General features: G+C 39.3%; 3 long non-coding RNA genes across 4 annotated transcripts in view; all 3 read right to left on the bottom strand.

The window, feature by feature from the left end:
* Nucleotides 1-27,527: 27,527 nt before the first annotated feature.
* LOC116994712 lies at nt 27,528-44,643 on the bottom strand. The gene is made up of 4 exons (XR_004417555.1): nt 44,391-44,643; nt 40,827-40,939; nt 32,399-32,511; nt 27,528-30,587 (listed from the first exon to the last, which is right to left on the bottom strand). It is a non-coding gene; the product is annotated as an uncharacterized LOC116994712 (long non-coding RNA).
* A 16,286-nt stretch (nt 44,644-60,929) lies between these two features.
* LOC116994713 lies at nt 60,930-66,262 on the bottom strand. Of its 2 annotated transcripts, XR_004417556.1 has the most exons (4): nt 66,202-66,262; nt 65,808-66,068; nt 63,744-63,808; nt 60,930-60,999 (listed from the first exon to the last, which is right to left on the bottom strand). It is a non-coding gene; the product is annotated as an uncharacterized LOC116994713 (long non-coding RNA). The 2 variants fall into 2 exon arrangements; XR_004417557.1 differs by lacking the exon at nt 63,744-63,808 and having other exon boundaries at nt 60,945-60,999.
* A 1,700-nt stretch (nt 66,263-67,962) lies between these two features.
* The window catches only part of LOC116994714, a 4,915-nt gene continuing 788 nt past the window's right edge, over nt 67,963-72,089 (bottom strand). Inside the window, exons 2-3 of the long non-coding RNA XR_004417558.1 lie at nt 68,882-68,977; nt 67,963-68,191 (exon numbers count right to left, since the gene is read on the bottom strand). This is a non-coding gene — a long non-coding RNA (uncharacterized LOC116994714). The remainder of the gene's footprint in view (nt 68,192-68,881; nt 68,978-72,089) is intronic.

The following is a 72,089-nucleotide window of genomic DNA, read 5'->3' as shown; positions in this document are numbered from 1 at the left end:
TGTGCTTTGTCTGGCTAATGCCATCCATGATTGTACCTATATGGTATGAATCTGAGATCTGTGTGTTTGAGAAAATCATATATTAAAATAAGTAAGTTAAAGGGTTCTCACCCCAAGCTCTTGGTGTTACACAAACTTCTAAGAAGAAACTGTTCCTTCCATCAGGACAATTCTTGAAAATTGAGTGCTTCCACCCCTTAGACAATGAAGAGGGCACAACACTATTAACTCTTAAGCATGGGAACAGGGAAACCTCCCAACTGGTTCAGAGAGAGATGCCACCTCCAAACTGCCATGGAGGATTTAAGGCTCAGAAAGATGCTTCAAACTGTAGACAGTAGGAGAGACTTGCATAATAAATCATAATGTGAGAAAACAATCAGATTTCAGGTATTAACAGAACTTTTGAGAACTAAAAAATCAAGCAACCTCTCTCACCCAAGTCCTCTCTGGTTCCTGTGGCTGTCTTGAACGTCTGAGTCTTGAGGGATGTTCTTTTTTCCACAAAATTTCAAATGACAATGAAATATTCTGTATGGATGGTTTAATGAAATGCTTTCAGATGGTTCTCAGGAATGAAGTCCAGATCAGCCTTAAACAGAGTCATTTTCCACAGTCCACCAAATCCTAGGGGAAAAGCCCAATACCTGTCCTGAGGAGTGGTAAGACTTGGGGCAGAACAATACACCAACTGTGTAGTTCTTCATCTTTCCATTACCCTGACATTAAGAGGAGAGACATCTGCAGTTCTTCCTTTCTAACTTGCCTTTCACCATGCTCTGTCTGTCAGAAGTCCACAGGCCTTTCACTTCCAGCAGATGCTGGACAAAGACACATTCCTTTTGCTCTTAACCCAGCACAATAGGTTAAAACACTCACCTTTGCAGGATGCTAAAGCAGATATTAAAACAATGTTAAAGCAGAATAAATCCCCATGGAAAATATGATATTCAGATGTCCTGACACCTTGAAATAGTTATCAAAGAGCACATCAAATCATTATCCAGCTGCATCTTGATTGTCATTAAATGTGGTTGTTATTATGTTTTTCAGTGAGAAAAGGCTTTTACAGTGGCAAAGACACCTCTCCCAAATGATATCTTGATTATATGTCATTATAAACTTAAGTAATTATGGTTATTTGAAATGAATGCAAGTGTATATTTTTCAATATTTCAGTTTTGGTTTTAGCCTCACCCTCCAACCCACCCTGTTGTAGGCTGCTAGAACAGAACTGTTGCAAAGAAATTTTTTTCATAGCCTTTGCAGGTTTTCTACTTTATATCACTGGCATCTTTCAATCAAATGCATAAAGAAGTTGGGACTCACAATTGTAGTACTTAGACTACCTAGCAATCAAAATATTGGAGAAAAATTAAAGTTCTCAAACAATATTATCTTTCTTTGTAGGTTATTTTGAATAAAAGTACCATTTTTCACCCAACAGGTATTGATAGTTCTTGTTCCCAAACTGAATTGCAAAATAAAAATATAATTGTGAAGTTTGGGCCAAATTAAGCCGTTTTACCTCACAGAACATATTGGTCAATATTAGAATTATATTTGTTTCAAATGGAATTTTACAAGGGTTATGCGAATAAATACATTTTAAATTTATATTTATTGTGGAAAAAAGCCCTCTTGTTCAGAGACAGTGTTATTTGCAGATTCCATCTCTCTTGCCCAGCCACCCAAATACCTCAGGAACCAACGCTCACTGTTTTAATCTTCTATTGACTGTAAAGAGTTACAGTAAATTCACGAATACAAGCCGCACTGAGTATAAGCCGCATCTCTGGGTGTTGGCAAATATTTTGGTTTTTGTCCATAAATAAGCCGCACCTGAATATAAGCCGCTCTGTCATTCGCAGTGAGGACCCGTGTGCAATTAGTAACAGAACCGCGGCAGGGCGGGGTTTACTGGCTGAGCTAAGGCTGTGCAGGCTCGGCCCGCTAGGGGCTGCTGACGGGGCCAGGTGGCCCAGCCTGGTGCTGCCGCTCGGGGCCACCCGCCGCTGCCACTGGGCTCGGTCACCCCGGGTCGGCGCTGCCCCGCGGTGGCAGGCAGGGACGGAGCTTCCCCCGCTCCTACGGCAGCGGCGGCGGGCGGGGACGGAGCTTTCCCGCACCCGTGGCGCCGGCGGCGGGCACGGACAAAGCACCCCGCCTCCTCCCCGAGCTGCAGCAATGGCTGTGCGGGGCTCTCGTCGGCTCCCGAGCCGCGGCAATGGCGGTGCCCCCCCCCGTCCTCCCCGGGCCGCGGCAATGGCGGCGCGCCCCCCCCCCCCCCGTCCTCCCCGGGCCGCGGCAATGACGGCGCGGCCCCCCCGCGTCCTCCCCGAGCCACGGCAATGGCAGCGCGCCCCCCCACCCGTCCTCCCCTGGGCTGCGGCAGAGGAGGGAAGAAGAGAGCTCTCCCACCTCTCTCCCCGCCCCCCGTGCTGCCTGCAGGGAGCCAGGGCAGCACAGTAACACTGTAACAATCGCGGAATGCCGGCTTTTACTGGCAGGTGCTTGGCTCGGCGCCCTGGCTGGCACGTCTGGGGTTGTAAATGTCAGAAAATTATTCACATATTAGCCGCCCCCGACTATTAGCCGCACTTCCGGGTTTCCACTAAAATTTTTGTCAAATTGCTGCGGCTTGTATTCGTGAAATTACTGTACTCCTGAGTTACAGAAGCATAAATAAAATTAATTATGTGCTTTAGTCTCTCACTTTGGTGCTCAAGGAAAGGAGAAGATAATGTAAACCCTCCTGGCCCTGGAAAAGTGCTGTCTACATGCTGCTCAAACCTTGGAAAGAGGGATTTGCTTTTACACATAAAGGCAGTGTTGCTCAGAGCCGCCGGTGGAGAGGCAGGGTGATAAAACCCCACACAGCAATGATTCTTCCTCTCCTTCAGGGCTGCTCCCCATAGGGTGCCTGGAGGAGCTCAGCAGGAACCTTCTCCTGCTGCCTTTCTGCAGGCTGTGTGAAGCAGTACGATCCAGGGCTGCAGACTGCTCCAGGTCTGCTCCTCTCCCAGCCTGGCTTGAGGTTCCCTTGCTGAGCCAGGTCTCTGCAGCTTGGCCATGGCAACTGAGGGAGGGAGCAGTGACCCAGGAGCCTCTGCCTGTCACCAGAGAGGAAATCCATCCCCTGCTGCAAACCAGAGTCTCCGCCTCTCAGATAACAGGTGGGATCTTTCATCTCTCAGATAAGGCAGGCGATTCTTGCTCCTTGCTTTGGCTGAGGTGGGCATACGCAGCCAAAATATCACCCAGCTGCCTCAACCTGACAGCAAGCACTGGACAACACAAAAGCACCTTAAAAGAAAATTTGAAGTGAAGTAACAATTGCATTTTGCTCAGTTAAACAGAATTAAAACCCCCTTTTTTACACTTACCTTTTGGGAACAAGGTGCTCAGACACAAAATTGTATTTTTTTGTCATGGAAGATTGCAGGAATGCCTGAGGAAGATCACATTGATGTGACTGCAGAATTAGCTGCCAGATCCCATCCTTTGCAGAAGGAGAAATCATCCTCCTTTCAGAAGGGATTCAATATTTAATGACCATCAAGGCATCGTTGTTGAAAATGAAATTCAAAAATGGAGTGCTAGGACTTAAAAGCAAGAAAGTGAAGAAAATGAAAGTACAGAGCCAGTCATTCAGTACATATATAACTGTGTGTGGATATTTGTGTGGGATACTGATCAAGGCCTACATCTCAATGCATTTCCTGCATTTAATTGGATTTACTGAGGATTTATGATGGAGATGCTCTGATCTTGTTTTCCTTCTTTTTTAGGACCTGAGACCGATGCAAGAAGCAGCAGCAATGATTTAACAAGCAGTTGGTCTGGTACACAGGTCTGTCAGAAAATCCTGTTTTAAAGAACTATGCCTATGTTACTATGGTATCATGTAAGGGTGATATGCTCATCATCCCTCAGCCCTTCTTGTGCCTTCTGCTAATTGTGCTTTCATGTGTTTCAGCATCTGTGTAGCAGTGTAAACCAGTGGTTGTTAGTCAAAAAATGCTTGGGATTATTTTCTATAGATGTGTGGCGAGTAGTTTGCCTCTGGTGATTGTCTTTGAATAAAATCATTACTTTACATGATTTTACACATCAACCAAAATGTGGATGAGCGTAAAGTAATTTTTGTGTGTGTATAGCTAAATTTTTTCCACTTAACTTGGTCACCTCCAACAATTAAAACCAAAAGTCAGATAATACTCTTGGTGAAACCATACTTTAATGTAAACAGTAGATCAAAAGAATCTCTAGAAACAAAAAAATAACAATATTTTTTTTTTGTAGAGCTACATATGAGAGAGAGACTGTGGTTTTTCTGTGGAAAGCTCTGGATTACTGCTCTATTGTATTCAGCCATAGAGAAATAAGATTAGAGAAGGAAAGAAAACAGATTAGCAGTTACACCTGTTAGAGGCTTGCAACTCTGAGTAACACTGATGAGTTAGGGCCCTTTAATACTCACTTTTTTATTATGTGCTCTTGGGAGAAGTAATGCAACTGAGTCAAGTTCCAGGCCAGTCCAGCAGCTGCAATGATCATGATGAACTTTCCTAGGAAGGTGAAAAATTGGAGTTTTCTATGGCAAATTAAAATGTGTGATATTCTATGCAAATACTTCTCATTTCAAAATGGTTTTATTTTTCTTGAACTGTTCTACATCTTTCTTCCAAGTGCAGTTTTGCAAATAGATTGTCCAGAATTTCCTTCTCTGATCTTAATTATCTATCAACTAGCTTTCCTCTTATTAATTAGTACTCAAATTTTAGCAGCAGCTTGAACCGGGTCACTGTTCACATGTTGAAACAACAGATGCAAAGGGGTTTGTGAGTGACAGGATAAAAATTAGGCACCATCTTGGCATGAAGTTTGAGAAAGATGTTAAGAAATATCTCTGCATTTCACATTGGAATCTATTCCACATCTCCAAGTACTGTATATACTGTACAAATGCTTCATTTTAAGTCTGCCAACATTGCCTCTCCAATTTGTCAATCCTGGAATTCTTTTTAGTAAGTGCTACAAATGTACGACTCATCATTGTTATTATGTTCCATTAGAACACTTGCCAGTTTTGAGTTCTGTCAGAAATACGTGATAGCATTTGATGAATCACTGCTGAAATGATCCACTACAAACAACATCCAATTTTTTGGAGTGCTTTCTACCAGTATTGATAAGTATCTGGGGTTTAAATGCAATGCTGCTTCTACACACTCAATCATATTGCTTGTTGCAAACATTTGGGATGAGCTTGCTATTGACTACTTAATTAATCGTCTTGGCTCATATTTTTTTCTGTCACTCAAGGATTGCACTAGTTACTGCTATGATGATACTTTGCTGGAGAAAAGGTGGCACATTCAGATGCACGACTGATTTGGTAGCCTGTTTGCAACATTGGGGAGCTACAACTACAGCAAACCTTCATTTGCACTTGAGGCTTGCATTTCTTTCTTTGTAGGGCATGTTCAGCATCTAGGTTGCTGCAGCAGACAGGTCAAGGCTTTGTAAATATGCACACAAACTCCCTTGAGCGAGTCATCGATCCAGAAAATGTCCTGTAGAGCAAAATCTGCAAGGCAGAATGCCTCACCCTGTAAACATACCTCCTCAGATACAGCCTCATTTAAGTGTTAGAGTAGGGAAAGAATCAAAAACAGTATTGGTAAAACTGGGATATCTGTGCATTCTACTTGTTGGTAGAGATTGAATTATTTCAATTAAAAATCAATAGCATTCTTGGAAGGATTTTTATAAATCACATAATGTTAATCATAAAAATTTATTTGACTGGCAAGCAGAAAGCAATTAGAGCCAGTAAGATACACACAAATATGAAGTAAATAAGAGTTATATCCTACAATATATTCCAAAAGCAGTGCTTACACCTGGTTGTTCTCATAGTTACACAATCAATACATTTTTTGTTACTTCCTTGTTACTAGGGAGGGTTCTCTTATTTTCAGCTGACCATTTACTAATTTATATTCATTTCCCTTCCCTGTGGACTAGAAAAAACTGTAGATTATGATGTTAATTTACTGTACTACTAATGTATCTAAGAAACCCAGAGAAGGACCAGTCCCTGACTGGTGAGGCCCTGCCCACAAAACAAATGAAATAATGGACTCTGACCCAAAAGACTTACTACCTGAATTTAAGGCAGCATCAGTGCAAGAACATGAAAAGAGGGCAGACAAAGGAATCAGCTTAGTTTTCTGTAACAGAGAGGGAGGAACCAATCAAGGGATGAATTAGAATCACTTTTCACATTTCTTCAGGAGGCAGACCTTAGAGAGGCAGGAGAACCATGAGAGGTTCAAGAGGTCAAGAAAGATGGCATTTTAAGAGCATGATCAACTGTGCTGAGAGAGCCTCAGCTCATACAGAATAAAGACAGACTTAAAAAGTAAAATGCAGAGGCTATCTGCACAGTTTTTCAGTGAGTGTGTTACTTCAGTATATCTTGAAGCATGTTAGGGCTAACAAGTGTAAAAAAATAACAAGATAGCAGCCACATCCAGGAAACTGAGATTTTCCTTAATATTGGGACTGTGGATAGGTTGATTATGATATTTATTATGAAAACATTTGATAACTTCCCTTGTTTTAAATCCCAATGCTTTCTTTGGACAGCTGAAAATACCACAAAATGGGATATATTTGATCTAGATGTTGAGGAAATTAGAGATCTTTGTAAAATATTAAATTACCTTCTACCTATTATTTACTTATAACAATAAATGAAAACTCTGTGTTAAATCTCTAAGCTGCCTTATTACTTTCTTTCATTAATTTTTCCCTCCACCCATCACTGTGTTACTTGAAGTAATAAGCCTACCATGAGCAATGTCATTTCTTCCACAATTATGCTACCTCTTTCCTGGGAACAAAACTATTTATTTTTCTGCATTATGGAAGGAATTACTTCTGTTTTAAAGGTCTTGAACTGACATAAATAAATTTGCCATATATCTGTAGTGCAATTCATATAAGAAGCAGGAACACATCTTCTGAAAACCATTTCTCCCCCAGTCCCAAGATTTAAATCCATAAGCTTTTTACCTTTTTGTTTTTTACCAAGAAGTACTCACAATTCTTTTCAAGCTTTAGCAAATAGTATGAAATAGAAATATAGACTGCAAAGAAAATATCTTCAAAGAAGCAATAAAACTTTCCCTGTACAGCTAACTTAGACAATTAAAATATACCACTGGCTTCCCCAAATAGTTCTGACAGACTTTAAAGCTACTACCTCCTGAAATTCAACTTTTAGAAATTTCCCTTCAACAATCAAATTATACCTCCTTTCTCATTCATATACAAGGAGGTATAATTTTCACTCCTATTTCCTGATATAACTTAGTCATGCTGTGCAGTCATCCAAATCACATCTTAAGTTCTGTGAGTTGTTGAAACGAGAGAAAACTAAGAGTTCTTACCCACTGTTAGAGTGTCTCAAGGTTCTGAAGTTCCTCAATCATGTCTTAGCCTTTGTCCAAAGTCCTTGCTGGCCAGGGCTCTCTCATGTTTAAAACAGGCACAGACTGGGCAGTCGCCTAACAGCCTACCTATCCACAGTCCCATTCCATTGATGTTCCATCTCTCAGCTAAATAATTCTGACTTTTACTTGATCTTTGCCTTCTGCTGTTTGTTTTCTCCTTATTCCTTGAATCATCTTTCACCCACTTCTATTTTTCCCAATTTTTCCTCACATTTTCTGGTCTGCTGCCCAACAATTCATTTCTGTTTATGAGTCTGTTATACAAGTAAGCTTGATGTCATCAGTAATGTTAGCAATAGAGGCAGCCTTGGAAATCAGAATAACTGGGCCCTGACTCTGCCTCCAGGTCTGATCTAACCCAAGATGATAGGTCATTCCTTGGGACTTTGGATCAGCCGGAGCTACCTGACTGTTGGTTTTGCTTTTGTGCATTTTCACTCAGCATGTGCTACATTCTCTTTCTCCCTTTAGCTTTTTCCCTGTGTTTACCAATACAGCCAGTGTTGCTTCAAATCCACGAGACAAATGCACTTTCCATCTGCTTATAATTATGGCAGGGGGAAGAGCAGCTATATTGTGTGCAACGAGTGCAATGTGAAATATAGCAGAGATGTAGGTAAGACTGCAACATTTTTGATAAACGTAACAATATTGTCAAATCTGCAAAAAGTCAAAAGGGCGTAGAAGATTGTGGACCATATCTTAGAAAAATTCTGGTAGTTGTATCTTAAATACAATCTTCCCCTGTCTTGCATAGCCTTGACATAGCAGCCCAAATTAGAATTCTGAAAGTGGTCTTAATATCTTTCTGCATCTGACTGAGGTTTTGGACCAGTCTGCCAGTTTAGCTTTTGCAAGAAAACCTCACAACCTAGAGACACACCTTATGCTAGCAGAAGATCACTGATGCCATTCTGGTGGCAGTAAAACACACAGCAGTTCTCCCTCAAAGTGTGAAAAGATCACATACTTCACCAATACAAGAGCTTCAAAACTTTCAAGCACAGATAAAAGCACGGAAAAAAATACTCTTTGAGCTAGGTGAAGGAATGATCAAAGTTCCCTGAACATAGAAATGGTTCTGTCGTAACCTCAATCTCAGACTGAAAAGATCTGAAGGCAGCAATCACCTGCATCTGCACATGGGTTTACATGGTATGTTCCATACAAATACCGTATCTTCAAAGAACATTGGACAATAAGGCAGAGCATTTGAGAAGCATAAAATGTCAATATAGTAGATTTTTATTGTAAACCATCAGAAGATATAGCTTCTATTAATTAATTAATGCAACAATGAAATTAGTTGAGGTAGTAAAGTTGTCTCCAGTAGCTTATTAAATAGACTGCAAGCAAGTAACCTCTTGCCAAAATATGACGACAATTTAAAATTCTGCCAAAGGGGATATGTGGAATGTGCCTGGGAAAAATTTAAAAAAGGTAATTGCCACAAGGTCAATAACTACTTTTTTTTTCATATGGTAGCAATGACAAAGCACAGAAGAATAGGCATAGAACCATCCAGGAAATATTTCCATCAGAGGAAGCTTTTGATCTCATCCCCCCAGAGAGGAGCCAACACCTTGTGAAAGATAAAATGACATGAGAAGTTACCTTCTGAAATCCAAATCTGCTGCTAAACTGGGAATAAACAAAGTGTTCTGCCAATTTTATCACCAAAAAGAAAGGGAAAGAAAAAACAAAACCTGAAATGTAAATTGAAATGTGCCTAATAATTAAGTAGCTGATTGATGGTGTCTGAATATGATGTACACTGAAGCTAATGCCTTTCTAATAACATAGTTTACAAACAGATCAGTTTGCAATAAAAATATATCTTCATATTTATGTTCCCTTTGATTCATCTTTAAAAATATTAATTTTTCATTATAGAGCAGTATTTCACTGAAAAATTGTCAGGTGGAATGAAAGAATCTTTCACGCATGCTGCTTGACTCAGACTAATATTCATCAGGTTTATCACTTATGCAGCTTTGGTTTGGTTGTTCATGGAGCACTAAGCTGGACACCACTGACATGTTAAAGGATTTTCCGAGTTTTTATAAACTGTCTTGAGCTTTAAAGAATCTGTTTCTCTCTCTCTAACTGCATCTAACATCCTATGAAATTTCTTGCATAATCAGAGTAGATTGTTTGCTAATTGCGGTACAGTTGCAGTTGCAAAATGTGATGCAGATGAGTGAAATATGGATGATTAAGGTCCACAGACATTTTTTCTGTTTACAATCTATTTCTTTCAGAGACAAATACAGAACCAAGGCATTTAATGTAATAGATGGGACAAATAATCTTCCCTATCTCCAAATGCCAAAGACCAAAATAATAACAAAAAACCCTCAAAAAACTTGGATTGGTTGAAAAAATATCTAATGATTAGAAAAATATCTAACATTTTGAGATTGAAATATTATCACACTATATTTCCTTTCGCACCACTGGTATTCAGCATTGCACTAATCTTACTTTAAAGAATTCAAGGTTTGTAGCAACAACAGCCCATCTTCAGCAGTCACGAAACAGGGAATAGTCTATTTCAAGAAAGAAAGGAACAGGAAGAATTAACTGTATTTAACTGAATTCTATTATTAGCCAGTTTATCACATTTAGAGAAGACATTGGCAATTCCCAGCCTGTAAGACACAAATAGAACAGGGTAATTTATTTATATTTTGGGAAAAAGAATTAATTCTTTTTCTGGGTCTGAGCCACACACAAATGAGGATTATGTTTAATTAATAGTTTCTATAAAAAACAATTTTAAAAATTTCTATGTCAGTAAGGTTCACCTCAATATTTCTCAAATTTCTAAAACCTTTGGATTCACAGGCTAAAACTTGGATGTACATTTTGGTGCAAAGAAGAGAGGTAAAGGATCTTTTCTTCTCACCCTTAAGTGAGAATACATTGCTTCAGGGATGAAAAATGGCTGCTTTACCTCCCTCAGTGTGGTTTTATCCAGAAGTTTTAAAGCTAATCATTACTGTCTTTTTAAGACATTGACTATTTCACAAGATATTCAAGGCAGAAAACTTTAAGACAGTACCTGCAGTGAGGAAGATCTCAGTTATAAGTGTCTTCCATTTCAAGTTTGTGTCCTGAGTATTTGTAAATAGCTGTATTATGATAGCACTCAGATCAAGTGTTAAATTTCTGCTTAGTGAGATTAAGTGCAATGGATAACCTTTGACAGATGAGTTATAATTTGAGTAGCACCAGTAAACTGAAAAAGCCTGAAAAATGCAGATGAGTAGAAGTACAAATACATTTGACATAGCATGATTATAAGCAAAATTAATTTGTTTATTAAATCTTCTTTTATACTCTGCCAGACTTCTATTATTGAAGAACTACTCTCACACTCATGTAGCTTTTAAATCATATCTTAAACTCTGGCATTTATTTTAAAATCATATAAACTGTGTGATCCACAACTTATACTTAAAAAGAAATTACTTTCTGTGGACTTGTCTGAGCTGAAATGTAGATTAATAGCTAGAAATTAATAATACTATAATGTAAAGGTAGTATGTTTTTACTGTTATAATGTGTTTCTTTAGCAACAGCTGTTACTTGCTAAGTCAACATTTCTCAAGCAAATTAAAAAGTTTTATTAATCAGAAATGCAATTTACATTTGAGTTCCATTATGCCTTTATGCACAAGTGATAACAATTTCTACAGTGACAAAATATATGTTTGTTATCTTCAAGTACAGTGGCAAAAGTGGCCTTAACTTGTCAGGCCTTTTATAAGCAAAAACCCTCAAAACTTCTATTTGTTTGCCTCTGAAATGAGTACAGCTTTGTGATAAATTTTACCATGTCAACTAATGTATTGAAATATGCTGGAAGCCATGCAGAGCAGAAAAGCTAGCTGCAAACTTTAAAAAAAAATTGCCTGAAATTAATTGTACTATACTTTAGGCAACATCTAGTATACCTGAAAATGATAAAAGTAATTGGTTATTGCCAGGTACCATAAACTGAGTACTGCAAAAATCACCAATAGTTAGAGTTCCTTAATTCAAATTCTTGAGTTTTAATACAATTTATACCTGCATGATTGTTTAAGGTAATTGCAACTTAAACTGTTAAAACTATTAAAAACTGTTAAAACTATTCCAATCTGTTGTAATTTGAGCAGAGTTTGCCTCTATTAAGATCTTTTTATAGTGGAAATTGTGTCAGTTTACTTATCATGTATGCTTGGTTCCCGTCTGCTTCAGACTGCCATTTCTCCAATAATGCCAAGACACACGTGTTTTCCTACATGCTTCCTTGTCCTTTCATTCTCTGCCTTGTTTTCATATCTGCTTTCTGCTGACTCTGCAAAAACCAGTGCTAAGCCTTTGGTCATGGAGACTGCATGCACATCCTCAGGAAAAGCCTGGTACAGCTCTTCCTTCCCTTTTCCCTTCCAGATAGAAACAAAGCCCTTTGGAGGACACCTACACCTTCTATAAATGAAGTTGCTGTGATCCTGCAGCTGAGGAGGAGCTACAACTTTTCCTCATCCCCAGGCAGGGCTGCCATGTGAAGGGTCCCTGAGTAACCTGTTTCAAGGATGGCCATGCCTCAGGATTTCCTTAGAAATACTTGTCCTGGGTGTCTGTGCTAGTGTTTTCAGGTGGCTGCTTCAGTGACACCAGTCCCTCTGCAAATGGGGGTGTTTCCTTTGTTTGACATTTCTTTTTTTAAAAAGCCCATTCAAATTTGTCACAGCAATTTGGTATTTTCACTGCCCTTTCAGCTTAACATCAACCACTTCTGCACTTTGGAAGTAAAAGCCAAACACAAAAATTTTCACTCCTAGGAATTTCAGGAGTTCAATGGGAGGTTGGGTTGATTGCATTTTTTTTTTCTGCCTAATCATGTTTTTTTTAAATACCTGAATGCTCCTAACACAGAAGATTATGTTTAAGCTAGAGTACGTGGAAGAATACTTGGAAAGGCTCACAGAAACATAAAAAATTGTTCAATGAGCGAGAGGGGAAGGTATAAAAAGCTTGGTAGAGACATGAATTCCTGAGCAAATGAGGCCATGTGTCTGGTATGTACGGAATGCTTAATATCCAATACACTGGGCAACTGCTGCTTAGGGAAACATCTAAAACTTGAACATCTTTATTGCAATAAGTGACCTTTCCCCATATTCCAGTAGAACAGTGCACAGAAAAGAGAGTTTTGATGTTTATTTCTGTATTTATATTCCTAATGTTTTTTTAGTGCTTGTATTTAGAAGTAAAACCATATCTTGAATTTTTTTTAAATTTTACGGTGCAGACAGATATTTCATATTCTCTCAAGGTATGTTCAAGGGATTGTCTGTACATTTACTGGAATCTCAGCAGGGCTGTTTTACCATATTTAAGATGTGTGTGTGCAGTAGAAATACATTCAGCTACCCAGCATTATGTAAGGTGTATAGTTGGCTCATAAGTTCTTCCTCTATTTAAACATTAATAATACACACACACACACTATGGGTCCAATATCAAATATGAATGTTTTAATGGAATGTCTAACTCTCAGACATGAATGCTCAAATCAGCACTTAGATCCACAGAGTGAGCATTTACACATCTAAGTGTCCATGTAGGTACCCAAATGTGCAATTTGGATATCCTATTAAGATGCCCATATTTGAAGATTAGGCTGACTTCCCAGCATTTTTGGCAACATGTAGTGCAGGGTTTCTGGCAAAAATGCAGGGTTTTAATTCTGCTACTAAAGGGTGCTTCCTTTTTTGTTAGGTTTAAAAAAAATGCAGTTCTATAAATATATTTTGCTCTACTTTTACTTTCAATGTTTTATATAGTCTTGTAAAAAGGAAGTTCTAATGTCTAATGTATATATTGAGGTTTGTCATATTTTAATATGGAGAATTATAAAATATGCTATCACAGGGTGCTGCAAGTTCAGTACCCACTGAAGCAAAGGAGTTAAACTCTCTCTTTTATGGACCCTTAAATGATGAGTGATGTTCTGGGTTGCACATTATGTGTACAGCTATGAAAATCAAAGTCGAAGCAGAAAGCCTGATAGTTTCTCCTGAAATGTATTTTTTTTCTTCCATATTATTTATGAATACAGAAGTACCTGCTTTGTGACAGCCATGCCAAGACCTAGCTAGTTAATTTTAGTTACTCAGTTACTCTTGAAGCAAACCTGAGACAATGCTATTTTGGTTCTTGATGTTTTTACACAAGCCACAAATTTATTATTGCATGCTATTGTTTTAAGCTTCTGTTTCAGTTCTAATCAAGCACTTACAAGTTTGAGAGAGGTTATTTCTTTTTCCCTATATCATAAGGAGATAAAATATATTAGTCCTCCACAATCCTTGCTTGTACTAGAGCTGTGTATTTCAGTTTCTGTCTTGCCAGTCTAATAAGCATTTGTAAGATAAAGGCTTTATCTTAGATTTTGCATGTTTTCCTATGTTTTATGTTCTATGCAGTCTTTATCAGGTTCTCTGTGTTTTCATCTCTCATTTACAAGATCACATAATGCCTTTTGTAAGTGAATAGTAGCCTTAACATTTATTTTGTTTTAGATAGAATTTCCCTTTTCAATTGAAAAGCCATTCTCTCCCCATTCTCGAAGCACCTGTAGTCCCAGCATTCATGAGATGTGCTATCTTTCCTTCCTTATCGTGCACTACATGTGTGAAGATGAACAAATACTGCACCTCTCTGAAGTTTACAGAGCCAGGCAGCATCACTTTGAACTATGGTTTTGCCAGACTTGGCATGATACATGGGATCACACCTGGTCAGTGTCCAAACAGGACCACTCCTGTGGGACAAAAGTATGAGTCCTTTTAATGCCATGCTGAGCAGAAATCCAAGCTCTTCAGCTGCCTTTGACAATGGCAGTGGTACCCTTTGTGCTGGATGAGATGCAAAACCAATTTCATGCACTTAGAGCCATTAATGATCCCACACGATTTCCCAATGGGAACCCACAGTTTCCATACCATGTTATGGGCTTCATCCATTTCAGTGCTCTTCATTTCACTTTAAGGTTGTTATTGTTCACTTTAAGATAGATGTAGACTTTACAGATACAGAAAACATGCCATTTAAAATATTATGTTGTTGAAGGAAAACTCTGCTTTAGGAATTCTCTCGCTCTTCATCTTCTCAGTGCAAACAGAGTAATGTACCATAGAGAGGAATGATGAAACATGCAAGTATTTGACCTAAGGAAGGCCTTGATGTTACAACAAAATGTCCTCAAATCCCTCAGAGGTTCCTTTTTTCAGTCAAATGATCAAGTAAGATAATTACAGTTAATTACAATAGAGTTATAATGAATGTGCCCCATTATGAAGACAGAATTAGTAAATGAAAGTTACTTCTGCCCAAAACCCATCTTTTCCATAAGAGATTATTTATTAGTTTTCCACAAACAATATTGAAGAGAAAAAAGTCACACCCTTTTCTCTTCACCTTTCGTCTCTGTTTCCTGGTGTTGCAGGTTTGTTGTATGAGTGTATGCACATATGTATTTCTATACAGAAATCAAAATAAGAACAAACTTTTGCAACTTCTGTGTTTAGTCCATTGTGCCCATGAAGCCTTCAGAAATAAACAGGCTGAGGAAATCTTGCATTCATTCCTGCCGTCTATCTATGTCCAAAGGGTTTTCTAAGCAGTTTTGACAGTTCTCTGCAAAAGACTTGTTGGATTTTTTCAAAATATTTCTGCCTTACTTTAACCTGTTTTCACTCAATAAAGCTATTAAAAATGCTACCTCGTATTTTAATTTCCTGATGTAAAATGGGAACTTCTGCAAATAGAAGGTTATATCAGAGATGATCAAATAACCTCTCATATTGATAACTTTCCTCTGTGTGGCACCATCATGAGGGAACTCCAGCCTAAAATTATATATCATAATTAAGAATTGGATTGACAGAATTTTTTGCACACTGCCATTCAAGACTTAGGTTTGTTGATACCTATTTCTCCTAGCCAAACACACTCCATATAGGTTTCATTCTCCACTGTGTATGTCTTTAAATCTTTCACAGATCAGTTTAAGTTCAATGTCATACTGTGTGTCCTACACCTTCTAAGTGTGGAGTTCACATGCCATCAGATTTAGAGATGAAACCTCATGATAATTTTAGTGCAGTAGATTTAAATAATACAACAGAAAATATCATGTAGTTGTTCAGTCCATCCATCACTTGTGTGAGTTTCAGACTCATTGTGAACTGCAAAAGGAAATCTGGAAATACCTACCTAAATATCAGTGATTTACCCCAAGAAATACATGACAATGTGCTCACAGATTGCTGTGAGAATTGAACAGCCCCGGGTATGTGAGAATTAAATTGAACATTCCTTAATATGTGAAGGCCAGTGTAGAATTAGACAAAATAATTGGGATAACTCTAGGTCCACTGCATTGTAGCCCATATCCCCCATTTGCAACTCCACATACTTCTGATTTTTCAGCTTGTTTCTTCATGTCCTTCTGCCTACATTCACTACTGTGTGTCATAACAGAGAGGAGAAAGGTAAAAACAGTTACGAAAAACAACATTCTAAAAAGAGAACTAGTTTCTAGTAATTTTGAACATTTTCCTTATGTGGAAAATAATTCTGTATTTATTGTAATTATCATAATGTAAGTAGCATAATGTCAGGATAACTTCTTTGAAAAAGAAAAAAATAATTAGAATCAAGCACTAGAGAAATATTTCCTCCTTAAGCAAAAAATGCAGCTTGCACTTCCCTCTGTGATTCACACATACTTTTCCCTCCTCACAGACCATTTCTTTTCCCATTCTACCTCACTGCCTGAAGAAACTGAGAGCAGGAACAAAAGGACATTTTTCAGAGCAGGATTTTATGAAGGGAATCCCCAATGCTTACAGGATTACCAGAAGTGTGACAACTGTCTTTATTTCCTTATAACTTGCCCCCTGAAGTAATTTATAAGTTTTTCCCCTTTATCAATGTGCCATTTTCTCCCACTGCTCTAAATAAAGCTGTAACTAGAATACTTTCAACAAATATGGCCACTACCTCTCTGAAGTCACTGCTGGCAAATATTAAATTGCCCCTTGTGGAAAAAGATTCCCTGTTTATTTCTGCATTCCTTAAATATGGCAGTGGGAGAAACTAGGGAAATAGAGCAGAAAAGCAGGCTAGAGGAGAAGAAGCAGGGAACAGTGAAACTGGGTAAGGTGTCATGGGAAAAAAGGAGAAGGACAACATGTGGTAAAGGAAATAAAGCATAATGAAGGATGTAGTAAATGAGTAAGAAACAGAAAACTTGGAAGCAAAGAAGATGAGGGACGAACACTGGAATGCAAGAGGGTGGGCGGGAGTGGGGGGTGGAAATGCCAAGTCCTAAATTTACTGTAGAGGGGTTGATTTGTATATTTTTTTAATAATTGTGTGGTTTTTGACAGCCAGGGGGAGTCTTAACTTTCAAGACTAAACATTACCAGAAGAGGAGTTTAAACAGCATCAAAGAGCAAGGCTTACACTTCCTTTATGCCCAAAGCTAATATTAAAGAAAATTGGGAAGCACAAAAGATTTGGAGACAAAGATACAGTGAAATCAATATTAAGACTAAGAAAGTTCTGTACAAAACACATTACAGGCAGAAAAATTGATTTTGGAACTTTCAAATGCACTGTAATGAAATACTGCAGACAAATGGAAGAATACTCCCAACCACGAAAGTGTGAAATACCTCCTTTTTTATATATAAAGAGCTACAGTATTCCAATAACTGAGAAATACTTACTTTATCAACTAACATTAGGAAGACAATAAAATATCTCTATACCATATCAAGTAATATTACAGAGACTGGTAAATATGTGCTTAGAGAGTATTCGATGAAATAACTACTGGAGAAAGAGAAACAAAATTGCCTGAACTGGCAAAAAACCCCATATACTTGTTTAACTTAGACCAGGAAAACTGTGAAACAAAGTAGTACACTTATGGAAACACAGTGAACTGGAAGACATACAAAAACTAATCTTGTTTTTCTTTAAACTGAAGTGATACAATTCAAGAGAATGGAGTTATGCTGGATCCACTCACGGCTAAACAAAAGAAGAATTTCTCTCATTTATTATATATTATTCAGTCTCCAAGAAACAATACAAATATATTTGGAAGCTAAAAATACCTGCTAAGCATGCAATAGAGTTCACTTTTGAAATATTAAATTTTAATGGCCTCTCCAGGAATCTCCCTCTGACAACTAGATTGTAAAAAATCTGTGAAGCAGCTGAACTTCATCCCTACAGCAATCGTTTTTCTTAAACAAAGGTTACTGTTGTGGACCAAATAAAGTCATTGTAGGATCTTGTGCGAGAGATCTTGTCCTGAGAATCTTGGGTGATCCTTATAATGAATTAAAGTGTCATATTTTGTGGTAGTGCAAATTCAAGTGACAATAAATAGTCCTCATTCCCTAGTTAGGAAAGAGTGCATTCAAGGGGGAACTATTCTGTATGCTGGGTCTGAACTCTGGATGTTCTATTAGGATAGAAACCTGCAGTGAAAAAAATTATACTTTGGAAGCTATATTGTCAACTCTGGCCAATTTTACTGAGGGCTTTGTGCTATGTGATTTTCCTAGATCTCCCCTCCTGAACTGAGGGTATTATGTGAAAATGATTTCTTTGTCCTTTTAAAAAAATGCCTTGTCCATACTAATCACAAAATATTTTAAACACATATCCTGATACACAAAAAAACAGACAAATATAAAAAAAATCCAAATGTACTCTTTATGATTTTGTGAGAATAAACTGATAATAATCCTGACTGACTATTTTTGGCATCATGCTTTCCTTCCTTTAGCATGTTATAAAAATTCTTGCTTAGGGAACTTTTTATGATTGATAACTAGTATATTTGATAACTGATATAATTGATAACTGGACTCAAATTGTAGGAAATGCTTGTGTGGAAGGGAAGTTGTACTAGTTACTGTAACACATTATTTCTTATTAAAGACAGGGTTTTTTCTACTTGCAGTCTTGGAAGTCATTTGCAAGAAACATGCAAAACTGTGCATATTTCTGCCTATGTGTAAATAATATGATCTTTTAATTATATACTTCACCTGTTGTGTTACATGGTCCAATCACGAGGAAAAAATTTAAAACAAGAAGCGGCAAAAAGTTCTTCCTCACAATAAAATGTCTCATCAGGTATGGATGTAGGCAAATCTATCTGATCTTAAAGAAAGACAAAGTTCAGTATTAGACATGCTTTCCATCTCCTTACCCCTGAATTGCTGCAATTGAAAAATTTTGCGTCACAGTTCAGTTCTCCAACCAGACAGAAGGAGAGCTGAGACTGCAAGGGCAGCAATGTTCATTTGAATACATATTAGGCTTAACACAATCCACAAAATTCAACTGTGTTTGAAAAGACTTTTTAGAATCTTTTCTTTTGCCATATTTACTAGAGCCTTATAGACTGTAAAGAAGCATCAGCAATCTGGACAAAGGGGAAAAGATTTTCCAGGGATAAGTGATATCAGTACATTAAGAGATAAAATAATTTTTCAGGGGTCAACAGAAGAAACAAAAAAATGAAAATTTGTTAGGAAAGAAAGCTGCAAGCAACAGCTCATACAATGGTTAAATTTAAAAAAAAAAAAAAAGTGCCCCTGATCTAGAATTGCTTTACCTGAGCTCCCTAATGTTGATTCTGACAACAGAACTCAGCTGTCCTAAGACCACTCACATGCATATTTCTTCTTCTCAGGGCGTCCTGATCCAAGGGACTAAAACAGCTTTCAGAAATAATTATTTCATTTCTGCCACAGGCAGCAACAGGTTGTTTGTCACTTAAAGCATTCCCTCACAAGCATGCTAACAGAGAATACCCAGATTTTTCAGAGAATACGTCATATGGTAGAGATCAGGCGCAAAAAGCTACTTGTTAACCAGATGCTGAAAAACAGGAACATGATGAGGAATATCCAGGAGTGGGAAATTTCCCCCTCAATCTCTTCAGGCAGAGATGGAAAGAAGATGGGAAGGAAGTCAATGGAGTGGGAGCTCCTTGCTCTGCTCTTCCCAATCAATGCAGGTGAGTCCTTACTGCTCAGCCTCCTCACTGGAATTTGCCTTTTCAGGCAGCTCAGCAGTCACTGTGCCAGCACAGGGTGAAACCACTCTGTTACACCGTGGAGGAGAAGTCACCAGGAGCACGGAAGAGCAAGGCTCAGGTCCCTGCTTCACACTGTTTTAATTGCACAGAACAGAACATCTCCCCTGAAATAGAAACAGTCCCCTCCAGAGAAAACTCAAGATACGAAAGGGCCATTAGGAAGGTGAGGATCTACATCTCCAGTTTGAACCAGGCCAGGTGTTTTTGATAAGCTTCCTCATCACAGCAGAGATAGCCAGCTTTGTAGCTTTTGTCCTTATATCTACCCTGAACCTCCAAAACCATTCTGCAAAAGGTAGGATGAAAGAGAAAGTTTCCACTGAAAGGTTTGGGCTTGATGAATCATTCTGCTATGATGAAAAAACATTTTGTCACAAAATTCCTGGCTAGCTCCAGTGGTGATAGCATTGTCTAGCATATCTGTCAGGCGGCCCTCCTAATTAAGCTATTTTTGTTATAGACTCTGGGTATAGTTTGTGAATCACAAAGCTTATGACTCTAGTTCCATATCAACACTGGGAAATTCTCCCAGAGGGAAATCATAATACTGTGCTCTACAACCCAAAATTGCTATATAAAGCACCTACCCTTCCATATTGGAACAGACTGTTCTAACATAGGAGCCTTTCAATTCCCTGAAAATGAAGACTAAAAAGGAGAGATCTTTGTATGATCAGAGAGGCATTTGATCAAAGCTTTTCATGTGTTGCTGGACATAGAAGTACTTCATAACATAGCAGTTAGACATATTCATGTAAAACTTCACAAAAAGTAAAATGAACAGTAAAGAAGTGTGATGTTTATTTGAAGTGCAGACAAGGGATGTAAAACCATGCCAAACCATCATGTCAGCACTGCCTGGAGGGTTGAGTTGGTCCTGACTTCTAAATCATTTTTTCTCCATTAACAACATTTGAGTGATAAAGCAGCAGGAGGTTTTTGGGTGAAATGAATGTTATCTTCCAACTCTGGTGCATCTCATCAGGAGCAAGTGTTAGTTTGCCATAATACCACCTTCTCTGTATTTCTGTCTTGCCTTAGGTTTGTTCCTGCTTTCAGAGCAGCTGGCAACAATGATTTTAAAGTATTACTTCGATTTTTGTCATTATTCTTACTGTCCTTCCCTTCTCAACTCATTTCCAGGGTCTCCTTCAGCCACTGGGAATAGCTCACCTGTGCAAACTTCATGGGACCACCACTATTTTTTCCTCTGTTTTTTCTTATTTTTTAAAAGATGGTATGCACCTCAAAGAGATAAACAAAGCTCAGAAGAGAAGAAAACCACCTAAATGTATCTCTGGACAGTATGCCTGCACTGGTTTTGTCCATTTCTACATCTTGCTGAATTGTGTCTAACTGTCCAGTCATGCCAGTATGAGGCACACAATCAGCAGCATCATGGAAGAATGTGCCTCACAGCAACAAGCCCTTCACATGTTCTGTCTGAATACTGCTCAGGAATTGATAAAAATAAGGACAAATCATTTTATTAGTATTCATTACTTTATCTTTTTCAGTCTCTATAAAATTCTGCCCTACTGGACAAAATAGCACAACTTAAAGCTAATAATGTGAGAGTCCAAACTTGTCATGCAGAAAATAATTCCTTGAAAATAGTTGCAGCATCCACCAAACCTCTTATTTCCTCTTCCCCAGAGAGCTACCAAGTCAGGAGGAAGTGATGAGAGGAAATTGTTTAAAAGGGAACAGTACACCACGTGGCATCCAACAGTGTGTGCTGAGCTTGGCATTCACAGAGGAGGAGAAAAATACACACACAATCTCAATATCTATTTCTGAGTGATGATATATAATGTTTTATTGAAACTGTTCATAACAAAATATTCATGTATGATGCCTAGCTTCTAATTAAATAAAAATGCTTGAAATTTATAGCTTGAAAATTTGAACTTTAAAAAATAGTCAAGTGTGGGAACTTGAAGTTAAAAACCCAGAAAACCTTTAGATGGTCAGCATCTCAGATGATCTCTTTCCTAAAGAAGAAACTGAGGAAGCTAGTGAGGACAGAGGGCAGCAATCAAGCTCCCCTATTTTCAGTTTCTACCACTGTTTTTTCTTCCTGCAACAAGAAATTTACTTTTCAAATATGTATATGCCATTTCCATTCTATAGCTAAAAAAAGTATGTATTTGTTGAAAGCTACCTGTGAATAAAAGCTGTCCTGGGCTCTGTGTTTGGATACACAGATTAATTTTGCATTTTTAAGGATCTCCATTACTATTTATTCTCATTATAAGGAAAAAACCTAGTTTTTAACACCTGCTACTGCTATGCAGTTCCTGAAACTGTTATAAGTATACAACAAAATCTGAATAATTTAGAAATTGAAGCACTTAAATTTGAAGCTGTTATGTAAAACTCCTTAAAGGCAAAAGAAAATTTTCCTGGAAGTTCAGAATAGTGTATAAAGTTGGCAATATAACTTGGTGCTAGGTCTCTAGAAAGTATTTTCTCCCATATACAGGCTTCTCTGGATTTGGGTTTTGTATAGATAATAAAAGAATCAACAACTCCCTTTTTGATTCCATACAGATTTCACTTCTGTATACATTTTCAAAGGAGCTTACATTGGCACCTTGCATTCAATACCTTACAAACATACCAGACTGAAATTTCTGCTTTCAGATTTTGTCTCTACAATGAACCATATTTTGAAAGGAAATAAGAAGAGATTAATACAAACAAGTGTTATTTGATGGTTCCATAGTTCTCTTGAAAATGCAATATTATCACCATTTCAAGCACTTTTCCATAAATGTTACCTAATTTTCTCCTACCAGCCAATTTTAACTCAGTAGCATTGCTCATCTCGGAAGAGCAAAGTGAAACCTGAAATCAGACAACTTGGGTGGTTTCAGTTGTTACTATAATAACAAAATTCATAGGATATGTGCTTTTAGAGAATCATTAGAGGCCACAAAGCTTAAGAAACAGCCTGGGCCTCTTTTTAACTTACACTGAATCAATCCACCTAATCAGTGACATTGTACTTAGTGGTGGTACCAGGAGAATTCTGGTTGCTTTGAATGAGAGGATTTTTAATGCTTTTTTTTTTTTGCTTTTTTTTTTTTTTTTTTGATTTGGTGTTCACTCCTCAGTGAATCTCAGGAGGAGGAGTGAAATGCAGATTCACTTAGGCTACATATATACATATATAATTTTTTACGTGTACTTGCAAATGAAATGTAAAATATCAAAGTTTTTCAATACCACAAGTAAAACTTGCTTCACAGATTTCCCTAAAGTATGCTCTGATGTAAATCCCAGCTGCTACAGAATATAAGCCAATCATGTTCCTTCCTTAATACAGTTGACATAGCTTATTGCTATATAGGAAACATTTCTTGTCCTACATCATCTTCCTCCTCCCAGCACTGTGCATCTATAGACTTAGTGCTGTTGGAGCATTTCATCCATGTCTCTGGTTTGTTTATGCAGATTCCTTCAATCAGTGCTGTGCAACTTCTGCAGCACAGCTCCCTAAGCTCAGCTTTGTAAGCTTGCCTCCCATTGCTGATGCCACTTAGCCTGCTGCAAATTGATGTGGATGGCTCTCTCGCTTTGGAGACTGAACACTTTTCACCTTCACAGCACACTCAGCTTTCACTGGCCTGGGGCTTAGGAACCTGAGATACATTCTTAACTAGGAAATTCCACTTTGCATTGCAACATGCGATAATCATACTAGTGGACTGAAATTTCAAGTATCCTAGAAAATTCCACCTTGTCACTCTTCAGAAGGGCATTGGTCCCAAGAATTAGCACATTTCCCTCATCCCCACTTCATATTAATGCTTGAAACCAAGTACAGATTCTTGCTCAACTGATGAAAGTCAAACAAGTCAAGTACAGCAGTAGCCTGTGAATGTTTTCTCTTGTTAATTATATGCATTGTAATACTGTATTTATGCAATCATTTTAACACACCTCTTTGACACTGATGAATGCTTATCAATGTTAATATCATGACAAAAATGACAAAAGCCAGGAAGTTCAATGGTAGGAGTGGAGCTTTGCATCTGTCTTTTGTTACTGCAAAGAAAAACACAGGCTGTGTCCTAGGTCACATCTTCAGCCTCTTGGATTTTGTCAGTTGATTTTGCAGTCTTCTAAGCTCTGTTTTTATCTGTGGTTTCTTTTGATTTTTGTCTTAATGACAGTCAAATTTCTGGTGTAAAGATGACACCATTCAATGTTATGAGAGATGCTAAGACGGGATGATCAGACACCTTATGTATCTGCTAGCTACTCTGGGGTGCTTTATGACCTCTTAGTAAAAATATATGTTTATCATTAACCTAGGTTCGTTTATTGACCCCCTTAACCTACAAATGTTGCCTTGTACACAGCTGACATCAATGTAGCATAAATTACTGAAGCCTCTCCCTGAAGAATTTGTAAATGGCATCAATTCTTTCACTATCTAGATGCCAGCTATCGGGGGAAATTCATGTGAGAGTTAAAAAACATGAGGTTAATTGAAATTAGCCCTCAACTGAAAAAGGGGTCTTAAAGGAATATTGAAGTTCCATTAAGTATGAAAATAATATTTATTCCCATGTGGGAAGCAGAAATTAATCTCAGATAAAGAGCTGCAACTGCATTTCTGTTTTTCACTTATCTTCCCATCTTAGTTTTCTTTCAACACCCTTGCCACGTCCTGGGATTTGCTTCTGTGCTGCTTTCCAGTATAATTCTTTTTTTCACTTTCCTTTCTGGTGGATTCCTTGTACTGCTCCATGAAGGAGACTTTTGCTCTGACAATCTCATCCAACAGGCTTTCTGTGGTGGATGCTGCTAGTTGCTCAGTAAGCAAAAAATTGCCTCACTCTTCTGCTGGGCAAAAAGCTTGCTTTACTGTCATCACATGCATAAAAATTCACGCTTGGCTTTCTGAAGGAAACACTGAAATTTATGTGTTATGTTTTAAAAATCTTTATGGAAAAAGTTTACATACTGTAAGATCAAGATCCAGGACAGCTGACAGGCAGTGCTACAAAATGCCTGAGATTAGAGATTTCTGCAGAGAAACTTCAGCTATGGGAGAGCAAGAATTGGTATTCACTAGAGTTCTGCCATCAGCTCTGCTTCTGAAATAAAAATCTAAATTCCTCATGGAGCTTCAAGAGCAGCCACAGACAACACATTTCTCTTTATGGTGCTCATCCCTAGAGGGTGGTTCCTAAATTGATTCCTGAGGACCAAAATATACATGCTGTTGACATCAAGATGGTGACAAATAGCCAGTTGGCTTTTCCTCTTTCTCATTGTTAAACTACATTTGTGATCGAGAAATAAAATATTATGTTCTCCCTTAAGAGTATGTTTCTGTATAACCAACTGCTCTACCTACCGAGATTTGCTTCACAATCAGCAAAGAAAGGAACAGACAATCCATGAAATCTTCTGTCTTTTAAAATGCAAACAAAGCAATTGAAATATTTGAATAAAACAGTAAGAGCAGCTTACTGTAGGCAATCTGGTTTTCACAAGGGCTTTGGTACCAGGATGAAAGGCACCTAATGCCCAAATGGTGGAGCAAGTCATCTGCTGTAATGCTACAAACCTCAGCTCTCCACAGGTGCACAAAACTCACTTGCACTGCCATATGATATTATAAAATATACTAAAGATTGTGGTTTATATTATCCTTCCTTTTGTATTTGCTAACACCATTGTCCATGATTAGCAAATCCAGGAAGACAAATTAGATGGGAAAAGACATAATTACAGATGGGAGACATATTTTTTTCTGGGGAAAAAAGCATTAAATACCATGATCAATGAGTTAGACCACTGTAATGCTAGAAATAAGGATGGTATGAACACCAACAGTGCATTAACGCCTTTTTGACACAACCTTTCAAGGGAAACTTGTCTCCAGGATTTCTGATAGGAAGGGAACAACAAATAATGGTAAAAAAAAATTGCACTTCGATACTATTTTTAAGCAGGTTAAGCTTGTTAAAATATTTTTAGCCTGTTTACTGGAGGTATCTTGATGGAGGTGTTCACTCTTGTATAGAGCTATCTCCCCTTTTCATTGTAACATCACTTTTTTCTCCACCTCTGCTCCCATACAGAACTGTCCTGTCAGTTCTCTGTTCATCCTTTTATGTCATCATCTCTATCTCTTGCTATACCTACATCCTGATTTTTCTCCTGTTCAGTAACCTACCCCTTCATTTCCACCCTTTGTTCCATTTATCTTTCTGGTGGCTGATATCACAGAATTTGACATGACTAGCATAAACCACAGTGGGATTCATCTTAATGTTATAAAAAAATTCCAACTGAAAAATACATTCCCAGAATATTTTAATCACAATATTTTAATTAATGTGTTACTCTGAAGACATATCATTTAAGGCTGTAAGGACTCATATATTTAGTCTTAAATTACATTAACAATTAGTACCATAAACAGATAAGGAAATGGCACAGTATAGCAAAAAAGAGTAATTGGTTCCTGTTACAAATAATCCTTCCCTTCAGCAAAATATACAGGACACTATAACCTCAATTTCTCAGATGGGGTTGCTTCACTTCTGTGTTTTTACTTTTTATCCTCCAGCCACAGTAGCTGTGGTCTTACAGCATTTTAAATCTTGCAGCCAACCCGCCTTCAATGGTATGCCAAGGTGAGAAATGTCTCCTCATACTCTGTGCAACTGGCCTACTATCTTTTGATCTCAAAACAAAATTTCCTGATAACTTCAATCAAAGGCTTTGGGAATACTTCAAATTCAGCAGTTCTTCTGGAGGGACAGATGGATGAGTGGACCAATGCAGCGACAGAAATGGTTTTTTGCCATAGCAAGGTATGTGGGACTAATTTATTTTGCTTATGGTTCTTGAGCTTGGGTTTATGAAGCCTTCAAAGGTAAGCTCTCATGTATGTTTTCTTTCTGGAAGAGCCAGGGAACATGAAATCTCCAAAGTCATTTTTGGTAATGTCAGTATGGCCTTTTGAAGCTGCCAAGGCAATATAGTTTGGAGGAAAAAAGCGTTGAACAGAAGATTTTTCACTCTAAGAGAAATATTTCAGTTAGACACAGAAAGTGTGTTTATTTTAGCTTTTCTGTACTATTTTAATTTGTGACAATCAGTATTCATTGTAACCAACAAAAACATTAATAGCAAAAAACTAAGTAATGTAACTCTTCTGTCAATAGACTAACAAATTGCTGTATCCCTACTTGTCCTCCTGATTGTCTCAGGATCAGATTTGTTACAAAGCAAAATGAGAAAGTTTTAAAATCACTTGTTATGATACGGCTTAATGGGTGCAGAGTTATGAAACAGCAGTTCAAAAAGCTGAGGCAGCGTCTACTTAAGACAACCGTTTAAAAAATGTGCATTCACCCGAAAAGTAATAGAGCAACACCCCATTCTACAGCTCAACAAATCACATACTGCCTGAAATTCAAATGCAACATTAATCTCTATCAAATCCCATTGAATCTATTGGTACTCAAGTACAATGGCACAGCCACCCATTCTGAGAAAAAAAATCAACTTTGTGCCAAAGTTCTGTAACAGTTGTTACCATAAAGCCACTACGTTTTCTATTCATCTTACTTAAATAAGATAGATATGCCTAAATAACTTAGATGGTTTATAGTAGATATTAATATTTCTGTAAGGAATATAATGATTAAATCAAAACAACACAATTGTCAAAAGGCATTAAACACATTTTTCAATGACAGAGAATAAGAAGAATGTAGACTTTGTTTATTTTCTATTAGAAGCAGTTGTTTTGTAATCCTTTTTATTAATGATGTCCGGATTTTATAGTGCTTTTCATTAGCCAAGCATCTGATTTCTTACAAATCAATTTGTTCTGATAGTCACAAGAATCACATTATGAAGAGTAAAATCAAAAAAAGATGCTTTTAAACTTGACTATTATGTCTAGTTTGTGAGCAACTTTCATACAGGCACAACAGACATAACACTCAAAAAAGAAACATTACAGACAAGAAGTAAAGCAGGATTTAAAAATATTTCCAGCTCCTACGCATTATCCCCCATGACTATAAATATAACTATCAAATTAAACTAATTTGATGACAATGGCTCCTTTTATCATTATTCTTCTCACAATCTCCTCACCTAGCACTCAGTTCTCAAAATCCTATCTTTAATCTGCTGGATTTAAGTGTTAAAAGAGATTTCAAACAATGAATAGCTGCTATAATCCTTCCACAGAATGGAGGGGGTTAAGTAGCACCACTTTAGTCATGCTTGAATTCTGTGATTTTTGAGCTTAAGTAAAACCTTTTAACATTATTTGACTGTACCAGGTTGATTTTTTTTTCAGTTAAATTGCTAACCAACTTGCTGAATCTCAAATCGCTCCCATTTTTACAGGAACCATGCCAGGGTATTACAGACAAAATGTCTAAATTGGTTCTGGGGGCAACCATAAGCAGTTTAAAATAAGATTACATTTATTTTTTTAAACATCTTGTTTGTATGTATGTATGCATGATTTAGAGTGTTGGTATTCTGTAATTTAACTGTATGATTTTATGCCTGCTGAACTTTAGGATGCTCATGAAATTAGGATCTTGTTTCTCTTGTTCCTCTGATGAATGAAATTTCAATAAGTATTGTCTTAGCTACTTTTTGCCGGCCTTGTGTTTTCATGTTAACCATTTTCAATCATGGCCTACTATCTTATTTTTCCCTATTTAATTCTCCTATTTGCGTGCATCTTTACATCCTTTCTTGCAACACACTTTCTTAATCTCTGCATTATATTGCCAATTTCTCTTTCCTTACTTATTTTCTGTGTGATATCTCTTAGAACACCCTTAACCTTTATCCTTTTGTATCAGCATCTCTACAAACTGCTGCAAAGCACATTCAAAAATTGCAAAGGAAAGCATAATTCCTAAGGAACAGCAGGCAGGTATTTGTGAGAGTCCAGGAAGGACTGGAAAACAAGCTCTTCACTGAGGACCTGTTTCACCTCTGAAAAGTACCTGCTGGTGAAAATTTCTATTTTACATCACTGCATGTTTGAGGGGAAGCCAAATCAGCCCCCTTTTTGGCTCAGCTTCAAAGGCAAGCAAGATCAGGTAACTCCTCTTACAGCACAAACACAATAGCACCTGCCAGAATTACACTGCACCACGTCTGTGTTTAACTTGGAAACTGCATTTATCTACAGAAATTTTAGGCCATATAAGACATGAAACAGGAAACAGCGAAATCAGAGATGATAGCTAGTAATCTTGTCCTTCCTTCCTAGCATTACAATGTTGAAAATATTGTGCTTATAGACAGAAAAACATTATTTTAACAGCAAGGTAGCAAAAACCCCCTCTCTCTAAACATCTTCTTAACTTAGCTTTCTAATTCTGACAAGCAAATGGAGGGTATGCTCTATTTGATCTCTAAAATGAAAAGGAGGAAAAAATACCCTTCCTAAGCAATTGGAAAATTCCTTTAGTTGTGGCAATAGAATACCCAGTTATCTGACATACTAGCAGATATTTCCCTCGATATAATTATGTATTTAAAATATGTAATTAACCAGTTTGTAAACTGGTGTCTCAGCTGAAGATCACACTCACTGAATTCATGTCCTTATTTTGATATACTGTTTAAATGGGAGCCCAAATATGTCTTCTACAAATTCAAAATACACACACAACTCCTTCTCAAGTACCTTATTTGAGAATCTGGATCTGTAAATTCAATGTCATGAGTAATTAAAGACTGTTTGAAAAACCCCTGCACTCATCTACACATGCTTATGTACATCAGCATACCTGTCGCACAGAATTAATCCTGCCAGAAAAACCCATAGTTATTGACAAGTAGAAAACCAGACAAACCTATAATCATTGATAAGTGGGAAAACAAACAAGCAAACAAATAAACACAACCAGCAGTAAACAGTGTATAGAGTCTGTTCATTAATTCCATCCATACTGTCACTGAGGTGAGTTGACAGGCACCCACCAAAAGCCTTTCTATACCTCCCCTCCACTGCACAGGGGAGATAAAATATAGCAAAAAGTTCATGAGTTAAGGACAGGGAGAGTGATTGATTGTCATCACAGGCAAAACAGACTGAACTTGGGGATATTAACTGATTTAGTTACCAACAAAATAAGAGCAGAGTAACGAGAACTAAAGTAAATGTTAAAAACACCTTCTTCCCACCCCTCTCTTGTTCCAAGCTCCATCTCCTCCCCCTCACTGGTGCAGGGAGACAGGGAATGGAGGCTCTGGTTGGTTCATCACAGGCTGTTTCTGCCATTGCTCAGGGAGAAGAGTCCTTGCCCCATTCCAGTGTGGGGTCCCTCCCACAGGAGACAGTTCTCCATCAACTTCATTGTGAGTCCATCCCTTGGGCAGCAGTCCTCCCCAAACTGCTGCAATGTGGGTCACTCCTCCATGAGATTCATTCCTCAAAGCACAGCCTGCTCCAGCCTGGGTTCCCCACAGGGCCCCAAGTCCTACCAGGAATCTGCTCTGGAGTGGACTCCTCTCTCCACATGTCTGCAGGTCCCTGCCAGGACCTGCTCCAGCACAGGCTTCTCTCTGGATCACAACCTCTTCTCAGGAATCCAGCTGCTCCAGCCTAAATCTCCTTGGACTGTAGGGGATCTCTGCACTCCCTCTTGACTCCGTGGACTGCAGGGGGACAGCCGCTCCCCCGTGTGTGAGAGACTGAAATGTTGATGGTTAATGACTCAAACAGTTGGCCATTTGCAAAAGCAGCAGGTGCTTTGCTCACCACGTGCAAGGTGACCACTGAGGCACAGCCACCAGGGGAGAATACAAGGTGGGCTTTGAGCCAGATAAGGGAAGAGGTCGATAACAAGCAGGTCCTGTGGACAAAACATATATGGAGATAATGATGATCTTATCCTAAGAAAAGGATTTTTTCACCTTACTCAGGATTTTTTTAAAATTACGTTATTTTTTAGAACTAATTAAAATTGTTTTGAACTAAAGCGGTAAATAAAAAGTTGAGATACTTATTTACCAAAACACCAGCAGCTTAGCCCTCTAAATCCCAGTTCTCTTCATAAATACATTTCAATACAAAATCCCGGTTTTCACAATCTACTCTGTCTAAACACTTCCTTTCATGTTTTTTACATGCCCTGTCACCATGTTTTTCATTTCTGTATAGGAATACAGTAATTTCACGAATACAAGCCGCACCAATTTGACCAAAATTTTGGTGGAAACCCGGAAGTGCGGCTAATATTCCGGGGCGGCTAATCTATTAACAAAATTCTAAAAGCTGCCAACACGGAAGTGAGAGCCCGCGGCAGCCCCAAGCCAAGCTGGAGCCCGGCCGGCCCCGGCAGAGGTGGGAAAGCCTGGCAGAGGCGGGGCCAGCAGTGTCGGGGGCGGGCGGCAGAGCCTGAGCCAGCAGGGCGGGGGAGCCCGGGAGAACTGGGGCTAGCAGTGCAGGGGAGCATGGCAGAAGCAGGAAGGCCGGCGGGTGGGGCTGCCTGGCAGCGGGGGAAGCCCAGCATAATCGGGGCCAGCAGCGTGGGGGAGCCCGGCGGTGCGGGGGCCTGCAGTGCCGGCCAGGGCGAGGAAACGCGGCGGCGGTGCAGACGGGCGGGGGCGGCCGGCGAGCGTGGTGGTGGCGGCGGCAGCCCTGCCGGCGGGGCGAGCGAAAGCGGCGCTCGCGAAAGCGCTGCTCGGCGAGCGAAAGCGCCGCCGCTCGCGAAAGCGCCGCCGCGAGCCGCGAAAGCGCCGCCGCGAGCCGCGAACCGCGAGCCGCGAGCCGCGAGCCGCGAGCCGCGAACCGCGAGCCGCGAACTGCGAGCCGCGAACCGCGAAAGCGCCGCCGCGAGCCGCGAACTGCGAGCCGCGAACCGCGAGCCGCGAACCGCGAGCCGCGAACCGCGAGCCGCGAAAGCGCCGCCGCGAGCCGCGAAAGCGCCGCGGGGCGGGCGCGGCGCTCGCGAGGCGCGGCGCGGGGCGAGCGAAAGCGGCAGCGGGGCGGACGGCGAGCCCGGCGGCGGCAGCCCTGCCAGCCGGGCGAGCGAACGCGGCAGCGGGGCGGTGCTGACGGGAGAGGGGGGCCAGCGAGCCCGGCGGCGGCGGCAGCAGCACCACCCGGCCAGCCCCGCCGAGCCGTGGCGCTGAGCTGGGCCACCCGGCCCCGTCGGCAACCATGAGCGGGCCGAGCCTGCCTGGCCCCGCCCCGAGCCAGTAAAGCCCGCTATGCCGCGATCCTGTTACTAATTGGCCAATTTGTGAAAGCTGCGCACGGATTCTCGCGACGAACGAAAGTGCGGCTAATATTCGGGGTGCGGCTTATCTATTGACAAAGACAGCAACATTGTCGAGGCACCGGGGGTGCGGCTTATAATCCGTGCGGCTTGTATTCGTGAAACTACTGTATATTGTATCATATGCATATTCCAAAGTACCCAGGCATCTCTTAAATGAACTCCACCTAATCCTCATCTATACAGATAAACATCACCTAATGCCAGCAAAGACATCAGTCAATAGAACAGTATCTGAAGACCTAAGAACATAGATAAAAAAAAAGTTGCATGCAAAATATACCAACAAGAGATTTCTCCACCTAGGTTTGTTGTTGGATATATTTAAGACTAGTAAAGTCATAGAAGCAAAAAGGCTTGTTTTTAATCCTCTATATCACTACCTGGCAGAATGTGAAGATGCTCAGTGCATCACTAAATTAACTTTCTCACTGCTGTTGTCATAGGAGTGTTTCAGCTTATTTCAGATCATCTTCCCATTCAGCTTTCACATAACCTGCAAACAAAGAGAACATTGTCCAGGATGTCTAAAAATCATGACCTTTATCTGTCTGCAAAATAGACACCTTGAGGCATTAAGTCCTAAATTTGAGTAGTCACTTGAGAGGTATGATACACTGCAGTGCCGGGAGACTCTTTGATCAGTGGTGGCTGAGAAGTCAATAACTCCTTCTGGTGGTGATTCTCCAGGAGGCATGCACACAGGGAGCAGCAGATGTAAACCTGGAAAGTGACTGAGAAAATAAATCAGGAGAATGGGCCTCTCAGCTTACCCAGCATGGCCACCAAGTCATGTTTGCAGCATCTCTATCAAATTGCCAGTCATTTATTGGGGCTGGAAACAAAAACTCATTTGACTACTTTTCACTCACTGACCATGTGATTTTTAAAATTCCCAGTTATACGTATTTTCTTTGAATCTTTTTTTTTCTGTTGTGTGAATAATCGAGCATTTTACTGATGACTTCCATTCATGTAGCTCAGTAAATGGTAGGCTTAATGATCTTAGAGATCTCTTCCAACCTAAACAATTCTATTATCTCCAGTTTTCTTTGTGCAAATATCTTATTTTTCATTGTTGAGTATTAAGGTATGAGGAATGGATTTGTTCAAAGAGACCAGAAGATCTTTATCTTTTGACAGTATAACAAATCCCTTATTCTCAAATTACTCAGCAGGCCTATCTTTTCGTAATACTTCCACCTGGTGCCCCATAACATGCTGGATAGATGTGAGGAGCATCTTCATTTTTAACAAGATTCCTTTGTTCTGTTTTAGTGTGCTCCATAACAAATAGCTTGGTGTGTTCCTAAACTTTGCAGTGAACTTCAAAGTGAAAAATGCTCAGGCATACCTTATCTAGCACTGAATACTGTAGGTCTGATCAGAATTTGTAGCAGAACTTTGTTGGCAACTGATCCCATGACCTTTCAGGGGTCTAAGAAACACTGTGAAATATCACTGGTGTGATAACTCTATGCATAACATATCAATAGAAAGTGAGAAAATCATCAATGCTTGTGTGAACCAAACTGAGTTTTTCACAGCTCAAACAATCCATAAAGCTTTCTCTTTGATGTTTTAAGAACTTTTCACCTCTTTAGTAAAATAAAGGCTCAAAATGGAAGAAATTGAATTCCTTCTCTTTCTATCTTCATATTTTTACACCTATATGCTCTGCCAAAGCATTTTTGCACTAAGTGATACAGTGTTGAACTCTCTCACACTTTCTGCCCATCTCATACATCAGCCTACGCTTCCATCTTGTTTTCTGTTCACAGTCAACATAGATGAAAAAAGCAATCTTTTTGTCTGGAATTGCCTGAAAAAATACCATCATCCCATTGGACATCACTGTGGTATATTTTTTTTGTGAATGTGTGCATATGTGTTATATGTGTGTGCGTGTCATACACACATGTGCATATAGCACATGTCTCATGCATACTCCCACCTCTCTGAAATCAGCAGCACTTCCATTGCATAGTTTGGTGAGTTAAAAAATATGTTAGTATGGACATCCTTCTGACCTATGAAGTCAACCGCCATTTCTGCTTGGCTCAATTGTTTTTCTCTTTCCCACAGCCCATCAAACTAAAGCAAGAACAGCTGTAGAGAAAGCAGATAAAAATGGGGTGGACAAACCCTGCTACTCGAAGGCCAGCATATCCTTAACTCACAAGAGTCTGCTCATAAACTCAAGGTTCTTTATCAGTTTCTTTATAGCTTTTGTAACAGAACATCTGATAATTTACATCTCTGCCAAAACAGAGTGAGATGTGCAGTTCTTCTCAATCTGTTTTTAAGTGATTTTAGTCAGTCTGTGCGGGTCCCCATCCTCATCCATACTTTCTCAGTGCTCTAGTGCTGAACTGGGGATGGGGTTGGGGGTAACACAGAGCACAGGGAGTATCTTTCCTTCTGCCACACACTGGGAAACAAACAGAGGAGAAAATCAGAAGCAAAGGTTACCCACAGCCCTCCAATGGTAACTGGAAATTAATCAGTACATAGAGACTTAGTCCTGCCCTTCCTTCTTCACAGGACATCTCTGTTAGCCTTTAAAAAAGGAAGTGATCTTTAACTATCAGATCTTGTTTGCAGCTTTGACATCTCTAATCTCTTTCTTTCCATCCCCACATGTTTGTGTATGTTGTTGAGATTTAACTAAATCTTTAGGCTACTTGAGACAGGATTGCTTGTCTTGTGGCCTGTTGGTCACTGGCTTGCAGGAAATGAAAAATGGCAGAGTAATGATGCTCACGTACTAACCAGGGTCTTTGGGAAGCAACAAGGAACCAAAGTTCAGGTCTGTTTCAGCAACATTAATTGGTCATTACTAACTTCTACTAACTTCACAATGAACAGCAGAGGTTAATAGCAAGAGACAGGAGTATTTTCCTAAAAATAAAAGTGATACAATAAAATTAATGGTTGCGAAACAACAGCAAGCTATACAATTATACCAAAGCTTAACTTAAATTCACAGAATATCCTCCTTTGGAAGGCACCTTCAAGGATCATCAAGGCCCTCCTGACTCTACACAGCACAACCCCAAGAAACACATTATAGGCCAGAGAGAATTTGCCATAAGGTTTCTTGGGCTCTGGCAGGAATGGTGCCATGGCCATTTCTCTGGGGAGCCTGTTACAGTGCCTGACCACCCTTCTTCCTAATATCCAACCTAAAACTCTCTTGACACAACTTCAGGCCATTCCTTCAGGTCCTGTCACCACAGAGAGAGATCAGTTCCTATTCCTTCATTTCCCCTCACAAGGAAGTTGTAGACTGCAAACAAGGTCTCCCGTTGCTCTTCTCTTCTCCAGGGTGAACAAGTCAAGTGACCTCTGCTGGCCATATGGCTTCCCTTCTAGATCCTTCACCATCTTGTTCACCCTCCTCTGGACACACTCTAATAGCTTTATATCCTTCTTATTTTGTGGCACTCAGAACTGCCCCCAGCACTGGAGGTGAGGCTGCCCCAGCTCAGAGCAGAGCAGGACAATCCCCTCCCTTGCCCAGCTGTGATGCTGTGCCTGATGCCCCCCAGGACAGGGCTGGCCCTCCTGGCTGCCAGGGCATCGCTGACTCGTGTTCGACTCGCCATGGACCAGGATGCCCAAGCCCCTTTCTGTGGTGCTTCTCTCCAGCCTCTCATTCCCCAGTCTGTACCTACATCCACGGTTTCACTGTCACAGGCGCAGAATCTGGCCCATGTCCTTGTTAAACTTCATATGGTCTGTGATTGCCCAGGCTTCTAGTATGACAAGATGTTTATGCAGGACCTCTCTGCCTGGGAACTTGTCCTGGGATTTTTTTCTTCTCATTTTCCTCCTTTTATTTGAACAGTAGTCCTCTATTTAGCATCAAACATAAAATTGTGAGCATATGAACTTATCTTGGTCTATTTCAGTATCTGACAGACAAGTTCTATTATAACAAAAGCTGTTCAGTGCTTTGTAGTCTCGAAAAACTCCACAAAAGTCGCTTCCACATCTGAGCTGCAAAGGACAACCCATCTGCCTGGTTGTATGAACACTAATTGCTATCTGACACTCTTTCCTTATTGCCTTGTGGGGTGACTCTGAGCTCTTCCTCGGCTCCTGACAGAACTCATTTATAAAAATGCACTGCTGGTATGGATGTTTTAATTGTCTTGTTATGCAAGGTGACTTGGTGTAAGTGATTTTTTGGATGTTTCTTCTCTGCCCATTTCCAGTCCTCCAGGCTTTATAAGAATCTAGGGAACTGGGACTTGTCCTGGTCAGTATTTAGTCATCCTGTTCCTCAGCCAGAAGTTGTGAGTCTAAAAGCCACTGAGTAAAAATAGAACAGAGAAATAATTTCCTGGAGTCTAAGACACAGGAGAGGTCAAGAGCTACAGTCACTGGCAGATTCAAGGGTTGTGCCCTGGGGAGCTGTCTAAGAGGTCCTGGCAGCATCATAGGCTGCAGGGCCCAGTCTCCAAATGTATCATCTTCTGGCCTGCTGTGGCACTATGGTCCCCTTTCAATACCAGCAGGATTCAGAGCATTTAAAATGAACCCTTGTGTCGTGTGGCACATAGCAGTTATGATGTACCTCTTTATTGCATCCTGAGTGAAGTTGCCCTATAAAGAAATATTGATTAAAGAAGAAAAAACTCATAAGGATCAATGGTTTATGCTCCAGCTGTGTTTTATGTTACAATAATAGCTCTTTGGAGAGTTGGTGCTGAGTGAGTGCAAAGTAATACCAGTAATTCCTCTCCTGTTGGATCATCCTGTACCAAAATCTTCACCATTCTCACCATTGACTCATGGACAGAAAATAGCTACCGTGCTCTCAGGAGACAGTGGGAAAAAAAACCCAAAAAAACAGGGGGAAGGCAGGGGGTGGAATATGAATAGGAAATCTGCTCCAAAGAGCAAATGCTCCAGGAGAAGTGCCAGTGTGTGCTGAGGGAGGAAGCGCTAGTCTGTGCACAGCCATTCAAATCCAAAGTTCGGTAGCTAGTAGTTAAAATACTATGGACCTAACTCATCACTTCTGCATGGCAGAAGCTGCAGAATGGTATATGTCTGGATGGTGGTGGGAACCCAAAACTCCACTGCTCTGAGTTTGACATGCTCGTAAACACAGAGCATCCCTGCTATACCTCTGTTTTTACAACAGCAGAAACCTCCTCAATTTTAAGTGCATGAGTACAGAGCTAGTAATGAGTTGTTTGCAAAGGGATTTAATTTGTATATCTCCATTATTAAATATTATCCATATAGAATGCACATGATCTTTTCTGCCCAGAAAACAATAGGATTTCTTCTCCTTTAGCAAGAAAGTTTTCTTTCAAAATCTTAGTCTTACTGTTCCTGCTTACTCCCTCCTAGACACTTGTCCTCCCCTGAGGTGACCTTCTCCATGCCACTTCCTTTTCAGACCTGTTTCCCCTCTCCCAATGAATGCTTATTATCCTCACACACCTCGAGTTGCTGACTATAACCTGCTGCAAACAGCCCTGGCGTGAGCCCTCTCCATCTTCTTACCTGCTGTGCAGCACAGCCATGCTCTACAACTGCACTCACCAGCTTGCTGCATTTCTGATGCAGAGCCAAATAAGAGTTTGGAGCACAAGACTTATGAGGAGCAGCTGAAGGAGCTGGGGGTGTTTAGCCTGGAGAAAAGGTGGCTCAGGAGAGACCTTATCACTTTCTACAACTCCCTGGAAAGAGACAGTAGGCCAGTGGGGGGTCAGATCTCTACTTGCAAATAACAGGGGATGGGACAAAAGGAAATAGCCTTAAGTTATGCCAGGGGTGGTTTAAATCTGATATTAGGAAAATTTTTTTGTTGTCAAACTTTGGAACAGGCTGCCTAGGTAAGTGGTGGACTCACCATCCTTGCAGGTATTTAAAAGATGTATGGATGTGGCCCTTAGGGACATGGTTTAGTGGTGGATTTGAGTTCCTGGCTAATGGTTTGAGTCAGTGATCTGTGAGGTCTTTTCCAACCTAAATGATTCTATGATCCTACAATCACACCAAGCCCCTTCATTATCATCTGTTACGCACATGCAGCTTTGCCATGTCATTTGGGCCAAGAGACACCACACAGTGGGCACAGAAGGATTAAAGAAAACCTCAGTATGCCTGGTGAAGCAAATCCAAACCCCCCAAAGGATCTTGAAGTCTTAAAGGAGTGGCCCTTCAGATCAGGGGTGATGGAAAGACTTTGCTCTGCTCTATCCATTCTGCAGGGATGATTATGACTCTGACACTGAATGCATTCACAAAACCCACAATTTAAACACATTTTTAAAATGTGTCAAGGATTTATAGAGTACTGCTTGAGAGAATTTCTAAACTGGGAAAAGGCAGGACTATTTTTAATGTAAAGCCATTGCTACCTAGTAAGAAAACTCTTTTGTATTCATATAAAGTATTTATTAGATGTGAGGTTTTATAAATTGTTTAGTCCTGCAGCCTTTAAAAAAAACAAAAACCAAAAAAAAAACCAGGCTACTTTGAATGCATTACCAAGTATCCTGTGGAATATTTCACATAAAAGGAAACAGAAGATGTATAAATGTAAACAGGCTAATTGTATGCAGATATAAATTATGCATGTTGGTTCTTATGAAAAAGCATCCCTGATTTGCAGGGGTCTTACTCAGCAGCTTTGTGTCTTGTCTAAGGGGATATTTAGTATGGCTGTGATGTGCAGAATTTAAAATAAAACTGAATTCGGCAGAAGGAAAATACAGTCCAACTGTGATAAGACTACACTATTGGGAGTAGGAGGCATTTGTTTTATTTTGTTTTATATTTTATTTTATTTCAGTTAATTTAATTCATTTTATTTTACTTTATTTTATTTTATTGTATTTATTTTATTCATTTTATTTTGTTGGCTGTTCAGCTCATTAGCCCTGTTAACGTGTGTATGCCTGCTCACAGACACAGAGCCAAGTAAAAGATTGTGTTAAGACTTAACGTTTGCAAAGGGATTATGGTTATTTTGATGTTTCTTAACAGGGATATGTAAAATACTCTCAAAGTCACAAACCTTTTCATGGTTGAAGCACTTGTGATTAGTCCCAGACACGAGCAGCCTGGGCTACAGAGGTGCAAAGCAGCTGCATTCCCACCAGCCACCCTGGGGACAACGTGGAGCCAGCACCTGTGAGGAGCCCAGCTAATCGGGACAAATTCTAGAAATGGTTGGAACAGGTCCCTGCCCAGACAAAACTATGCCACTTGCTGTCTTTTCCCCCAGTCCTGCAGAATCTCTCTCCTAGAAGTAACAGCAGCGGCATATTTGAACTCAAGTTGCAATATTCATGCTGAGGGATCCTTCAAAGTGGGAGCAGGATTATGTATCCCTTGGATACCCCCTGTGGGTATGACTCATGTCCACGTTTCCTGTCTTTCTGGCATGGATTAGTGAAATGATGCTGAAAGTGGAGGCACAGGCAAGAAGGTTAATCAGAACAAGTCTGTGAAAACACAAAGTAACACAGCTGAGGTGGAACCAAAACTCGAGGAGCTCACTGCAGTCAAGTGGAGGTGATTGGTAATCTTCATCTTAAAATTCTGGAGGCACTGAAGCTATGATTCTTAATGAATCTATCAAGCCAGGGTAATACAGAATTATTAGGGAACAGTAAGTGAGGAAGAAAAAAACATACTGATCCAGGCAATGACAGTCCCATCCATTTGCATGGTCCTGCTTGGGATATTAAAGAATATTAAAGAACGGATAAAAGGGTACTTCAGTTTTAAGGGACAGTTACAAAAACATCAAGACAAAATATAAACACAGAGAAAGAAATTTTTTCAATTGGAAAAAAATGTCAAAACCAAAATGCAGTCTTCATTACCACTTCTGTCAAAATAGATGCACAGTGAATGGTTCAGTAATAAAACCCCAACAGCTTCTGACAGTGTGTGGTGGTACACAGCACCATTAAGAGGAGCTACTGTCCCTAGATATTCCAACCATGCAGACACACAGTGTTGCTGTTTCAGAAAGCTGGAGGAAAAAAAAAAAAAAGAAAAGAGCTATTTCTGACTCGTTGTCTATTGCTTCTTCTGCTACACTGTCTGATGGGGCAAGAGGCACAGCTTGCATATTCACCTGCCATGATAAATTACATCAATTTCACTCCCTCAAGACGGAGCTACTGGTGCAGAGAGCCACTAAACGCTACCAGTTGCTTTATGCTACAGACATCAGACAGTTAAAGGCACACTGTGCAAGTGAAACATAACCCTGTATCATGGGACACAAATGTGACACAGGCTGGACACAAACGTGAGAGGGAAGATGGGATACTTCCTTCACTCGTACATTGCAAAGATGTCCTCATCGTGCTGCATCCATTGCTAAGAATCTGTACTCTATTAGAATAAGCCTTAAGACAGCCATTGGCATGTCTAACCCTGTCAGCTTTTCCATCTCCAGCAATGGCCAGTACCAGCTGCTCTAAAAGAGAACCAAAAAAAAGTCTACAGCCAGCAGCTATTCAATAACAGGGCCTTAGGGGAGGTTTCTTCCCAAGCCTCATTAAGTGTTGGCTTCATTTTTAAATTCCTTTTAAACTTCTCAGATTCTATTCTGGCCACTTTGTCTGGTGTCTGCACTGCGGACTGGGCTTTCCAGCAAGGATTTTCCTTGGCTGGCCCCAGCAACTTCTGAGCCCTCACTCACAGCTGGCTCCAGAAGGGAGCAGAGGCCACGCACCTCTCTTGCTCCAAGTGTCTGGTGGAGACAGTCACCACAATACAGATCATGGCAGCTCTACTTAAATGCAAGTGAAAGAGGACCTCCCTTACCTGGTCCTCACTGGCTGCCATCAGCATTTTTCTGGTTTTCTTTGGGATGAGATTTCTTCTTGAGGTTTGGGGAGCAGGAGGGGGAGCACTTTAAAGCCCTTCTCGGACTCTACCTAGAGCAGCAAAACAGAGTAAGTGCATGTCACCAAGTTCCAGTTGACAATGCAGTTCACAGCAGGGTGCACCTGGGCATTCAGAAGGCAGAAACAGCACTCACATTTAGGGAGAACCATAAATTGTTAGTGAATTAAGGCCCTAAGGGCTGTTTAAATATTGCAGTAATCATCTTGTCAGGCAAAGTCCCACATTCTGCTAAGATTAATCTCACATTCATCAGGAAAGGCACAATAGAAGATTATTTAATTTGGATCACACTGGACTGGAAAACTGGCAGGAGGACAGAAATGACCCAGATTGGAAACAATCCGCAGAGTGTGCCAGACAAGAAAAGCAAGCAGAGAGCAAGAAAGTGTGTGTCTGTTTACTGGACACAGATGCATTAGTTGCAATGTGTACATACATAACACTAACGTAAATGCTTGCACACAAACATATGGGACTGTGGAAATTTCAAGAGCATTCAGTATTGGTCAAACTTCATTTTGGTATCAACTCCTTGGGATTCTGCTTTAGACTTTAATTAGAGTAGAGGGGGACTACTGATAATAGCTTTTGAAACATCTTGCCAGTATCACTTCTGCCCATTTTTAAAATTCCTCTCTCATATTATTGAAAAAGGAAGCAGCCTCAAATATTTCATTTATATCCTGGAGTAAACACTGGCCTTTAGGTGAATTACTTTCAGGCCAGAAGTGCTCTCTTCATAGATCATATATTTAAATTATTGAACAGTTTAGTGGTTCAAGAAAGATATCTCCTTCTTTTAAAGTCCTTTTTAAAAGTGACTGCATCAGTGGACAAGGGAAAGACTATGTATGCCATTTATCTGGACTTCTGTAAAGCCTCTGACACAATCCTCTCCACCCCCCCCAAAATCTTTCTCTTTAAATTGGAGGTAGAGAGATTCAGTGGGTGGACTGATAGATGGATAAGAAACAGGTTGGATGATCACACCCAGTGTGGTCAGTGGCTCAGATTCTCAGTGGACACCAGTGACAAGTGGTGTCCCTCAGAAGTCCATATTGAGACCAGTATTATTTAATATCTTCATTAATGACAGAAATGAAGGGATCAAGTACATCCTCAGCAAATTTGCAGATTATGCCAAATTCAGTGTGTGGCCAACACAACTGAAAGACCAGATGCCATGTAGAGGGACTTGAACAAGCTGGAGTAATGGGAATCTCATGAGATTTAACCAAACCAAGTGCAAAGTGCTGCAGCTGGCATCAAAACAGGCTGGGGATGATGCTGGTGGATGAACGGCTAGACATGAGCCAGCCATATGCATTTGCATCCCTGAAATTCAAATGTATCCTGTGTTGCACCAAAAGAAGTGCAAGTAGCAGGTCCCTTCTTTTCAAGTCTTGTGAGACCTCATCTAAAGTACTGCATCCAACTCTGGAATCCCCAGCGCAAGAAGGGCATGGACCTGCTCAATGGAATACAGAGGAAGGACACCAAGGTGCCTAGAGGGATGGAACAATTCTCCTGTGAGGGAAGGCTGACATAATTGGGGCTCAGTCTGGAGCAGTGAAGTCTTAAGGGTGACCTAATTGTGGCCTTTCAGTACCTGAAGGAAGCCTACAACATAGACACAAGAACATGTAGTGACCGAACAAGGGGGTATAGCTTCAAACTGAGTAGGTTTAGATTGGATATTAGGAAGGAATACTTTACTGAGAGGACGGTAAAACACCAGGTTGCCAGGAGAAACTGGGGGCTCCAACCCTGAAAGTCTTCAAGACCAGGTTGGATGGGGATCTGAACAACCTGGACTAGTGGAAGGTGTCCCTGCCCATGTCACAGGAATTGAGACTAGATGATCTTTATGGTCCCTTCCAAACCAAGCCATTTTATGACTCTGCGATATGATTCTGTGATTCTTTTGGCAACTTCTCTTATAAATGTTCTCTCCGCCTTTCCTAACCATTTCAGAGTTTTTCCATATTGCTGTAGTCTTCCTATATGTTCAAGTAATGGTAAATCATGTAACAGCTGCATATACATTATTGGCTTTCAACACAGGAAAAATAAAAAATAAAAAACACATTCCCCTGGATCATTGCCCTTTTTTACTGAATAAGTTACTTAGCTTATTAAATTTGTCAAACATCAAATACAAAGAAAATGATGGTTTCTCTTACTGATTATTCAGCCACTGAATACTGATGTGGGTTAAGTGCATGACTGAAACATTTATCACTGTTCACAAGATATCTCTACTTTGCTTTCCTTTCTTCCTTTACCATTACCATGGAACACAGTGTCCCCCCTGCCATGTTCCCCACCTACAAGAAAAAGCTGGAGTTCTTTAGAGAGGAAAACTTTTCAATAAAAGGTAAAATATTAATTGTTACACAGTCAAATGGGCATATATTCAAAGGGTTTCAAATTCCCTAACAGTTATCTACTGTATTTGTAAGCTAGCAAACACTGAAGATAATTCAGAGCTTTGAACACCAACACTGAATATAATCAACGTGAATCAGATTCACATTACCAAATTGAAAATATTTCATATGTACGTTATGTCATATCATGAATCAGATTTGTGTAAACTAAAATCTTGGAATAAACAACCACACTCAAAATATTCAACCACACCAGTATATGATTATGTTACCTATCAAACAGCCATACAGTGCAGCAAAGTATCAAACTGAGAGACCTTTGCTGCTTTCAGGACATCTACAGAGCCAGGTTTATACAGCACATTACTGCCAATTCATCTATACCCATCTGAGTAAATCAGTTGGCAGAGAGGGGCAGATTACCACTAATGGCTCTATTATGGAAAGAATCTGCAACCATTAGCTATTTTACATATGGACAAAAGAGAATTTAATTGATGGCCCATCGCCCAGCAGGCAGAGAGAAATTATGATTTTCACCTTAATGCCAGGCATTAAAAATTCACAGGGCTGTGGAAGAAAGAGATGTTCATCCAGTCTCACTCTGCTTATGGGTCATTTTAAGTATAAAAAGGAAAGCAGCACAAGGGGAGCTGTTCTGCTTTGAGGAAACTTGAGTCATCTGAGGAAAAAATTCACACATTGTAGTATTCTAGTGTTGTGGTGTTAAAAAGCCAATATCAGGGCTCTCTTCTTTTTCTTAGCTACAATTTTAGCATCACCAAATAGTATTCAAGCATTCAACTATTCAAGCAAAAAACATTTTCTGGGTGTTTATATTAGTAAATGAAGGAAAGAAGGAAGATTTTTGGAAACATAGTACATAATAGTGATAATACATTTTATTTTCCCATACTTAAATACAAGTGTATACTCATGTATTTATACATAATATTTACTGAAATTAGCATATGTGTTAGGCTTGTCTGTATTTGCATGTCTTCAGATTTTCATTTACCCAAATGCAAAAAGCCATTGCACTGTATTGTTGTATCTAGTATTTGTATTATTCTGGTAGGTCCAGCCTTACCTTCCATGTTCAACTCAGAAGCTTTTCTATGCCTCTCCTCCTGGAAGGCCCCTACAGTCTTTGCTGTCTTCAGGATGTCTGCATTTCTCACTTCATCTCCTACGAAATGGTGAAGCATGAAGCTGCAGGGGACTGGGGTAAATCACAGGTTTTGATGCTGAGGCACCTCTCCCACTTCCTGCCTTCCTGTAAGGGTAAAGGCTGCTGGGTCTGCAGTAATTTCTAAGATGCTCTAAGATAAGCTCCTCCCTCCAATGCAAAGTCACTGCAGGTTATTAATAAACTTTGAGATGATTATGTTTGTGACTAAACAGCACAATGGTGTAGTAAACTACATGCTCTGCAGGGCAGAGACTGTCCAAATGGAAAACAGAGCTGCTGAGTTGGAGAAAGGATCAAATATACAAGTCATGTGGCCAGCGGCAAAATTTTTCTACATCCCCAATTGATGTAACAGGATAAAGTTAATCTGTCATGTCTGTAATTTGTATTTTATATGACCAGTGTGGGAATTGTAAGAATATATGAGCCTTGTCTCTTTTATGCTTTGTTAGCTAAAGTCAGGCTGAAAATCTCTAGCCAGGTTGGTCTGCATACAAAACCTGACTTGTCAGGCTAGAACAAAGAGCAGACAGCTTTTTGAATCGGAGACACTAGAATAGAAATAAGATCACACTATTTACTGTTGTAAAATTGAACAAGATAAATCAAGAAGTGTCTGTATGCAACGCTAGACACAATAATGAATGGATTTTTTACAACATGCACAGGTAAAAGAAGGCTGGTCAACCATTCACAGAAATTTCAGAAGGAATAGCCCATGGCCATTGCAGAAAAGTGGGGGGAAATGGTGAGGTGGGGAAAAGCAGGCTAATAATGGACTATTCCAATTTGTTTCTCTTTTCCAATATTTTGTCAGTGTTCTGGAAGCAGAAGTTGCCTTCCTAATCCAGACTTCATTGCTTTAAACCATAGCACTGGAAGACAGAAAATAGGCAAGAGTGGCTCTCACACAACTTTGTTCCCAGCTCTTCCAAGAATCCAGAACATTCTCTAGCACTGCACAGGCTGTAATGGTAATCTAGCAAGGATCTGTGGCAAAAGCAGTGCTTGAGCACTGAGCAGGGTTCAGTGCCCTCCACACTCCACTCCTAGCAACTGTTAGCAAACAGATCCTCTGGGAACAGTTTTATAGGATGGTTGTGTGAGGTCTCTTGCTGTGAACCTCCAGGGGCAGAAACCAGACCTTTCTCACTTCCTTTAGTCACTGTGGTCCTTTTTCAGTAAGAGAAGATTTAGACCAAAGTGAAGATTTCACCTCAGCAATAAGAAAAACTGGACCTATCCATTTCAGGGGTAGGTAGCTGTTGCTAACCCAAATCACACAGAGACTGAGATGGTGGGTGAAGGAATCATTGCCTCTGCCAGAGCTGGTGTCTCCACCAAAGTTCATGTGCACATTCCCGCACAACTGTAATAATAATTGAGCAGATATTAGCATAACAGGAACTAACAACTATCAGTCATCTAGACTTTCTGTGTCTAAAGAAGGGATGCAAGCACACTGTATCCAGCAAAAATTAGATAGAGATTGAAGTGCAGAGTTTGCTCTTATCTAAAGAATCAAGGCGCACAGGAGAAGTGAAACTGTGGATTCATTTTAAAAACACTGACATCTCTAGAGATTTTTGACATGTCAGCATCGGAAACAGGAAGGCTGGAGAGAACAGCCAGCAGTAACAAGGAGCAATAACCATGTGGCCTTCTCCTTCCACTCTTCCTTTCTTCCCCTAAATGAGACATCTGATCAAAGGCTCTTGCAGAATTGCTAATGAAGACTTAGTTTTTTAATTTCCATTGAATCCAGCACTCAGGGGAGGAATAAATGGGCAAGAAGGGTAAATCTTCACTGGCAAGATGATGTAAAAGCAGGAGTCTGCTGTGAGAGCAGTGCAGGGAAAGCACCTGCCATAAGTCAGTATACCCTGATTATTTTCAACTGTTTAGGTTTTGAATTTCAAGGCTGATCTTTTGCATGTTTTATCAAGGTAGAATTCCTTTAGCAGCAAGTAAAGGTAGCTAGGATCCATGCCTAAAATAATTGTAAAGAACAGGAAACTGAAAAATCTTTCAAGCTTCCCCTGGTCAAAGGGAGAATCTTCTCACAAAAAAAAAAAAAAAAAAAGAAAAAAAAGAAAAAAGTATATTCCTACTGTAAATAAGACAGATGCAATTTCACTTGTATGATTTTTCTTCTCTGTCTTTGGCCTTGGGTGCTGTCATCAAGAAGAGCAGATATAACCTGTGTTCTTAATAAAAAACTAAAGGACAATGATTTCCCTTATTACACTCAAGGTTGTGGTCCTCAGAATGAATAAAAATTACTCCTAATTTTCTACATGATTAAGTGAAGGCTTGCAAGAAGCTGGCCTGAAGTGGATAAAACTATATAGGTACACAAATAACAGGTACTAAGATCAGAATTTCTACATTCATAGAGAAAAAGGAACCTTTTTAGGGTATGTAAAATTACTAGAGTATTCTCTGCTCATGTTCATTTGTCTTTTTAATAAAAAAGGGCACAGAAGTGGAATTAACTGTTTCTGGCTTGTTATCAAGGTTATGCAGGTTAAACTGAAAAATGTCAATGCATTCCTGTAGGCACTTAATGGACAATTTGTGCAACCATTTCTTGACATGAAATTATATTGTGTCTCCCTCTCCAGTACTATAAGTTGACTTTTAATGATATAAACTGATTACATTCATCTATGTAGAATAGCTCAGTTTACTTATTACTCTGATTTAGCTGTTTATTTCCTTGTACAGAAGGTACATTCTCATGATATTTTGTTCAGAATCAAATGAATTTTTCACTGTCTTCTAAGGATTACAAGACCTGCAAAGAAAATACTTAAAAAGATATCAGCATGAAGTCTGTTTAAGCAAATATTGGGTTTAGATTAAAATTTCATAAGTGTGTCCAGCACTGATTTTTACAAAATTGCATAATATGGTTTCAAACTGTCTATTACAGGTTTCTTTAAACTATATAGACATAGCTAATGATTAAAGGCTTTTTGTTCAAGCCCCCTGTTGGTTTAGAAAACTATGAGAAAAGAAGTATTCTCAAGAAACATTACATGATTAGTCCGAGAATGCAATGTAATTCCTGAAGCAAAATTCACACCGAGTTTTTGTAGGATGCAGCTCATGCCAAAATAGTCCTCTACCAGTTGTGAGAGCTCTATTAAAGCTCCATACTCAACTAAGTCGCCAATACCTAATCAGGGAGTTGGGACGAAACTTCCACCCCCACTGGCTCATTTCATGTGTTGTCCACTGCAGAGAAACTTTCTTTTCCTCTGGAAAGCTGCAGTGCTGGAGACACCAAGTCAGAACCAGTTGCTTCAGAATGTGGACCAATAAGGGACAATTCTGCTTTGTCAATAATGCAAAAAGCTCCTCTCTGATTAACTCCTTGGATCTTTTTCACTGAAGAAAATGATACCAGTTCTTTGCTTTTGTTCCATAAATTAATACAACCTCAAGGCTTCTGGAAAAAACATCCTGACTTTCACTGAGCAAGAAAACCTGTGTGCTTAAGGGGAGCACACATCCTTAAATAATGATCACCTTTACAACTTCAGTGACTTGCCAAAAGGCACAAGAGATGAAGGAAAATTCAATCTGCCACCAATATTTTTAAGTGTTCCTGTTTAAGTATACCATCTGCACAAGAATATGTTGCTTCTGAAGCCACAGGTTCTCCCATCACTTCAGGTCTCATTTCTAAGGACACAGGGAACTCCTAAGAGGGCATGTTTGTCCCCTACATCCTGACGGCTGACATCACCAGATCTCAAATCCCTTCTAGCAGGCCCCCAAGTTTGCCTGGATCTCAAAAAGTAAAAGCCTTTGTCTACATTACCTTATGTTAACTCGAGGGAAATTAAAAAGCATGACAATTTGTCAGGTATGTTGAATTAATTTGTTAAAAATAAACAAGGTTAAAAATGGAAAAGAGTGTTCCTTCCAGCAAGGCAAGAGGAAGTTCCTGATTGCAGACTGTGAAAGAGAGCTCACCAGGAAAGTGTGCAAGCAAGAGATCCAATCCTACAGAACCCTTAACATCATTCCCTTGGTCACACTGTCTTCTAGGACTTGCTGGGTAGTATTTATTACCTCAATACCCCAGAGTTGGGAGCTTTGGAGCTTTTGAATTTAGAAGAAGATTTTCATTTTCATGGTTTCTTTGAAAATCTGTGCATTTCTATAATCTGCATTTCTCTAATGATCAATGTGCTTCACTGTGGTGTACCTTGAACAGCTGCTTAACAACTGAATGTGAAATCCTTAAAGCCCCGCTAATATCGCTCCCTTTCATACAAAGAGGAGGTCTTGGAAGAGCCAATTTCCCTATTCAGTTCTACTTTTTATCTTGAAAATCAAAAAAGCTGTAGTTTTCAGCTCACACTCCATTTTTTTCTCAGTAAAGCTGTGGTTTTGTTTTTGCGCTTTTTTTTTTTTTTTTTTACGTCAGTGTGAAGAAGATCCATCAGAGTTTAATTTTATTTTCTGTAAATCACACACAACATGTTAAAACTCATTGTTAGTTTGAGGTTTAGTCACACCTAACTAGACTAAATGCCACAACTCCTAATATTTTCCTGCCTGCTTGTTTTTTAAAGTGAAAAGATACGTGAAAAGCTGTAATGTTCTTTAAACATAGGTTATTCAAAAACTGACACTAAGCTATTTTAACAAAATAGGCATTTTTAAGATAATCCTTTAAGATAAAAGGATCCTGAGCAAATTGAGGAGAAGTAAGATATAAAGGGGTCTTTATATCCTCTTATAATATCTAAAGAGCCCCTGACAAAGTGGGCAGATTGTTTCCAACTCAAATGCTGATCAAAAAGAAACTACAGAACATATGCTTGCAGGAATGAAGGATCAGAATTGATGATGTTAATAGGAAGCATATCAGCTACATACAAAACCTCTTGGATTTTGGAACTTCACTACACCATTCTAATGCTACATTTATCAGGATTCATTCTCATTACAATTACATGTGGTCCAAAGCAAGAAGAAAAATGAAATCATTCAGTTTAACAAAGTTTTCCAGTCTGTAAGATAAAAGACCAAGTTTGGAAAATGAACTCTGTGCTGCACTAATCTGTTTAAAGCTTCTGGCTACTGTTTAAAATATCATAGTACAAAATAATCTAGTACATCCTTCCACTCCATTCTTAAACCAGAGCAAAAGTAAAACATTAGTCCATATATTTATCTACAAAAGTCAGTTCTGTCTTTTCTTCCATGCTTTTGTTTTCCTATGAAATCAAGAGCAGCTGAGCATACAAGGCCAGTGAAGTTGCCTTAGTGATTTTGTGGATCATCTTTTCCTTACAGATGAAAAGATACTAACACTTCCTTGCAAGAAGTGTCTTTTTAAACTGTCAAAGATGCTTGATTAATACTTGCTCAGTGAAAAAACCTTCATGCTCTGCTCCTCGTGTCTGTGGAAGCCAGCTTTCTGCTTCAGCACCTCTTTTATTAACCCTGGTCTCACCATGCAAACAATACAAGTTTTTGCACTTCTGAAACTCTCAAATTATATTCTATGTTTTCATACTGTGAGAAAGTTTTCATGCGTGATTGAGCCTGTTTACATTTTCCCCATCTGATACAAACTGCTCAGATTTTATGGGTGCCTCTGACTCAGCTGAAAAAGTTAGCTTGTCTCTGCACAATTAAGTCTTTCAGAGTAGCCAGAAGTGCCAAGAGAGTGGAAGGGAAGCTATCTTGTTATGGCAGCAAAAAAACCTTTAAAAAGTAATGGGAATTGAAATATTCCAATCAATCTAAGTATATTGTCCAAAATGTTTAGTTGTTTTATTGAGGTTGAAGGAAATTAAAGTATCTTTTCCATTGTTGATTACTACCTTCTATTTAGAGAAAGTTCATTAATGTAAACCAAATATTTGAATGTCTTTAATGTTCACAATTCTAAAAACATTTATACAAAACATATTTTAACTATAAACAATGATATACTGAATGTTTCCCAGGTTAACCATGTAAGGCCAAGCCAAAATATTTTCTGCCCACACTGATGAAATGGAGAAGGAATTTTGTTTCCCTTTATTAAATCAAACACACTAATTCAAAAGCTCTATCTAAAAAAACTTGTGAGAAAACACTTCTTTGTTTAAGATTTAAAGCCCACAGAGCTTTTAAGAGCAAATAAAGATTCTGCCAGATGCTGCACAAATCACATATGTGCAGTGCAGCACTGATCCCTGCTCAGCTGTACCTCAGGACAAATAAATAATATGTGGAGATGAAGCCTCCAAAGAGTCACCTAGCAAAACCAGGAAATACCTGATTTTATATTCCTGATATTTCTAAGCACATCACTTAAATAAAATAAACTCAAGCTCAAAAGGAGAAAGTTTTCTAGCTTTCCTTTCACATCACGAAGAAAAAGAGAGGGCAAAATTCCAGTTTTCCATCCCACTGTAAGTCACCTTTAAAAGCGCATGCTTTTCCACAGCGCTAACTCCCGTTCCTTTAATTAAGAATGACAGATGCTCAACATCTGGAGAAAATAAGGTCTGATTTAGTGGCTACATTGCACTGGTGGAAACTTCAGACTGCAGGTTTGGAGTTACAGAAAGTTTGAAGTAGATGTTTAAGCCAGTTGAGCTGCTGAAAGAAATCACGTAAGTGATGTCTACCAAAACAATATGAGAAGAAGCCTCAATTTCACTTAAATGGCATATTTCTATTTTTCATGGCCATGATGCAGCCTGCCAGCCTGGTCATTCCCCTGTATCTCCCCTGTCTTCTCTGCCTGCCCTATGCTGTTTGCATCAACTGATCCTTTGTCATTGCTCATTTGTTACATCTCACCATCATATTTTCATGCATATTTCAGTGGCAGAAATATTTAAAAAAAGAGGAAGAAAACCTAAGATGCCCCAATAGAGTGAATTAAATAACACAGCATCATGCTGACCCATGTTTTGCCACTCCTTGGCCATGAGGTCAAAAAACATCAAGTCCATAAAATATAATTTGGGTTCAAGGAGCTTTAGTGTATGTCTGCTTCCAGTACGTCTGCCAGGGGACACTTTGTCAGTGCATGTGTGATGGATGAGGCTGGCCAGGTTTTGGGAATGGGAAGGCAGAGGGAGCATGGAGAGGGTCTTCAGGGCTACACTGTCCTAGATACAGTTCCCCATCATCAACACTTGGCCGCCTACACCCAATAGACATGTAGTGATACTTTCTCCAAGTCAATTCCATTTTGCCTGTGATGGTAATTGATAAATTACCTGTCTTTATCTCAAGTCAGGAGACTTTCCATAATTTTCTCCTCCATCTTCTTGATGAGAGAGAGCAAGAAAGTGGCTGAGAGGATGGCTGGCAGATGACCAAGGTCAACCCATCACTACATGTAAATAATGTACTGTATCTTCTAATTGAAATGCAGCCAATGCAGCTATTCTGGTTTAGTCTCCTTTCCCCACAGAAACAAGCCCTTTCCTACCTCTCTACCTCCCCCTGCCAAAAAAAAAAGAAACAAAACCCAAGCAACACAGCAACAAAAACACCACAATCATTCTCTGCAAACTGCTTCACAAAAAAATGTGCTGTAAACACATGTTTAGCTTCCATATAGTAAAATATATTGAATAAATATGATGGGAGATATTTAGACACAGGGCAATATCTACAAGTTACTGGCAATAGATTTTGTGTGACTTTCAACAGTTTGAAAAAGAGGCAACCAACTTCATTCAGACATAAGTTTTCACTGTTGTATGAAACTAAACCTAAAATAAGGTCTTTTCTAGAATATGTACTAAATCCATTATCTCCCCTAGACTCTTCCACCTCACTGTAAAATATTTCTCATGTGCTTTTTTCCATCATAGTCCAGAAACAAGATTAGAGAAACAGCACTGGAAAAAAACTAATCTTCTTGTATTTCCAGCCTAAGTAGTAGTCCAGGCCTCTGGACCCATGATTATCTGAACCACTCCTCCTACTGTGAATATATAATTTTGGCTTTAAAGAGGAATCCCAGGACTATTGCAGGTGCCAGGAAAAATGTTTCATGTCCTCTCAAGCTCAACAGTAAGCATAATGGCTATGGGGAGGAGGTATACATATAAATTGAGCTGAAAATTATCAGTTCAGAGAAAAATTGAAACATCTCAGCCCTTCAGGAATAGATCTTGCAGGGGGAAAAAAAGTGTAACTGGCACAGATTTGTCTGCTGACAGTATTAAGGTCATGGATTTTAACTGAGATTTTCTTTCACTGATGGTAGTTTCTATTTTATCTGAGATTTGGGAGGTGGGTTTTTGGGCAGAAAGCATAATTCAGCAATAGAATAAATCCTGGAGAGGCCATGGAGTAAATTTCACCTTTTAGCCTTTTTGGGATTTGACATTATTGTTCATAAAGAAGGGAAATTTTAGGGTTGTTTATTTTATTTATCATTCTTCCTATTTCTGATAATTGCAAAGTTTGTTTTGTCCAAACCAGGAAAATCTCTACAGACCAGTTGTAGTGCATAATATTCAATTACATGTTAAATGTTAATATTTATTCCTATTAACAAAAATCTAAAACTCGGTTTCTTTACATTTCTCAGATTCAGTGGAGGCAAAGCATTTTTTCTTACCAAAATTTAAAATGTTCCCCCATTGCTGAAAGAGCAGTGACAATTTATAAGCTGCTCAACTTCAGAATTTGTTGTGCTAGACCAATTTAAAACATATCTGTTGTATAAGAAAGAGCAAGACAGAAAATAAAAACTACTCTTCAGAAATGACTAATATATGAGAGATGTGTAAAAAAGCTTTGAGGCAAAAACTGCTTATGTGGGAAAGATATTTAACCCAATTAGATGTTTTTGAAATAGTTAAATGAACCAGAAAGAAAAAATAAGTTTTGCATTATTTTATATAGGTAAAATTTTCATCTTGAACAGTGAGGAAGTTGGGAGATTTTTAGAAACCTTTAATGTCAAAACATTTTTTTTTTCCCTTGAAGGCTAGTGTTTAAGTAATCTCAAATTTCATCTTTCTTCTAAGAAGAAGACTGAATTTCCTCATCATTGGGAAGCTTTCCCCACTCCATGACTCCCATGCAATACCAGCTGTACTTGAACTGTTCATAATGCTTTGTCTAACCTGTCCCTGGAAGCTATGCCAGGAGGGAAATCCCACATCCTCCCTAAGCAATCCATTTGAGGGTCTAACTGTCTTCACATATTTTAAAATTTTATGTAATTGAAACTTATTTCCCATTGCCTACTTGGACAGAATATGAGGCACTGTTTATTCTTCTTCAGAATGAGATCTTTTTCACATTTCGAGCTTATTGTCCCCAGGGAGACCCCTTTTTTATTCATAGGTTGTTTTTGTCAAGGTCATGTTTCTTCTGTAGTCTTTAAGGTTTATTCTTCTTTCTCTCACTTTTTATTCCTAAGAATTGTGCCCTCTGTTACTTCACAACTGTTCTCACACAAGCTGCCTTCCTGCAATGCATTTTTGTTAAGTTCTTTGAAGGTAGGGTAGGAACTGCTTGACAGGCTGTTTGTCACCCTACCAGCTTTCTAAAAGATGCTTGGGTATTTAAAGTCCTCCATCAACACCAAATCTTTCATCACACCTGATCTCCCAGGCTGGGTGTTCAATGGCAGACTTCAGCATCAGATCACTCCTTCCAACCTTCTGTTATTGCCCAGAGATTTCAACGGGACTGTCATCCCCTCTATTTGGGGCTTCAGAGCATACATGCATGACCATGGCACTTCCAGATTTGTAAACATTCACTAAACAGGCACCAGAAAGGCCTAGCATTTGTCAGGGCTATCATCCCAACATAAATGGATACAGCTTCAGTATTGATGCCAGCCAGGTTTAGGATTGTATCAACATATGTCAAATTAGAATGCATCTGTTGTGGGCTCTTCTTTGCTACTTTACTGCAACCCAGCTTCCAGCTCCCAGGTACCACACTGCCTGCCGTGATTATGTGGCGCCTTTACATACCAAGGGCTGTTTTACTGGTGTCATTTTTACATCACCTGTTTTACAACCTCACAAACTGCCCCATTATGTGGGAGTCAGGCTGCCCTGTGCTTGGATCATTTTCTGACTCCTGCATCTGTGAAATGTATTCATTTCCAACACTGCTGAACTGTGCTTAGCCATCAGAAAGTGCTTGTTCCAGGTCATCTTCTTGTACTATTCTGGTCTTTTATATTGACAAAGCTCAAATAAGATAAATATTTAAGCAGGAACAGTGTAACATTTCTTTCTTCATTATAATCGCATAGAAACAAGAGCTACTACCTTTCTTCCCCCCTGCTTAGCTCACTGAAAGCATACATTTCAGTGCAAAGAAAAACTGCAACATTTCTTTATTCTCCTTAACGATAGCACACTAATGTGTGTTATCTGTAAGCGAGTTTACGTCCCTGCTGATTCCCGTGGTTGCATAGTAAAGCATTGTTCTACCTTCAAAGAGGTGGTGATTTACAGACCATACCACACTTTTTTTTAGGACCCAGTTCACACAGGACAGAACCCAGATGGGGGTCACAGAAGTCTGGCAGGATGCAGTGTCCATGCAAAAAGCTGGCAGAAAAGACCCTATCACACAGCCAGATTTTATTTAAAGAACAGATCAATTGAAACTATTCTGTGCACAAAGACCCCTTGCCCCTTAAAAGAGAGTATATGATATAAATTGAACATCTCCATTCCTCAAATGAGGGCATTTCTTTTTTAAAAAATAAGATCATTTGTAAGAGAATCTTGTTCAGTCATTTATAAATAGTCACCTCTGTAAACCAAGAAATAACCTTGTTTAAAAAAGAACCAACATTGTTGTTCTGTTGTCACCCACTGGTAATTGAAAATGTGTTTCTGTCAGTTTCTCCTAAGACAGAATGTAATTCTTTCTAAGATCTTGATCTTAAATTGGCAAAAAAAAAAAGGAAAAAAAAAAAAAAAAGAAAAAAAAAGTCAGTGATAAAGGAGCCAGAAGTTGTTACTTGTACTTTGCACGGGTGATATTGCTGCTGCCCTTTCTTATAATCTAAGACATTATTCTTACTGGCTCCTGGAGGGCAGCAGTACAGCTCTAGTTTTTCATTGTTTTTTCCTCCTGCATTGGTATTGCACATTGCTTTGTTCTGAAATGTGAGGACCTGCATTACAAAACAAACAAATTAATGCCCAAAATTATATAGGGTTGAGTCACTCTTAAAATATTTTACCTCCTTTGGAAAGTTAAGCATTGAAAAAATGCAGGATACGATCTGACTTGGAGGCTTGGCTTGCTATCTCTCAGCAGAGTATCATGTAGGCAATAAAAGTTTCTCCATAACTCTACCAGAATATCTCACTTACCTGAAAATGTTACTCCAGGTCATGAGGGTAAGGCAATTCATTCACTATCACCAGTCCTCTCTCTGCTGGGAGTGTAAAGAGGCTAACTGCATTCCAAAGGAAGATTTTAGATGTGGACACACGTCCTCTATGCTGTAGTCTAGGACCAACGGTTCATATCCATTAGGCCAGCAAAAGAAAGCAATCAGATGGCAATGATTTTCAATCACTACTGGTTCAGGGTTAGATTCAAACAAGTGACCTGGAGGTGAAATGTACCATATCCCATTACTGATCTTCTAAATTATTCTTCCCCCACAGATGAGGCTTGACACACATAAAAAAGTAGATTGTGAGGAATTGCAATAGAAAAACTGAGACAGTAGCTCATAATAGATGTGGATTTTGTAAGCCCTTTATGCCTAGGCAATATTGTTATGGTACAATGATAGGGCAGAATTATTGATTGTATCTAGTGGGTCGTAACTGAGTAACCACACACAGCATACCCAGTTTATGAACTAATTCAACTGCTTTACAGTGTATGGCAATTTTTCTTTATATGAAGAAGCAGCTTATTAGAATTTCTATATTTTGGAACTATTTAAAACAAGGAATAACTGACAAAATCTGTTTCCTCAAAGCAGAATTTATTCCTAATTTTTTTTTCTTCTTATAACTTCTCCGGTAACTTATTGATGGATAGAAACATTTTTCAGAAAATTTGCCTCTGGGGTGCAACCAAATCTGAAGATGAGAAAAAGCGCTGTAGCTCATAGAGGATTTCATAGGAAATAAAGAATGGGAGAAAATGAAATTCCAAAATAAAAAGTGCTATAGAACATACTTTGGGGGACTGAGTTCAGTAAAAGAGGAAAAAAATGCTTAGGCAGTTTTCTTCACCCAGTGCACAGTTATCCACCTCATTGGAGAGGAACACAAACATTAAATGAGAGATTTCAGGCAAAACAAACACTTCTAAGGACTTGCATCATTCTCCCTCTTCCCTGTCTCTGCCTTTCTGATGCTGTGAGACATTTAGCAGCTGCCACCAGGGCTCACTCCATCCAACCCAGCAGCCTCCAGTCATGGACCAAAAGTGCCACCAGTACTAAACCATGACAGACTGGCCCAACTTCAAACAAGAGTCAACAGCTTTGTGTCTGTCCAGGCTTGAAATAGTCTGCCTCTTTGAGCAGAAGAACTTTGTTCAGATTTGTGGGGTTTTATGTTTGCCTAAAAGCTAAACAGAACTTCTATTTAGGGCAGCTTTTTTTTTCAGGGAGTGAGCAACCATAAGAACTGAAGTTCTAGCAAAGCGTTTTTTCTTTTCAATTCCCACTTCTGGGAAACAGTTCATGCAGCAAAGAGAAGGCACACAACAGAGCTGGAGGAGCAAAAGGGCTCTTGCTGTAAAAATATGTGACAGTGAATGATGTGGAAAGAGGTAGACAGGGAAGTGAGTGTTAGTAACACTTCCGAGGATCAATCAAGTGTTTGCCTTTCTGCTATCACTTGAACTGTGGTGTCACTCCTACAGGACTTTGGACAACTGTTTGTTGGAGCGCTTACAAAATCCAGCAGTTTCTCTTTTCAGGGATGAATAAAAAATAGCAACTAGAGTTAAAATAAATTGCTTATTCCACATAAGAAAGGCTGGCTGAGTTTGGCATCAAATAAAACTTCCTTCACACAATTCAAGATTGCTTGTGCACTGAGAAACCAGATGGGCTGTCAGAATTTAGATCCAAACTGACTTTGAGGTGTATAGGGACCTTGGTTATACAATTAAGTCAGAGGGAATAGAATTCTGCACAGTATTATCCAGTCCATATATAACTTGAAGTTTGTCCTCTAATACTTATTTAGGATGAGCTAAATAATTTGTCTCTCCACTGACTACAGAAGGAACTTGGACAGCTAAGTTAGAATAGACAATCAATTTTTGATAGCTCACATTAGAGGAGGTGGAACTAACCTGCAGCATATTTCATATAACCAGTATCCTACTAAAATTTATTTTTCAGAATTAAATTTAAAGAGTGGAGGAGGAGAATTTTGCCAGTAAGGCTTGAAAATAGACAGACACTCAGCAAGATAGAGACAAAAAATTATGTGCCTGCCTGAAGGTGAGCCAAGAGAGAAGGCTTGTCTTCAACAACAGTCAGATTGTATTTGGGGTGGGAGAGAGGGAGTAGGACAGGAGGGAGAAAAGGTTTTTAAAAGTCTTATTCCATATGTGGCTGAATAATAGAAAGTATGTCAGGAATAATAAAAAAACCACCAAACCATCTAAACTACCCTATGTGGTTGTACTCTCCAGCTGATTCAGTGAGGGACTGAAGCCTTTTAGGCCCAGTTTGCAAAGACTGAGCAGACCACATCTTGGACAGATTCACAGTAAGGAGTTTGCATCTCTCATCTCCAAGTTAAACTTAAGTCTGGCATAATCATACCTTTGTCAGTCAAATGCTGCCACTAGTAGTGCTTCTTCTAGTAATATGGCCTCTATGGTGTTATTCAGGATCATTGTTTACCAAGTATGAAATAAGGATGATTAAAGGAGAGGAAAAGACAAAAGTGGGTGAAAAGCACCACTCAATCTACTCAGTCACTCAGGGGACAAAAATACTTAAATGTCTGAAAGGCAGTTATATTGCACCATTGGTTTAATTGGTCTACATATCAGAAAATTATCATTTACTTACCAAGGAAGTGTTTATACATCAGTCATAATATCTCTTGAGCTGATAATGTGGAGAAAGAAATGCATAAGATTTTACAACCACAGGAAAGAAGACTAATAATAAGAAGGCAGATAAAGCTTTCACAGCGGAGAAACTATCTCCCAGTACAGCTCTGAAAACCAAACTACAGCATGATGGTTCTTGTTTTCTAGAGACTGACACACTCATGGCTGCAGACAGGAGGGGAAATGTACCAACAGAAAGCTACCTGTGATATACTGGCCAGGAGATATTTTAGATGCTGAGCTTCTGCCTCTATTCTTACCAAAGCATTGTGGGGTTGGACTGGGAGGTTTTACTAACGTCAGCTTTTCCTTCCATACTGTATGTAGAGTCTGATAGTGATTTTGCCACTTTTGTGCCTGACTGGACAGGTTTTGTAGAAGGGAGGAGCAGACAAGTTTGACAACTTTCAGGCTTCATTAAGTTCAAAGATTAAACTATGTGCAAATCCATGGACAATGTGGCTGAATGTTGGCTTGCATCTGGATATTGGCATTGCTATTTGTAGTCAGTCAGCTTCAGAAGAGTCTATTCAAATTCCCTTGAGTAATCTGCTCAAGGAAAAGCTAAATACTTGAAGTCAAATCTAATTACCTCTGTGCAGAGTTGCACTGTCCATTTGTGGTCAGTCTTAGAGGTTGTCAGACCATTTCTTTAAGCGCCCAACAGAAAATTGATGAAATATGCAGAAACAGGGAGATTAAAGCACATGTTCAAGATGTTATACCTCATGTGCTTGCCATTGACAGCTTAATTTTCATGTTTATGAATTTTGTGATCTTGTTCACCATAACCAACATACAGATATTTGCTTGTTTATTTCCAACTGATATACTTTAGGTGAATTAATTCAAATAAGCACCAAGAATATTTCTTTTAGAACATCAAGTGTGATATGAAATGAGAAAGTGAAAACACAGACCAGTTCTGTGCAGTCTTATAAAGGGATATACCCTGTTATCCCCACTGTTTGTATGTAGAAAATGGAGGGTCTGCTGAAATAAAAGCAATTTGAGCAACCAAGGGGAATTTTTCAAGCCCAGCAGTTGAAATGTGTTACACTGCCATATCTTTGCCTAATTCTGGCTCACAAAGCAAGCACAGCATTTGTCAAGATCACAAAGTACCCAGAATTTGAGAGCTCAGAAGTCCCAAAGTCCAGCCTCCTCTTTCCTTTACTATGCTGCTTGCTGTGAAAAGAAAAATATTGGAAGGTTTTGAGAGGCTCCCCAGATTGACGTCTGCTGTTCGATACCCACCTAATGAGCTGCTTAACAACTGTTACCAAAATTAATGAGTCAAGTCACAGTTGTAATTACCATATTGCAGATCACAGTATTGTATTAGATTACCATGGACTTCTATTTAGGAATATTTACACCATGACGACTGTTTAAAATGTGTTCCAGTGTTTCAGCAGATTGCATTGCCTCATAGCCCACATTTATTAGGCTAGGCAGGAGTCACAGGAGTCTTATCAAGAATTCTTTGGCTCCAGCTTGTAGGGATCAATGAAAAGCCAATCTTAATGTTAAGAATATCAAGGTATTGAAAAATGCACAAATGTTTAAAAGACTTTAATTGTGAGGTCTGTGTGAGCATACACAGCAAAGGAGCAAGTATCTGGGTGATGAAAACAGTAATCTGGGGCCAGAAGCAAATGTTGCATTATCAGGCTATATTATTACAACTGGGCATGAATAAGCCTGATTTAACTTCTGCTTCAGAGGAGAAGTGGAATGCTCAGAATATAGTGCTCCAGCAATTTAGGATAACCAAGCACAGTTTCCTTGTACAGTGACATGCTTTCTTCTGTGCAGAAAGAGGTAAGAAACAGTTCTACACAACATCCTATACATTATCTTGAAAAGGCTGTAATTTTGCCTTCCTCCTATTTCACTCTCTCCTAATGAGTGATTAGAAAAGATAAATAAACAAATCCTTGCTTCATGAAATCAGATGATGTGTAAATGGTCAGGGTTCTTGTGCATTTGGATTTATCTCCTGTTTGTTTACCACAAGCAAGGGTTTAGTAAACTGCAATATGTGTATGTGTGAGTACAACATATATACATACAAGGCACCTGAACAAGTACAGCAAACCAGCTGTTCAAGGGTTGCCAGTGTCCCCCAAAAGCCAAGTATCACAATAGGGAAATGCTTCCTGGAGCCTCTCCTCCATCTGCCCAGTCCCATTCACTTTTTTGCAGCCCCCACCACCTTGCTGTGTTGATGGAAAATGGCTTGCCCCTGCTACTTCCTGCTCCTGTGCAGGTCACTGACCAGCTACAAAACTGGGAGGTGCATACACTGCCTGATGGATAACATAGAGGGACTTGCAATGAATGAGCATTTGGAGCACTTACCTTTGAATCTTGAAAGGGCAATTTCAGAATGACTGGTCTTGGTTCCCCCATTTCCTTCTCCAAAGAGACCCTGTTAGGACAGACAAATGAGGCAAGTCAATAACATCCACCCAGACAGGATATATTGAGGCAATTCAAGGGTAGGTGGGGAGCAGCTGCGGTCCTGCCTGTGAAATACTACAGTTGTTGCCATTGTGCAGTGAGTCATCAAGACCCCTTTATTAACACCTTCATGTAAGTGCTGGCAAACAGTGATTTATGTGCTGAAAGCTCAGAACTGGGGTATGGCCATGTCAAAGAAAGAAACACAAGCGCATATGTGCACAGACCAGCAACCTATCTTTTGTTTGTCCAGGAGAATTTTAAGCCACAAAGACCTGAAACAGATTGACCTTTTATAATTTTTGAATTGAGGACAGATTTCCACTTTAAAGGCTCAATTATGTTGCTGGGTTTGTTTGCTTTTTATGATTTTGGAAGATGTAGCTTGGGCAATGAAACTGAGTTTAGCCTCTATTATGTGCTGAATTTCAAGCCCTGAATTGTAGTTTACAATTTTAATCAATTTGGTGCCTGAAAATTACTATACTTACATTTGAAGTGCAAAATTAAAAGTACTGATATTTGACAACATGCTTCATATTTCTTCCTGGTTTTACCTGTTGGAGGACATGGAGTTATCCTGAGGAGTATGTGGTTGCTGGCCTTTTTGGAGAGTTTGAATGATTTCTGAAGTTCAGCTATAAATAGCTGATTTTCGGTAAAATCCATTCTATCAAGTATTTTTGAATGGGACATCTACTCTGATAATACTAGTAGAAATTTAATTATTTGGATAACTAGGCAGAGACTTTTATTTGTTGTCTGTCTACCTGTAGAATTACTTGTTTTAGTTGCCTAGTGCTTTAATAATCTATTGACCTCCTCAGGAAAGAGGAACCTTGCTGCTAAAGATCATTCACGGAGTGGTTATTGGAAGGTTCTGAGGCAGATGCTTTATGAGAGGCAGTGCCAGGGTGCAGCAAAAATGTGTGTGCTGGAACTGGTGTTTACAACTTTCTGTGTGTTTTAGAAATGTAGGAAAACATCAGTAAACATTATGTGTCCAAGTCTGCACTTGAAACTATGACTGTGCAGGAAACATGTTTTTCCTAACTGAGAAGCTTCCAGAGCACTGATCAACATATGGACCCATTCACTGCTGGATGAGCGAAATTAGATTTGTTTCAAAGTTTTATTTAGTAGATCCCTATTAGGAGAGGGAGTGCAAGAGAAAGGAAGGGAAGGAAGAAAGGGAGGGAGGAAATAAGGACAGGAGAGTGGGAGGAAGAAAGAAAATGAGGGATGGAAGGAGGAAGAAAGAAAGTAAATGTGGGCATAACTTACCAGTCAGTTTGTGTTATATCCCTGTTTTCACCAGTTTCTTGCCTAGACCATATAGATGTGGGGGGGCATCAGTAATTTCTGTATTAGTATATGAATCTATTTAGTGAGTCAGGAACCTCTGGTGTTTTGTTATGTGACAGCATGCAGCAAGTGCACAATGAGGTTTAACAAACTGGAGTGGCGGATGCTCTAAAATATATCATTCATGCAGACTCCACAAGGGTGCCTGTCCTCTGGTTTAGACCTGATCAGTGCTTTTATTTTTCTTATTTGGAGAGAAAAGGTTAACAGTTATCCGATCAGTCATTTTGTATTACTGAGTACAAGTGAATCTGGCATGTGAATCCTTAATTTTATTTTTAGGCACCTAATTTGTTTTCCCATTTGATGATATCTTCAGCTGAAATCGTAGGCTGCTGATCACTTGTTTTTTTCTCCTGCAGTGAATGTAATTGGACACTCTTAACCGTAGCACAACAGTTTTAAATGACACAGAAAGTAAACGAAGGCTGCTAGATTAAAGAGAAGTCTCTCAATAGATTTGTGATTAACTTGAAACTATAATAAGAAATTACATGAAAATAGAAATGAGTAGGAAAGGTTAACCAGCTAAGAAAGGAAATTATTTCAACAGCAGGGGGGGTGAAAAAGAAAGGAAAGATAGTCTTTTTACAGATAGTCTTCTGACATCAGCTGTTTCTCAAGAGCAATACACTAGAGCTAAGAAAATGTGTCTTATAGGACTAAAAGATGCAGTTCAGATTAGTGATCAGGATTTGCATTCTGGTTCTCATCTCTGGCTTTCTGCCTAGCCCAACACCTCAATTTCTCTTCATTCCTGTATACATTTGTATAATGTTTAATGACATGTTCTACAGACTGGAAGATACAACTGGACAACAGATAAAGTTTTCAATTCTCATATATCTCAGCCTTGTACTCACTTGGGCAATGTTTGCTAGGGTGGCAAAATGTACCAGAGATGAAGTCTATGCCCAGTTGTTATGAACACAAGGTTATGTGTGACTTTTTATTAGGAGCATAACATGTGCTTACAGATAGTTAAGAATAATTCGTTGCTTTCGTAGGGATATCCCTTGTGAAAAAGGAAAAGAGATGAGAAATGAAAGAAACAATGAATTAAATCCCGTTCTTGGCCAGGTTGTCTGTTATTCTAATAAACAGTCAGATTTCTGGTCTTTGGACAGTTAAAGATAGTAAGAGGAATCTCTTTCAATTTTCACAAAATTGAATAAGCTCACTTCTTCACGTTATTTGTCAAATTTTTTTGAAAGTAGCTCAATAGATTTAAAAGTTATCAGGAAACAACGTCCTCTGAGATAATACACTCAGAGTGTTTCTATAGGGGTGTTTTTTAGGGAAATCAGTTTTTTAAAAACCCCACTTACATTACTTCCAATAACCTACCTTGCACAATTTGTAGCATGCATTCCAGATGAGCCAGTCATCACAATATATGGCCAGTTCCTGCTCTGTGTAACCAACAGTTCTAAAATTAATAATACTTTATTTTGAGACTTGGAAGATCCCTCTTTTATAACATGGTGACCCATAGAGGTCACATTTATACCTACTGTGGTTCTACTAAAGGGAAAGGAATTGTTTCAGAGATGAGTTTGCCCTATAAACACTCTCAGATTTGTCTCAGTTTGGGTCAGCTATCTACTTTGCCCTGAGTGGTTTCGATTTCTTAAATCATCCCAGGATTCTCTCTTTTAATAGCTTAATTTTATTATTTTTTTAAATCATACCACAGGCCTAGCACTGTATGTCCTTTCTTGGTCTGAATAGAACTATAATAGTAGCATGAATCCAAAATAAATGGTCATTGCCCTACAGTAAGTATTAAATTTACACATCCTATTTCAGCCTTTCTACGAAGTCAGACAACTACTCTTTACCCCTTACAGTCCCTGTGAACTCAAGGAGGTCACAAAGGAATAAAGGGTTTATGATAAAGAGTAGAATAATGTGGGGCTTCATCCTGCAGGCATGTTGCTACTGTACCCATTTCTCCATGGTTAAAAATAAATAATTATTTTTTAAAAGAACAAGCTTTTCTGTATGATCTTAAAAATGAAAAAATGAACTAGGACACAGCTGCTGTCTGTACAAAATAGGTCTGTAATGCCCTTAAGTTTATTCTTTGCTTTTCGTACACTTCAGCTCTTGTGTCCTGCAAGTATCCCTTTGTTTAAGAACTATGGATTTCACTTATTTGCCTTACAGTAAATTAGACATTAAGTTTTCCTCATGCATTCTAGAGAAGGACCATAATGTAGGGATCATATTAAGAAGGGGAACAAACATTTCACAAATCACTCCAGATCATAGCAGGGGTTTTCTTGCACAAATGCAATTTCATTACTAATCTTCATCATCTAACCAGCATTTCATCAGGCTCATTCATAAGACTCCTTCTCATGAAAATCAGAAATCTTGTGCCACCAAAAGTTATTGTAGTATTAAGGTGTAGGCAGATGCTTTTGGAGGCTGGGCTCAGACAAGAAGTCGTGTATGAACAGGCATGAAGACCGAACTTTTCTTGCCATAAAACACACCCTGTGGCTAAGCTGGAGCCAATACGACCATCACTCTCCCAACAAAAGAACAGTGTAAGGTCTGAGAACTTCAGAGTATGGATCCATCTGAAAGGGACCCAGGAGTCCAGATGTGGGGCTGAGTAGAGGGGAAGAATCACCCCTCTCAAGCTCATGGCAGTGCTTTTCCTAATGCACTCTAGGATACCACTGGCCTTTTTATCAGAAGGGCAGACTGCTGGCTCATGGACAGCGTGCTGTACCCCAGAGCCCCAGGTCTTTCTCAGAAAAGCTGCTTTTAAGAGAGTTAACCTCCAGCCTGAAGTGTTGCATGGGATGATTCCTCCCCAGCAGGATTTTGCATTTGCCTTTGTGGAACTCCATGGGTTTCTCTTTTCTCCAACCTGTTGAGATAACTCTGAATGGCAGCACAGCCACCCACTGTATCAGTAACTCTTCCCAGTTTTATATCATCAGCAAACTAACTGAGGCTGCACTCTGTACTATTGGCCACATCATTAATGAAGATGTTAAATGGCACTGACCCCAGTATCGACCCCAGTATTAACCCCTGGGCTGCACCATCAGTGGCTTGTCTCCCTCAGGCTTTGTAGCAGACTATCAGGGCTGGTTAAGAATGACTTTTCATTCGTCATTCTGTGGTGCCTGCTCGTGATCACTTCCTTGTCCTTCACATGCCGGAAATGGTTCCCAAGATTAGTTGCTCCACCACTATGTCAGAAATCAAGATGAGGCTGACCAGCCTGTAGGTTTCCCAGACTCTTGCCTTTCATGAGCAAAGGAGGGGCATTCACTGACCTCCAGTTTTCAGGAAACTTTCTCAATTGCCGCAGCTTGGCAATATAGTAGGACTTAGGAGTGCAACCGCGAAGAGCCTCTACACTTGAGAATGTTCAGTTTGTTTACATACCCTAAACTGTTCTTTATCCACCAAGCAGGTCAGTCTTCTTCACTCCAGATTTTCCCACTGGCCTTGGGCCTGGGATCCTGAAGGCCGATCTTACCAGTAAAGACTGGGATGGAGGCAGCACTGAGCACTGGACTTCAAAGCAGGTGCTGTAAACAGCGTTCTACAAACAGAATGCCTCTCTCTGGATCATTTTGCATGACCATCTCTAGAATCAGGCAGATCTTGCTCTATGCATTGAACATTGATCACCTTGAGCTGTCACTGCAGCCAGAAATATACAAAAAATGAGGTAAGAAAACCAAACAAAATAATTTTCTGGGGTATCTGAATGTTCCATCTAAACCATATAAATGTATTTCAGTGTTTGCATATGGCTTCTGGCCATTCAACTCACCTGCCAAAGCAACTTTCCATCTCCAAAACCATGTAGCAAATGCCTTCCATAAGCACTGCAGCTGAGCCAGAGAGGTAACACAAATATAAATTAACTGAAATAAACCCACACTAACTTTAAGCAACAGAAAGGGGGTATAGTATTATTGTATCATGATGGGAATGAACAATGTCCCCCAATAGAAACCAATGTTCTTCCATGTAACTCTGAATCTCTAAGACAGATCCCAGCGAAATAGAAGATTAAAAATGAATCAGCTAAACATCAAGATTTTAATACAATACAAGATGGACATTGTGTAAAAACAAAAGCAGATGGAAAACCTCAGTTTTACTTTACAAGCTGCATTACTCCCTACTCAAGTCACATTAGCACATTCATGCAGAGGAAAATGCAATCTTTTGAAACAACTCAAAACTTCCAGAGCTGCTTTGTGGTCCCTCAGTCATCTTCCTGCTATTCACAAGCATCCTGTGCCTGTAGACTTCTCAAATGTTGCTCCTCAGAGACACCCGCCTGACTCTTGGCTAGAGCATCTCTGCATTGCTAACGAGCAGACTTCCTTCCACACAAGGTGCTGTACTCTCATCTGATTCTGTTTCCTACCATCCGTCCATTCAATCATATCCTGCTTTGAACTTTTGCCCTTTTTAACTCTCTATGCTGGCTTACAATCCTTAGACATAAAAATACATAGATACACTCACGTTTATCTCCCACAGCCAGAGCAGCCTCAGGGATAGCGATTTAACGGCTCCTGTTCTGAGGATAAAGTTGTTTATAAATATGGATGTAACTGGGCATACCAGTGGGAGGCAACTACACAGTATCCCCAGGTGTCTCTCTAGGAGATGCAATTCATTTAGTAAAGCATCCTTCTAAATGCGTACACACACTCACACCCGTATGCACATACACACAACAGCTCTTTAAATGGGCACAAAACATGTATCTTTTCCACTTGTTGGAATGGTGCAAGAGTCATAGATCCTGATTAATTTGGTCTGTAGTGCTATGCTCCTTCCACAGGAAGATAAATAAACATGAAGAGAGAACCTTTTCCTCTAAAAAGCTTATTTCTTGTGAAATAAGGAGACTGCATCTATGGAGGAAGCTGACTGGACAGGACTCCTTCCTCCATCCAGTTCTCAGAGGTTTGCTGCAAGACCTGGTAAAGAGGACACCATGGAATTTTAGTCAGGCAAGCTAAAATACCCAGTCCAATGTATAAAAACCTAAGACTGCAGTTAATATCTTCTGCTAATATTACAGTGTTTCTTTGGACTGTTTGTCAAAAGTGGAATCCTTATTTGCTCTTAATCCATGAGACAAGTGGGCAAAATTCCTGCTGGCTGCTCCAGAAGGGGTGGTGGGGTTGCAGGCAGCAGGAGCAGCTATCACTGCAGCAAAACACACACTTTAGCCTGCAATTTTTGCTTAAGTGGGATAATTTGGTGGTGTGACAAACAGCTTTTCAGCCTCGAGTACAGTTGCGAATGCCACTGTGTGCTTAGATTAGACAAACAACATTACGAAAAACTATGTTTGTGGAGAAAACCAGTGAATAGGAAACCAGCTAGTGACATAACCTTTCAAATTATATAAATAACTGATAGAGTTCAGAGAGGAATAACCTTTTAAAATCATTAGATTTGGTAAGCAGATGTAAAAATAATTAACTTCAAATTATGCATTTGGAGAATAATGTAAACTGCAGATTTCAAAGTCAGAATGACTGTAGTTACAAAGGCAAGCAAATGCTGCTCAGAGAACAAAGACATTGACGACTGATTTTCAGGTGAGCCATTCAGAGCCAGACCAGCATGTTTGACTTCCTTTAAAGATACGACACCAAAAAACAGGAGGTTCAGTACTTCACCTTTCTCTGTCCATTCTGGAAATGTTCCTTCTCCGAGACTCTGAATCACTGGGCTTTATTGCTGTTCATATGATAGTCATTCCCAAGATGATGCAGAGCAATTTACAGACACTGGAAATCAAGTCCAAATCATCTCAGTTTTTTAGTTGTATTTATAAATTATACTAGAGACAAAGAGGAAAATTGATGCCAAATTCCATTATTTTCTTTTGCAAGTGTTGATAGGTACATACAGACATGAGCGAAAGAAGGCAAACCTGAAAATATTTCTCAAATCAAAAGAGGGTGCAAACACTTGTATGAGACAAAGCGGGTGGGAGGAAACACATTCTTTTTGCAAAGCACTGGTAAATTAGCAAAACACTTCTGAAGAAACCTTTCTTTCTGTTAGGGGAGTCTGGTAGGATAGCCAAAGATAGGTGAGGAGAACAAGAGAAAGGCCTGATAAAGGCCTGGATAGAGAACCTGAATGAGTGAAAGAATACCAGTGGCATACAGATGACTGAAAACCAGCAGCTGGGCAACAACCTGAAAGTGGCCCTTTCCTATACAGAAACAAGCTGCCAAGTACTTTTCTCAGTTTTGCCTATGAGTTTACCCTGTGGAAATGTTCTCATTCCTGGTTTAGCTGTGATGACCTCTGGCCAGTGACAAAAAGTTACTCACTTCACTGTCTCACCTTGATTGCAGTGTGAGGAGGATGGAGACTCCATATAAGATTTAAGATTCTTCTGCACTACATGAAAGCAATTTAAGACTTAAAAAAAAATTGAAAAAAAGGCAGAGGGGTTCTTGACTTACCTCATATCAGTTGCCCTGGTATCTAAATTATCTTCTAGGCTCTGTGCCCATAATCTTTATGTGGTACTGTAGAAATGCAGAGCAATCTTTCTTTACCTGAGAGTAGAAATTAGTGTTAGTATAAAGAGAACAACCCTTGCAGGATTTACTGTACTCCAAGGACTTGGTCAGCTGTGTAAATTTGTTCCATTATGACTAGTTTCCATATCACTGCAATATGCTGATGGATGTGCCTGTAAGATTAAAATCTGCTGTTACATCAGTGTAAAGCTAGCACAAAGCAGATACAAAGATTTCGTTTTTATATCTGCCTTGGTATCTAAAATATTTCTGCATTTAAAATCTTGCAGCATGCCAGTATCTATTTTGGGCTGTATTTACATGGAGGACATAACCCCCTCTCAAATTTCATAAAAGGACTTAAAAAGTCACATGGCTACATACAAGATTTTTTGCAGACCTAAAGTTTGAGTGCAATGCCTGAAGCCTTGCACTCCTTGACAGATGGGCCAGGAGTCAGGTGCAAATTCCTAGTTTACCAAAGCATACCATTTGGCTGGACCTGAAATAGGATGGAGATTCTCCTCTTACTACATGAAGGTGAGCTCTGAAAACTAAATATCAATGCACAAACTGTTCCACCTGTCCTTCTGCCCACCCTATTTAATCCTGTAAATGAGAAGCACTTCCAAAAGTTTTCTAGGGCCATTTTTGTTTGTCTCCAGGCATTCTCTCCAAAAGTGGTCAAAGGAAATTCTCATAAATTTTGGATCATATCTGCATCCAAGGCCAGCAAAGGCAATGAGAGCAAGAGCTGCCAAATGGCATATTTTATGACACCTTAATCCACACTCTAAAATAATGCAGGCTACATTTTTTTCCCCCGGTAATGGACAATTTATTTATTTTTTTTTTCTTCATTGTTTTTAAAAGACCATTAGGAAGGCTTGCCTGCATTTTCTTTAGATTAGCAGAAGGGGAAGGGTGGATGCTTATCATCCACCACCTGGAGAAGCTAAACATACAAAAAGACATGAAGTTTAGACACAGACTTGGAAGGCTTGATTCCCTGCCAAAGCAGAGCTGGAGCACAATAACTCAAAGTCATGCCAAAGTTGAATAGTCACCTGCTAGAATATGAGCTAGAAATGAAAGGAGGAACACCTGCAAAATAAGACCAGGAAGGTGCGGGGAGGAGTTGCCCTTGAAAGGGAAGCAACAGAAACAGACAGCAAGGGACTATACTGAGAACTAAAGTTTTCAAAAAAATTTGCCTCAAAGTCATGTTTGAGAGTTCAGCAAAGAAAATATCTCTTATAAATGAAGCAAGAAGGGGAACCACACCACAATCAAAGCTGTTGATCCTGATTCTTGTCAGACTGATAATTTGATGTTCGTATTTCATCAGCATTTCCAAAGATGGCAAAACAGCAGTAATGAATTCTTGCTGCCCTGGTTATTTCCATTAGTACTACTCATTCACTAACAGTTCAGGTAAAACACACTAAAAGTGTAAAATACCATGGAGTTAACTAACTTCTAAGAAATTCTATCTATTGGTATCCATACAGCAGTTCATCCCAAATCCCTCTTCTACCTAATAATTTTCATTGATTCATTTATTGTGCAGACCACTCACCAGTATGTGCTCAAGACTGTTTCTAGGTAGACTGTCTGAGATTGTGATAATGAAAAATTAGTCAACTGGAACACCAGCAAAATATTATTTATTACTTAAAAATAACTAAACCATCATTCTGACTGTGTGCTCACATTTGTATTTGCTAGTAGATATCTACCTCTCACATTCCTTATTAAACAAAGAAATACAGATCCAAGCTGGACTCCCTAGTCCTATATAAGTAACTCTGAGAATTAAAATTGAGGTACCAGGTTGAAGTACCCATTAACCAAGTTTAGTGTGCTATGGAGATAAAGTGCAGTTCTGAAAGAATTGATAGATGTTGAGAATAGCCTTTCCTTCCTAGGTTGTTTTGCAATACAGAAGCACAGCTGAAGTAAACAAAACTAAAACCATAGGAATATTTGACTCAAAAAAACCCAAAACAAACAAACAAACAAAAACAGAAAAAGGAGACACTTGTTTGGCAATTCTGGACAAGGAGATGATACTCACTGGCTGCTCTGAAATTTCTGTAGTTCTCCACTTAAAAATAATTTAGGCTCCTTATACACTACTCAAAATACATAAATAAATGTTAGGGATAAAGAAGTAGGTCTGTACCAAATCCACTGAATCTCTCACAGGAGGGTTCACATGGAAATTAATCTCCATAATACTGATATTGCTGATTTTGTTACTGTTTATATTGCCTTAGCACTTAGAAATCTGCCTAGATACTCCTCTTAGCAGGCATCAATTAATTTTTCTTGTATCAAAAAATTGCCATCTTTAATACCATTCTTGAAGGATGCAAAATCTGAAGATAATTTGAACAGGAGAGTTTCTTTTTTCCACAGAAAAAAAACAGGAAAAAAAATGGTAGTACTTAATAGCTAGCAACAGATAAAATCCATTGCCCAATGCATATTACAGTCCACACTTCTTCCTCTGCCTGAAAGTGAATACCTGAAATAGAAAGTTTCTGTGATAGCCATCCTCTAGGACCACAAGAAGCTCCACCATACAATCATTGTAATAAAATTTATGTTTTTAAATAATAATATATGTTTATCATGCTCTGTAAAAGAGGATAAATAAAACCAATTCTATGAGTAACAATTTTTACCTTCTCTTTCAGTTTACTTTCTTTATATTTATGCCCTTGTCTAGCCTCACACTTAATTGCGAGTTGGATTCTATACCTGACTGGCATTGATGTTGGCTAGACCTTGGGAAAAAAGGGTGCATATGTTACTTATATGTTCTGTTTACATTTTGAAAATAAATGAGAAACAAAAATGTAGTCTGCAGAGTCTTTACAGTGGATACATCTTCAGTGATGTATGAGTCTCCTGAGCCAATTTTGAGACTGCACAGTCTCCTTCCCTTTACCTTCATGTATGGTGTCCTAGTGGGCTGAAAAACACAGTTATTTTAGCCACTTCTCACATTTCTAGATGAACCCTTTCTTCAATCAAAGATGATGAAGTGAAATGAAATTATGAAAGGCAGAAAACATAGAGCCCAAAGTGTGACCTAGGAATCTTAATTTTCCTCAATCATTGCTGTAACGGAATGCAAGTC

The sequence above is a fragment of the Catharus ustulatus genome, chromosome 3 (genome assembly GCF_009819885.2).
Source record: "Catharus ustulatus isolate bCatUst1 chromosome 3, bCatUst1.pri.v2, whole genome shotgun sequence".
Taxonomy (NCBI): Eukaryota; Metazoa; Chordata; class Aves; order Passeriformes; family Turdidae; genus Catharus; species Catharus ustulatus.
The sequence above is the reverse complement of the archived record's forward strand: the minus strand, read 5'-3'. Positions and strand labels throughout refer to the sequence as shown.